We start from the raw sequence: 72,089 nt of genomic DNA, 5'->3' as shown, positions 1-72,089 counted from the left end.
AGACTGCGATGGAGCTCCGAATGCCACGGCAAACTGGCTGACACTGACGGCGGCGGTGCACAAATGCTGCGCAGCTAGCGCCATTCGACGGCCAACACCGCGGTGCCTGGTGTGTCCGCTGTGCCGTGCGTGTGATCATTGCTTGTACAGCCCTCTCGCAGTGTCCGGAGCAAGTATGGTGGGTCTGACACACCGGTGTCAATGTGTTCTTTTTTCCCTTTCCAGGAGTGTATATAAATTATGATTATTAAGATAAATACAGTGTTTGTTCTCTATTAAAATCTTTCATTTGCTAACTATCCCTATCAGTAGTTAGTGCCTTCAGTAGTTTGAATCTTTTATTTAGCTGGCAGTAGTGGCGCTCGCTGTATTGCAGTAGTTCCAGTAACGAAGATTTTTGTGAGGTAAGTTATTTGTGAAAGGTATAGTTTAATGTTAGTCAGGGCCATTCTTTTGTAGGGATTTTTGAAGGTCAGATTGCGTTGCGCTAAAAAATATTGTGTGTCAGGTTAAGCACAGTCGTGTATAAATTGTTCTAAGGGGACGTTTCAATTGTGGTGAAGTTTTTGCCGCCGAATGTTACACCACTTCTACAGCCGATGGACCAGGGCGTACTGCAAACATTAAAACTGATTTACAGAAAACAATTTTCAAGAATGCTGATCCAAGATCATAGCATTCTTTAGTGGACAAAATAAAAAAGACCAATGTGAAGGTTGTTGTTTATTGAGCTGCTGAGGCATGGCAGAATATTTCAGAAAATACTCTGAAAAAATCATGGAGAAAACTGTGGACATCTCTTGAATTTTAGGACAACCTAGTTGAAAATGAAGAGGAAAATCTACTAAAAATGATGTAGACAATCCCTGTATGTGAAAAGCCTAGTGAAGGACACGTAGATAAGTGGATGGCAGCGGATGGGGCATGTATGGAGAACCTTACTGACGCTGATTTAGTTGGTGCTGTGACTCAAGATCAGGAAGAAGTGGACTGCTGTGACGAAAGTGACAGTGACCCTGAAAGCGACAAAGGAGAGCTGGTGGCACACAGTAACGCAGCAGAAACCCTTGACCTCGCACGACGTTATTTGGAGCAACAACCCACTGCTACATCTGCTGATTTGATGTTCATGAGACTATGGTGCAACAATGCATCATATAACAGACTGTCTTCATTAGGCAAAAAAAATGAAAGTAGGGATAAAATGACCGCTGTATTTTAGTACGTTTTACAGCTTTTCTTTCATTGTTATGCCTTGCTTAAATGTAATGTTTTCTTGCCAATTTTACTAATACATGTTTATTACACTGTGTAACTTAATATAGTGTTGTATGTACAGCAGATTACCGCACAGTTTTCCATACTTAGACTAACATTTTTCAAGTTCGGATTACCAGAACGTTCGGATTAGCGGCACTCTGCTGTAGTACCATCAGAGCTCACTAGATCGCGAGAGGAGCGACAGCTCGACAATTTGACGCAAACATGATTGTTAACTCTTATTTATGGGTTAGTTGCCATGAAGAAGCTATTGTCGAAGGCAGTAGAGGTCACCATCACGAGGGGTATGCCACAGGTGAAGACATACTCATTCCTGTCATTCCATTGACATCCAGTGATTTAAGCGTGCCCGTCGATTTAGAGCGATTGCGGTTTCCCATGTGGCTTGCATCAACAAGGCACAGGGCCAATCACATTGTGTGACAGTTATTTAACAATCCATGCAACGTCGGGTTCTGCAGCTAGTCTAATGTACACTACAATTAAATTTCAAAATTCATTCTTCTCCGTCAGAAATATACTTTCTACAAGTTATATCTACGTATGTTATTACTCCCAGAAACTCTTCTAGAGCAATATAGAAAAGGCTGTCATAAACTTATAACATCGATAAAACCAAACTTTGACCCTCAAACATTTTTCCGAACGATGTATGATTTGGCGCGGGCCTTGATTGTAGAAGCCTTCAGTTTGGTTCCTCAGGAAACGATCCACTACGAATATCACGAAGGTTGTCATCCTCAAAAGGCCTTCCATTCCATGGTTTCTTCAGACGAAGAAAGAGAATAGTCACTGGGTGCCATATCAGGAGAATACAGTGGATGAGGAAAAATTGGTTAGACTGAAGAAGAAGCATGAGTGTACTGAGCCGAATAAGTTAGGACATTGTCTTCGTTTTCACAACCTACCGTAAGACTCGTCCGATTTCGGTAGTATCCTCCTCTGACGGTTTGGTTTAGGAACAGGTTAGGTGATATTACACCACGACAATCGTAACAACTCGGCAACACAGTGTTAGACGACGGATGGGTATTCGCCTACTACGGCGGTGGTGCATTCATGAGTTTCCACTGCTTGCTTTGCTCCTTGATCTCACCGTCAAGTTTACACACCTAGCATTTCTCTGGATCGGCGAGATGCAGCTGCTACATTTTCTCTGCTGTCTCGATTCTGCAGGACTCTTTTAATGGCTGTGAGCAGTCGCGGAACCCAGTGGGCGGCGATTTTTTTCCGTGTTCAAAATGGCGTGTAAGATGTTCAAAACTGAGACACGACATATTTTCAGTATTTCCATTATCGCTTCGATTTTTATACACAGGTTTTCGAGCACCAAGGGTTGCACGTCTCTTGATACTCGAAGTTCCTCACAGAGTAATCCCCCTTCTTTGTTTCTCATTCAGCTTATTTGAACACAATGGAAGCGCCTGCGTCACTTTATTACACGATGATGCGTTTTTGCCTTAGATTGACGCAAATCAGCATTCACTTCAGGCAGTGCTGTTCCCCTTCAGCTGCACAACAATAAAAGACCTCACGATATTTCACTTAATCAGTAGACAGTGCCATTTTGAATTTGTTTTTAGTGGGATCCGCCTTGAGCAAACAATTTTTTTCTTCTTTTACGCAGACATGTTTCACTGAAGGTGTAGTATCAAGTTTTTTATTTGCTGTTTTTTTTATTAATGATGCTGTAACTTCAGCGGAACACGTCTGGGTAAAAGAAGAAGAAATCGTGTTTGCTCAAGGTGGGTCCCATCAAAAACAAATTTATTAATAAGCAAGCAAGGACACAAGAGCTTCAATCTTCCATTTTCTTCATCCTTTGAGTTTTCAACACGCACATGCCAAAAGGTGCTGTGCTTCAGATGTAGAGCCTTAAAACATTCTCGTTGAATTTCATTTCGAAATCCGTACCAGCTGAGCTTCCTTGTAGAACAAAGACTCTACCTATATGTACCCTGTTCTGATATCTTACTTTTGTCGGTTATCTTCTGTAGGAATCGTTTATCTTCTGTAGCAGTATACTTTCACGGTTTTACTTGAATTTCACGTTTTGAAAGTTACTCGTATTGTTTCTAGCAGTATCACGTACTTTACAGGCTTACTTGAAAGGCTAGCGTTTCTTTCCGTCTCACATTTGCAGACGCTATCAGCTAATTACATGGTAAATAGAATACAGAAGATTGTTGGAGTGTTATACTCTCTCTCGAGGAAGAATGCAGGTCGCTTTTGATAAGCTTCTCACTGAGTTAGAATTATGTGGAATGTACACCAAGAAACTTGTTGCGAACCATTGTAACGAACTTCAAACAAGGTATGTTTGGACACAGTTTCGAAACATGATTACTGCTTTCCATTGAGACGAAAACAGGATATAATGTTTTGCATAGTCGGCGAAAACTAAACCACAATAATAACCTTCCGCAGCAAACTGTTTCGTAGTTGTTTTAAAAATATTCACAGCTACAGCTAGCAGTCAACATCAAAACGGTATTGACTCTACGTTGAACCGAGAAAACCATTCCTCACAGAACACATAGAGCGCGAGCATATAAATATCTCAAAAGCATAAATAAGGTTTGTAAAGAAATTCTCAAAAGCAAGAACATACGTTTATCAGGAGAAATAGCCTATTTCAAATAAGCATTAATCTCAAAGAGACATTTCATTTCGATTTTTGTCCGGTGAGTTGAAAGAACACTTCAGAACCTAAAGTAGATATTACCGGATATAGGTTCCGCCTTTTTGCAAATACACTGTTTTCTCATTTTACTCAAACATGTTTCAGCACCTCTCTGCCATCAGTGGGTTTTTGATTAATGAAAACTGTAAAAAGTGAAAGTATTTTAGGTTATAACTGATTTAACAAAGTGAAGCCTAAAGAAAGTTTTTGTTCGCTTTGCTTCTTACCGCGATTTCACATTATACGGTTTCGCAGAACCAAATGAATGGTGTCCTGCACTGATAGCTTGTCATCTGCAAATCAAACGATGTAAAAGTCAATTTCATTGGCAAGTTAACACATCTCTTGATTTTAAGAAAACGTGATTTTTGCGTATCTAAATGTTTGGCAGCTCTACAAAATAAAATTTTTTTTTTCGTTGCCAGGGAAGTTCGAACGAAAATGGGATATTGTTATGATACTCTTTCCGAGTATATTTGTACTTTTTCCAAATTGGCTCTGGTTTTTGAGATATAGGTTATTTGTGGAAATGAGAGTTTCATGTGGATAATATCGACTGCAGGGTCCATATATGGTGTAATGTATTTGCTACCTGTTTTTTAATTAGTGATATTGTACTATCTTTATTAAGCAATTGTGCTCAGGGAGTGCATATGTGTGGTTGAGGATTACATCATGCAAACATCACACTGTCAGCATGTGTTCAGTCCTGTTGTGCGGTGCGTGTGTTGAAGATATTGAGGGTTGTGCAGATTTGAATTCGGCGGTACTCGACATTCATTTGTTGGCCGAGGTAATCCCCGCAACAGCCGATAGGTAGCGTTCAGTGTAAACAAGAAAAATGGCGATGGTCGAAAGTCACACACATGTGCAGTGCAGCTTCAAGGAGATATAACCTTTTCATCGTGACGTAGCAAATAAGAGGTGAGTATTCATTTCACACAAAACAATTAATGATGTTTGTTGGATGTGATTGACATGCAAATACAAGAAAGTTCTGCATAATATGTAGTATTTGTGCAATTTTGTTTTAGGAAAACATGAGTTCTTCACGCCGTCTTTGCGTGAACCATCTAGATGAGTTCTGCTACATTTGTGGTGAATACGTTCTTCAAAAGAACAGGAAGAATATCACTCCTTTTGTGAAGGAAGCGTATCTGGCATATTTCGGAATTAAACTTGGAGATCAAGACAAGGCGTGGGCACCCCATAAAGTTTGTAAATGCTGTGTGGAGTGCTTACGGCAGTGGACAAAACGAAAAAGGAAAAGCTTAAACTTCGGAGTGCCTATGGTATGGCGAGAGCAGAAGAACCATACAGATGATTGCTATTTTTGCATTGTTAATGTGAAAGGCTTTAATAGGTTCAAAAAACGAAAGTGGGAATATCCCGATTTGGAGTCAGCAAGAAGACCGGTGGTGCACAGCAACGATGTTCCTGTACCAACCTTCACATTACCCACGCTAACATCATCAGATGACGAGGTGCACGGCAAGGAATGTACAAGTAGTGGTTCGGAATACGAAGGACGTGAGACACAACCCCAGCAGTTGGACCAGAAGGAGCTCAGTGACTTGATACGAGAACTCAATCTTTCAAAGCAAGCATCAGAACTCTTAGCATCCAGGCTTAAGAAAAGAACTGTCTTCATCCAAGTGTTAAAATAACAGCTTACCGGACGAGAGAAGAAAACCTTCTTCCATACTTCAACCAAGAAGAGGTTATAGTGTATTGCAGCAGTATACCTGGACTTTTACTTGAATTGGGGCTGCCGGAATATAGACCAGAGGACTAGCGTCTCTTCATAGACAGTTCCACTAGAATTTTAAAATGTGTTCTCCTACACAATGGCAATCGTTACGCATCTATTCCAATTGCCCACTCAACAAAACTTTGTGAAGCATATGCTAATATCAAGATGGTTCTGCAGAAAATTCAGTATATGCAGCACCAGTGGTTGATTTGTGTTGATTTGAAAATGGTGAACTTCTTGCTTGGACAACAAAGTGGATACACAAAGCACCCATGTTTTATCTGCATGTGGGATAGTAGGGCAAAGCACGAACATTGGAAGCAGAAAACATGGCCTCCAAGGGAACATATGGCTGTTGGTGAAGCAAACATCATTAATGAACCTCTGGTTAGTAGGGACAAGATTGTTCTTCCACCATTACATATTTAGTTAGGACTAATGAAGCAATTCACCAAAGCTTTAGACAGAAATGGTAATTGCTTCACATACATCTGCAATACGTTCCCTGGACTCAGTAGTGAAAAACTTAAGGCAGGAATATTTGATGGTCCTCAAATTCGCAGGCCCATCAACGATACCAATTTTACAAGTGTCATGACTGTCACTGAAGCATCGGCCTGGAACAGTTTTGTCGCTGTTGTAAAATGTTTTTTGGGCAATCATAAAGCTCCCAATTACGAGGAACTGGTCAAAAACATGCTCACTAACTTTCAAAACTTAGGAGCTAACATGAGCATAAAATTGCACTTCCTTCACAGCCACTTGGATCGATTTCCTCGTAATCTAGGTGATTTCAGTGAGGAACAAGGAGAGCGGTTCCATCAAGATAGGAAAGGAATAGAGGAAAGATATAAAGGAAGATGGGACAGGCATATGATGGCAGATTATTGCTGGAATCTGCAACGTGACTGTTCTGAAGAGACCTATAAAAGGAAAGCGTGCAGGAAGCGGTTCGTCATGGACGGAAAATGATATACTTATAGAGAAACTTTTGAATTATGTTTTATACGTGGACAAATGCCTATCAGGTTTTCATAGAAGCTATTTATAAAGATTATTTTCTTTTTCATTGTAGTTTGTAGCGCTCGAGTTCAGTATTAGCAATTTTTTCTAATTTTTTGAATAAATCATCCATTATCTCAAAAACTAGAGCCAAACTGCATAAATGGTTGCTATATTCGTCCTCAGCACCACTAACCCATCCTAAAGCCACTCAAATATCCTTGGCAAGAAAATGAGTGTTGACCAGTGTAATCGTTACAATATTACTCACGTTCTGTTGTGATTGATCCTTCTTCAATTAGGTTCCAAGAACACTGCACACACAATTATAATATACTTTGCGTAGTCTCTTTCTTTATAAACGCACTTTTACTTCGAATATTGCGGTGAGCACTATTTTGCTGTGTTTCCCAACCCCGTCGGCGTTCATTTGTTCCCAAGAGAGTCTGGCGCCGAATTTGAATTTCGTTTACTTTTCCCTCTGTTCTTGTTTACGTGTATGTTTGAGCTCCTTTAGCTGTTTGTGTTGCATTTTCTGTATAGTTCCTTTAATGTGTTAAATAATGTGCCCTTACAGAGTGTAGTGTTTTCATTCAGAACTTGTTTGAAATATGCTACTGACTTCTGTATGTGGAATTTCTCTGCTGTTGTCAGTTTGTAGTTAAAACTACGGGTGGATTTCAGTATTTTTAATTCTGTTGCTATTGTAAATGGTTGGTGATTATGGGCTATTAGGTGATCAGAAAATGTGTTATGGGTGTTGTTACTTTTTAGTGCTCTGAGGTGTTCTGAGTATCTTGTTTCAAAGTTCCTGCATGTTTATCCTGTGGATACTTATTGACAGGTGTTGCATGTAAGTTATATGTTCCTGATCTGTTGGATTTTCCCGTAGGTGTCTCCTGTGTTTTGAGTTTTTTCTGTGTTGTGTTGTCTGTCTTGTATCCTATTTGAAGTCAATGTTTCTTCAATATGTTGCCTATTCTGTGGACAATGTTCTTGTTGTAGGCATGTGCCAATTTGTTTTGTGTGTGTGTGTCGTTGTAATGTTGTGTCTTGAATGTGGTCATTGTTTCTGTGTTGTGTCGTCCTGTGTTGTGTAACGTTTTGAGTGTGTGTTGTGCTTTCAATCCTTTTCTGTGTACAAGTTTGTTGGTTTAAATTCTCTATCATGTGAGATTTGTAATCATTTTCCTTAGGCATCTGTTTTATTGTGTTTATCTCCTGTGGGTAATTCTGTTTGCTTTTGTGTGTTCTGTTCAATATGTGGAGCATGGAACTGAAGCTTGCTTCCTTGTGTGCCACAGGGTGGTGTGACAGATTGTGATTGGTGGTGCTCGTGGTTGTCGGTTTCCTGAATATTATGAAATCATTAGTATTGTTTCGTTTTCATCTTGTCCAGGAAACTTAGTGTGTTATCTATTTCTGTTCCTTACGTAAAGTGAATTTTTGGGTGTAAGTTGTTTATTTCCTCGTGTAGCACTTCTGTATGTGTGTGTCGTTCATAAAACCAAGAACTTTATGTGATTTGCGTAACGGTACCTACATATGACTTTGTATTTTACTATGTGTGTGAAGATCCTAATCTTCCTTTAGGCCTCACATTGTTAAATCAGATAAAACTTAAAATAATTTTAATTTTTACAGTTTTCAATAAATAAAAACCCAACAAACATGCAGCAACTTTGATACAAGATAATCAGAACACCTCAGAGCACTAAAAAGTAACAGCACCCATAGCACATTTGCTGATTACCTAATAATAAACATCAACCATTTACAATGGCAGCAGATTTAAAAATACTGAAATCCACCCATAGCCTAAACCACAAACTGACAACAGCAGAGAACTTCCACATACAGAAGTCAATAGCAGATTTCAAACAAGTTCTGAATGAAAACACTACACTCTGTAAAAGCACAATATTGAACACATTAAAGGAACTATACAGAAAACGCAACACAAACAGCTAAAGGAGCTCACACATACACGTACACAAGAACAGTGGTAAAGAGTAAACAAAATTCAAATTCGACACCAGACTCTCTTGGGAACAAATGAACGCCGACGGGGTTGGAAAACACCGCAAAATAGTGCTCACCGCATTTTCCGAAGTAAAAGTGCGTTTATAAAGAAAGAAACTACACAAAGTATATTAATATGTGTTTGTGCAGTGATCTTGGAACCTAAATGAAGAAGTATCTTTCACAGCAAAACATGAGTAGTAACGATTATCTATGCCAAACATTTAGACACGCAAAAATCACGTTTTTTAAAGATCAAGAGGTGTGTTAACTCGCCAATGAAATTTACATTTACATCGTTTGATTTGCAGATCACAAGCTATCAGTGCAGGACACCATTCAGTTGGTGCTGCAAACCATGTAATGTAAAATCACGGTAAGAAGCAAAACGAACAAAAACTTTCTTTAGGCCTCACTTTGTTAAAACAGTTATGACCTAAAATTCTTTGACATTTTACAGTTTTCAATAAACAAAACTCTTTTAGTTAAAAAAATAACTGTTTGTTTGCAAAAAGGCGGACCCCAAATCATGTAATTTAACTTAAAATGCGGATGGAAAGGACAACAGCTGCAGAATCGAAAGATGAGTACTAAAGTAAATATTCTGAAGGAATTTTAATAGCCAGAGAAGAACAAAAATCACTTTCAGTCCTTATTGTTTTCAGCCAAATCAGTTTTTCTTTCATCTCTTTTTTACCAGTCACTGCTGATAACTCATAAAAGACAGCTTCAGCTGCTGCTGAATGTTGCTTTTTCTTTTTTGTCATCAGTCTTCTGACTGGTTTGATGTGACCTGCCACGAATTCCTTTCCTGTGCCAACCTCTTCATCTCAGGGTAGAACTTGCAGCCTACGTCCTCAAGTATTTGCTGTATGTATTCCAATCTCTGTCTTTCTCTACAGTTTTTGCCCTCTGTAGCTCCCTCTAGTACCTTGGAAGTCATTCCCTCACGTCTTAACAGATGTACAGTCATCCTGTCCCTTCTCTATCATTGTTTTCCACATATTCCTTTCCCCTCCGATTCTGCGTAGAACCTCCTCATTCCTTACCTTATCAATCCACCTAAATTTCAACATTTGTCTGTAGCACCACATTTCAAATGCTTCGATTCTCTTCTGTTCCGGTTTTCCCACAGTCGTTGTTTCACTACCATACAATGGTGTACTCCAGACGTACATTCTCAGAAATTTCTTCCTCAAATGAAGGCCTATATTTGATATAGTAGACTTCTGTTGGCTAGGAATGCCTTTTTGCCATAGCTAATCTGCTTTTGATGTCCTCTTTGCACCGACCGTCAATGATTATTTTACTGCCTACGTAGCAGAATTCCTGAACTTCATCTACTTAGTGACCATCAATGCTGATTTTAAGTTTCTAGCTGTTCTCATTTCTACTACTTCTGATTACCTTCATCTTTCTTCGGTTTACAATCAGTCCATACTGTGTACTCATTAGACTGTTCATTCCGTTCAGCAGATCATTTACTTCTTCTTCACTTTCACTCAGGGCAGCAAATGTTAGAACTACGGCGTTGGTAAAGTGGACAGTAGCAGATGCACAAAATGTAGAACAATAATTCTTCTGGGTATACGGTATAAATGTCGATGAATGCCTCATACTGCCCGTTACAGCGGAAATAATCGGACTGTGACGCATAAGTACTGGTGTCAGTAACATCGCATGCACGGGATATAATAGAGAGTTTAATGAAATGAAGTGAAACTGTGAAACCATAAGAAGAGAAGGCGAAAGGAAGAGCAAATTTGGGATGATTCTTCCAAAATGCAAATGAGACGCTGTTGGGACACTTGCCTCAGCACTATTTCAGTACTTCGAACACTTGTCAAATACACCTGATAGAGCACGTCGAGGAGATTTTGCAAAGGTGTATAGCCATTATGAAAATTTAATAGATGTGCCCTGAAAGTTAAATCTGAATATTTAGAAGAGGACGACGTTGGTTGGCGGAATCGTGTCGGCTGTCTGAAGAGATAGGCGATGCAGCGTACATCTGCACCAATCGCATATCTGACTCAGGTACCAAGAAAATAACAAAATAGAAAGCAGAAATGAAGGCATGTTCATGATCATTCCTCTCCATTCCTCACACCCTGCCTTTTTGTTCCCTGCTATGAAACGGTGAGAGTGTACAAAATGGCAGTGGCGTAGCATCCATGCTTTTATAAGAATGCTTTGAGGGGCAGTGTGGGCAGCATGAACCGTGTGATGGGATTGCGAGTCAGTGTGTCAGCTCCTCGTTGTAGGCAGCCAATGAGAGGAAATCAGAAAGATGACGTGTCTCTAGCAATGAGCTGAAGTAATTCTGCCAAATCATGATTTCAGCAGGCAATATATGTAGAAAACCAGCTGTCGTAACCGGAAAGTTTCTCTAAATATATGTCATAGTAATAATAATAATTTTGTAGCACAAGATATATAGCCTATGTCATTATTTGAAGTGTTCAGTAACTGTAGCTCAGAATTTTCCCTCAGAACTTACACCTCCTGGCTTCCCCAATTCGCACTTAATCAGTTACGTTCTTACTTAACATGAATAACACGAAATGTTGCTGCATGTCAACAACCTAAAGGTCCCTTGTGTTGCCCTCACTTAAATTGTTGGCACGGCCAACATTGTCTCGTGAAAGAATGCAAAACGGAAGTAAAGTTCGGTCGTCCCGTGGTGGATGCCAAGGAGTTCGTGATTACTATTAGGTGATTTTGGACAGAAAGCAAAAGAATGAGTCTCACAGGTAGTGTCTGATCGTTTACCCAATTCCGTTTCCAACGAAAAGTCCAACAAATCCAAATCAGTAAAAAGTACAGACTGTAATCCACGTTAAGTCCGTATGCAGGGTGTCTGCAATCTTTTGTTTCAAACTGAGAAAGGTGGTAGCGGGGCCAAAACCGATTACATTGAGACAGGGAACCAATGGTCGGATACGCATTTGTATAGCGTAATGGACATACACGGCGTACGCCGCACAATAACAACGCAGCTAATAGTAACTGTAGAAACTGACGATCGCCAGTCTCTGTGCATGCGTGGCAATGGCGCATGAAGTCCTGCTGTACTCTCCCAAGGATCCCTGGCGTCTGTTGTACCAGGACACAGGCAGCTTGGACTCTACCAACCAAGTCTTCATACGTTTCCACGGAGGTTTCATTACACCACTATTTTCCTATAGGAAAAACAACGCAGATATGTGATATCTGCTGATCGCCCTGGCCATCGAATAGGACCTTCCCTTCCAATCCAAGGATGAGGGTACGTCTTGTTCAGGTTTTCGAGGACTTTAACATCAAAGTGGGTTGATGTACAGTCGTGTTGAAATTACATCCTTTCATGGACAATAAGGGGTATAGATTCGAAGAACTGTGGCAGTAGATCTCGTAGGAAAACCTGGTAACGTAGACTAGTCAAATGAGGAGACAGCAAATAAGAACCTGTTAGGTGATCTCGAACAATGCCCGCCCTTACATTGACAGAGAATCATTGATGGTGACCACTGATATGGGTGGTGTGGAGATTCTCCTCACTCCAGACATGGCTGTTGTATCTATTGAGCACACCATCATAGATGAATAAGGTCTCACCAGTGAATAATATAAATTGTACGAACTTCGGCACTACAGCTCTGCACTGGATAAAATATTGACAGAAATTAATGTGGGTCTCAAAATCCGTTGGTCCCAGGGCTTGCACACATTCCATACAATAGTGGTGTCGTACCTGTTCCACCAGTACTCTCCACACTGTATTTTTGGAAGTGGGCATTTTAAGGGCAAGTTGATGGGTGTTTATTGCTGGGTCTCGTTGGTCACATGATCCTACATCATCTCCTCAAAGTCTTGTGTTCAAGAACTCTGACTGGCGCTCCGTGGCATGAATGACCCCATCTCTCGTAAGTTGGTATCCGCAGAAATAAACTTCTTCCAGTTAGGATGATACTCGTTAGGAAAGCATTCTCTGTACATTCATGCTGCTTTAAAGACACTACATCCTCCCGCATTGCACATCAAGTGTATGTCTGCTACCTCTTGTGACGAGTAACATTCCATCATTGACAATGCACATACACTGTATACAGTAACACACCTCACCATGGAAACATCACAGCCGGCCGAAGTGGCCGTGCGGTTCTAGGCGCTGCAGTCTGGAACCGCGAGACCGCTACGGTCGCAGGTTCGAATCCTGCCTCGGGCATGGGTGTGTGTGATGTCCTTAGGTTAGTTTGGTTTAACTAGTTCTAAGTTCTAGGGGACTAATGACCTCAGAAGTTGAGTCCCATAGTGCTCAGAGCCATTTGAACCATTTGAAACAGCACAAGCTGTCTGATGCAATGAAAAACTGGACACCGAGGATAGTGGTGTGCATGCAGCACAGGTTAATACGCTAGTGCTAAAAAAGTGGTCGTCACATGACTCATGGACTACTAGGTAAGTTGAGTAGAGTATGTCTGTTTGGTGGTCAGGGGCGTACGCTGTTTATCACCTACTACTTGCTACAGACACACTGGATCTTTCCAAGAGTGTGGCAGAACTGTATGCTTGTTGCAATACATGCACTAACGGTGGCAATCGTCGCTTTGAACAATTACTATGAGCTACGTTGTTGCTGTGTCATGTATGCTGTGTATGTCCATAACACAATAAATAAGTGTTTCTAAGCATTGGTTCCCTACCTCAATATAATCATTGTGGAAGAACTATCATCTGCTTCAATGTTACCCAAGAAGTTTGAGACACTCTCTATAAAGGGTGAAGATTAGTAGAACTGACAAACTGCAGTGACGGATTACGGATAGGAAATGGAGAAAAAGAGGTCCTATGAACATGTGCCCAGAAATGTACAGTGTGCATGCAACTACTACAATCGTTCTGGAACACAGTACAGAGTTACATCATATCTGCATCATATCCACATCACAACAGATGTTCAAAGTAACCACCATGGGATGCAGTACACGATTTCACATGTTTCATCATGGATTTCTGCACTCTTTTGCATGTTCTGTCCTCTCTCCAATAACAGCATTACAGGTTTGTGAACACGCCGTTTAAGGGCCTTGCACTTCGGAAACTGGTTAAGCATGTACCACACTTTTCACGTGTCCGCAGAGGTAAAAATCCAGGGGGATTAAGGCCAGTGATCTATCAGGCCATGCTACAGGGCATCCGCATCCTATCTAACGTTCGGGAAAGACGTTGTTGAGGTGTTGGCGAATGTAATGCAGAAGTGGGGCGGTGATCCATCATGCAGAAATCACATAGCCTGTCATATTGCAAAAGGCACATTCTCAATCAGCCCTAGCAGAGTATTCCGCAGGGAATCCGGGTATGTTTCGTCCAGGGATTGTGTAATATCAACCGGTCTAACCATGTGGTCGCCAAGAATCCCTACTCTCACACTGATACTAAACCAGTGCTGGTGGGATGCCTCAACCATTCCCCAAGGATTGTCTGTAGCCCACAGACGACGATTACGTAGATTGATGATACTAGTTCTGGTAAAGGTTGCTTCGTCTGTAAAGAGGACTGATGAAAGAAATTCGATCATTCCACATGTCACATAGATTGCAGTTCCACTGTATCGTCTTCGATGAACAAATGTTCCGTTTGAGTCGGCAATGTTGCATTTCAGAAACTAAAGGATACTTCATTGAGCGATCGCAGCTTGGTACGTTTTGATCCCATTAAGCTGGTCGTACTGGTCGTTGATGTATCCTCCTACACGACTGGCGCTGTCCTCTCCCACAGGACCGGATCATTGGACAGGCTTAGCAGTATGAAATGTCTGCATTAGAATGCTTAGCAGTTGGCCCATACAAAATTTCATACACATAATTGGAGAGGATCTGTGGCAGCTTCTGCACCATGTGTGGAGGGATCGGCTTTGAAGAGCTAAGTAATGAGGTAAGAGGCCTCTTGTCCACACCAAGTAGAACTTCCTGCCATACAAGAATTGCAGGAATTTGGTCATGTCCCAAACGATAGCAAGAGCTTTCTGTTCAGTCTGCAAGTAGTTGCAATGAACTTTTTTTAAGAGTATGCATGCGAAGGCAATTAGCCTGTCCAATGATCCAGTCCTGTGGGAGAGGACAGCGCCAGTCGTGTAAGAGGATACATCAACCACCAGTATGACCAGCTTAATGGGATCAAAATGTACCAAGCTGCGATCGCTCAATGAAGTATCTTTTCTGAAATGCAACATTCATTGCCGACTCATATGGAACATTTGATCATCGAAGACGATGCAGTAGAGCTGCAATCTGTGTGACATGTGGAATGAACCAAATGTAGTGAGACAGTTTATCCAATACAGCCTGGAATTCACTGGCATTCTGTGGAGGAGCTTGAAGGCCCCAGATGGCAGTCCAGTTTGATTGCGAAGTGTGGATACCCTGATTGTTGATAATGTATCTCAAATATTGAATCTCAGCCTGAAAGAAGGAGCACTTGGCTTTATTACACAGTAACTTATCATCTGAGATTACCTGAAGCAAATTACTGAGATGTTTTTCGCGCCTAAGACCCAAAACTACGATGTCGTCCAAATAGTTTGCAGTATAATAAACAGTAGCAGTTAAGAAACTTCCTGGCAGATTAAAACTGTGTGCCCGACCGAGACTCGAACTCGGGACCTTTGCCTTTCGCGGGCAAGTGCTCTACCAACTGAGCTACCGAAGCACGACTCACGCCCGGTACTCACAGCTTTACTTCTGCCAGTACCTCGTCTCCTACCTTCCAAACTTTACAGAAGCTCTCCTGCGAACCTTGCAGAACTAGCACTCCTGAAAGAAAGGATATTGCGGAGACATGGCTTAGCCACAGCCTGGGGGATGTTTCCAGAATGAGATTTTCACTCTGCAGCGGAGTGTGCGCTGATATGAAACTTCCTGGCAGATTAAAACTGTGTGCCAGACCGAGACTCGAACTCATTCTGGAAACATCCCCCAGGCTGTGGCTAAGCCATGTCTCCGCAATATCCTTTCTTTCAGGAGTGCTAGTCCTGCAAGGTTCGCAGGAGAGCTTCTGTAAAGTTTGGAAGGTAGGAGACGAGGTACTGGCAGAAGTAAAGCTGTGAGTACCGGGCGTGAGTCGTGCTTCGGTAGCTCAGTTGGTAGAGCACTTGCCCGCGAAAGGCAAAGGTCCCGAGTTCGAGTCTCGGTCGGGCACACAGTTTTAATCTGCCAGGAAGTTTCATATCAGCGCACACTCCGCTGCAGAGTGAAAATCTCATTCTAGTAGCAGTTAAGTATTCCAAGTAACTTTGCAAAATAGTTAGTTCTCATGCACTGCCAAAGGGAAACAGCAAAAATCTTAAATGGCGCCATGTGGGTGTTGACCAAAAAACTCATCGGAAGCTGCAAATATGAGCTACTAAGATTAGTCTTGTAAAAGAAGCAATGTGCATCGAGCTTATCTCAAAGGTCATCAGGCCATGCAAAAGGAAAGGAGTCAAGAACAGTCTGTGGATTTACTGCTGCTTCGAAATTAGCATGTATTCGTAATCTGCGCTGTGGTTTCTTGATAGTAAACAAAGGGGGGACTCAAAATTGTCACCGTCGTGTAGGTCATCTTAGTAAATGTCACTAAATTCAGTACAAACTTCAGCTACACTGTCCACAGGCACAGAGGAGTTCACAGAGCGAACATATCCTTGGATGTGCAGACCAAAGAGATCAAAAGAGTCAGTATCAAAAATATGTTCACTTTCATATGAACACAAAAATGTGAAAAGAGATTGATTTTGTAACTTTATGAAATGTGGAAGGTTGGTGGTAAATTCGTTGCATGTCCACTGTAAGCAGGAAGAGTTGTCTGTGACGTATGTAGCTTGGCCTACCGAACAGTTCATATGAGGTTCTATTCAAAAGAGTCATAGACGCGCCAGTGGCCAGCTGCATACGATTTTGTGGTTTGGTACCGACAAAGTGTTAAGATAATTTATTAGTTAAAATAGTTTATTAGCATGACGAAGGATGGGAGAAGTTTGTGACATCTTCTCTGTTGCATTTCACTTCCCCTGAGCAATAAAAAAATAATTTCTTGTCACTGAAAATATTGCGTTCACATTTATCGAGTGATAAACTGGAGAACATGCAGAGTGCTTCCTGGACTTGCGTTTCTATAGACTGATAGACTGAACGTGTCCGTACTTGCCACAGTGATAACATTAAGCATCACGACAAGGGCACTTTTACCGCCTACGGGCCGTGAAACGCCGAGGCAGTATTTAACCCCGCTAGGCTGCTGCCTAGCAACCTGGTATTTTGTACGACGCTTCCCTGGCTGAGACTTTGCGTGCCGCGGCGCGCAAACAAAGGCCTCAACCTATTTACTAGTACTCCCAACGGCACAAACAGGAGCGCAGTCAAAGTCCACCTCTACTCTATCATACGAGTCCTGATGCTCCACTAATTCCAAAATCTGTTTCAAGTTAGGCTCAGGACACTTAAGAATCTGTTCACGTTTGCGAGGATCTGATACATTTTGAGTAGTAATGATGTCCCTAACCATAGCATCACTGTAGTAACGTCCACAGTCACACTCGAATCTGCAGTGTCTGAAAGGCCCCAGGTGGCAGCTTAATGTAACTGCGAAGGGTAGATATCCTAATTGTTGATAATGTATCAGTTTATCTGATTGGATAGCCTATGGAAGTGAAACAATTTGTAATCTGCAGCTGGGACATTAATATCTGTTCAACATAGTGCTTATCTAGATGAGCAATTAGTTAACTGTAGACAATACTTTCAATTTGGGAGGTGGGAAAGGTTTGCAGGCTAACTGGTGTATTGAAACACAAATTGTACCTTCAACTTGGTGCACGGGGAAGTGCGAATCGCGCTGTGTGTGGTACTCAAAACATTCTTCTTCTTGAGGATCAAATGCGTGGACGGCGGCGCTGAAACTGGCACTGCTGGCTGTAGCAGCACTGTGGTTGCTTGGGCCGATGCCACTGTAGGTAATCGCGTCGTTTGCAGCCTGTTTATGGATTCCTTAAATTGTTGCAAGTGCTGCGCCTGAAACTACATAATCTGGGTTAACAACAGTTCTTGAAGGCACTGGCCATCATCAAACACATGAAAAATGGAACCTGTACAAAAACAGAGCACACCTGAGAAGTTGTGCTGAAAGAAAGTGTCAATTAAAATCACTATGTATACCAACCTCCAGAATAGTGCAAGAAACAATACACGGCGAATGTTCTGAAATACACCAAATACCGTTATTACACAGAAGCATAAGGCGAGCGATCAAGGCAAATGTCGACAGTTCTGCAAAATATACACGTGGTAAAAGCACCTGTAGAAACATGGAAGTCAACAACAAGAAAAACAATGTTCTTGGTGGGAAGCGAGACAACCAACAACACAATGATGCTATGTTGCTTAAGTTCTTTATTGAAGACAAGTAGAACCCAGCAGCAAACACACCTATTTTTCTTTTTGCCAGGTGTCTGGTCATCTAGTGTTGGATGCCCAGTAGTTGGTAGTTACCACAACAGAGAGCAAACGAGTGAGGCTCAGAAATAAAGTGAGATGAACTTCGTTTACTAGGCTGGGTTACCAGTAGCATGTCCAAATCATAAACAGTACAGATTAATGGGCCAGGCCAAGTATGTAGATCTAAAGGTGTGTGATCTATTAATGAACTGACACAGAGAACTAAATCATTTGACTGAGCGAGCGATTCGTAACTCGGAGAAAAAAGTGGTAGCTCTTTCAATCCATAAAGCCTCTACAGTGACATCAGTCTGCAGAACAAAGATTCCAGGACCGCCTGTCACAATAGCATCCTTCCCAGTACAGTGAATTAGTCACTATGATAAAGTCCATGCTGAAAAAGAAAAACAGTATATTCAATGTGTTACGTAACTGTTTATATACCTTACTGTGATGAACAGCTTTTGTCAGCCATCAGCAGAATAGAAACCAAAAAAGTACATACCCTTACAACACTTCATTAACACAGAAAACAATATCAACTTTTATTTCTAATTTTAATTAGGAGAGACAAATTGTAAAATACTGTCCTTTTCAGCCTGTTTGACACTTCATTGCAAGAGATGATGCTCTGTGAAGCAAAAGCACTTGGCCCCCCTACCACTCCTGACTCAGTATGGAGCTGATTGCAACTGAATCATAAGGAACTGTGCTCTTGGCTCACTGATTCGGCTCCTGGTAGCCGTTCACAGCTCCTGACTCCATGTGCAGCATAGCACAAGGCATCTCAAGAGTCATCCTGCTCTTTGTGTTCTTGGCTCACTTACTCATTTGGCTCACAGTGACCTTCGTTTGTTCACTGATTCAGCTTGCAGTTTGACTTCAATGTTTGGCTCACTACTCTAAGTTCAAATTCAGCTTGACATAGATATTGTTCATTGGTACATTTATTTATTAAATTTTGCCTTTGCAGGATCTTTTTGTTTCAGACAACAAAATATCTAAAACTTACACATTGGATTCAAAGACAGAAAAATGTGTGTTCATTAGGATCTTTTTGTTTCAGACAACGAAATATCTAAAACTTACACATTGGATTCAAAGACAGAAAAATGTGTGTTCATTATGCTATCTGGTGATACCAGAATGCTGTATGGAGATACCAATGTTAACCACTACCCTATTCCCAGGATATGGCATGCTGGGTAAATTTCAAATCTTAAATGGGAACATCCTGTTTTTGTTGTAGAATCGAATTCTATTGGAAAAAATACATAACTTTTGCATGTAACACTTTTGTCGCTACTTGAGAGATGGCACTGTAATCGATAAATAACACGGTATTACTTCCATAAAAATGCATTTGATAGAAAAAGAAAAAGAGCCATGTTCAGTAATTGTAAAAAATAACTTATTTAATTAAGAACTCTCACATCTCACCAATGGGATACTCATTTGAAGTGTGTCCTCTCGTCTCTCAGCAACAATGTGCTTGTTTGTAAGAACTGTTTCACAGAAAGTGCCCAAAAAGATTGCTGCACAATTAGATGCACTTATTTACCTGCACATGGAATGATTCGATACAAATGACAAGTCGTTGAAATGAAATCAACTGGCAAGCTTTGGTGTATGCATTGTTAGCCCCACAAATAAAAGATCATCACCATTTAAGGTACCATCGATAAAGAATGAACCAGTGAGTTTGTCACCAGTTATTCCACACCAAACGTTAACATTCCACATGTTCTTACGTCCAACTTGGCGTAAAAAATGTGGGTTTTCCAAATCTCACAAATGCATGTTAAATTATTATACTATGGTTCGTGAAGGTCTACTCATCAATGAATAATAGCCTGCTGTAGCAGAAAACTGGAATCACTCTGCATTTGCTGAAGTGACTACTGGAAAAATGTTACTTGCATTTGAAAATCATCCCCATAACGTTCCTGATGGAAGTAAATACAAAAAAAGGTGATCATTATACTTAATAAAGAACATATTTAAGAAATGTGGGACGGTATGCATTTAGTGTGACCAAATAAAATAATTAATTCCAAACAGCTACACAGAGAAAACTGCACAAGACTGAGTTGTTAGCCACACATATCTCTTTTATGTTTTTTATCCAGTGTACTTTTCTCGAGGTAATATCGTTTTGGACTCAATTATTTTATTTGTAGGTGATACCGCCATCTTTCACATAATGATAAGAGTATTACTTACAAAAATTACGTATTTTTTCTCGTAGAACCTGATTCTTCAATAAAATGCGATGTTCCTACTAACGATTTCAAAGCTGTCTGCCGCCCCACATCCTGTGGTTACGGCAGGAGGCTCAAAATTGGGATCACTGAATTGCGTTTTTAGAAACACTGGATACGTATTTTTCTGTGTTTAATTCGTTAACATATTACGTCGTCTCAAGATGACAAAATCATCTGCATAGTAGTAAATTTATAGATAGCAGAATGCATTGCGTGCACATTTGTTCTCATTTAAGTTTTTACTACATAAAAAAGTATTTAAATTTTTCCATATAACGTATTTTTCAAAGTTGCGTTGTATGAATGAACCATTTCACCTTTACATAGAAAAGTTTTAAGTGACATATGGTATCCTTTAGCAAAATACATAAGAAAAGTAAATGCCATTGTTGTTGTGATCTTCTGTCCAAAGACTGTTTTGATGCAGCTCTCCATGTTATTCTCTCCTGTCTGAATCTTTTCATCTCTGAATAACTACTGCAACCTACATCTTTCTGAATTTGCTTACTGTATTCACCTTTTGGTCTCCCCTACGATTTTTATCTCCTCCCCTCCCTTCAATACTAGATTGGTGATCCTTTGATATCTCAGAATGTGATTATCCCTTCTTTTGGTCAAGTTGTGCCACAGATTTCTTGCCTCCCCACTTGCCTGATCGAATCTTCAGCATTCTTCTGTAGCATCACATTTTGAAAGCTTCTATTCTTATTTTTATCTAAACTGTTTATCGTCCTTGTTTCACTAACAGGCGGCAATCCAGACGAATACCTTCAGAAAAGACATATTAACACTTAAACCTATATTCGATCCCAAACGTTTCTCTTTTTCAGAAAGGCTTTTCTTGCCATTGCCACTCTGCATTTTATACCTTACCTATTTCGTCCATCATCATATATTTTGCTGCCCAAGTAGCAAAACTCATATAATATTTTGAGTGTCTCGTTTCCTAATCTGATCCGTTTACCATCGGCTGATTTCATTAGACTACATGCCGTTATCTCTCCTTTTTTGTTGCCATTCACCTTATATAGTCCTCTCTAGGCACAGTCCATTCCGTTCAACTGCTCTCCCAAGTTCTTTGCTGTCTCTAACAGAATTACAATGTCATCAGCAAATCTCAAAGCTTTTATTTCTTCTCCCTGATCTTTAATTCCTGCTCCAAATTTTTATGTGGTTTCCTTTCCTGCTTGTTCAATGCACATATTGAATAATTTCAGAGATACACTACAACCCTCACTTCCTTTTCAACCACTGCCTCCCTTTCATGCCCCTCGACTCTTATCACTGCTATTTGGTATCTGTAAAAGTCGTAAATAGCCTTTCGCTCCCTGTACATTACCCTTGCTACGTTCAGAATTTCGAAGAGAAAATTCCAGTCCACATTGCCAAAAGCTGTCTCTAAATGCCATAAATGTAGGTTTGCGTTTCCTATGCCTACCTTTTAAGTCGCTGGGACTGTATTGCCTGAGATCTGCTTCTACGAGTTTTTCCATTCCTCTGTACACAATTCGATTTAGTATCTTGAGCCATGACATACTAAACTGATAGTTTGGTAGTGTTCACACGTATCAAAAACTGCTTTCTTTGGAATTGTAATTTCTACATTCTTCTTGGGTAATTCACCTATCTCATATAGTCTACCTTAGCTCTTGATATTCATACACCTACTTCTATTTTCCCCAGAGGCCTCTTTATTTTCCTGTAGGTGGTATCTCTCTTTCACCTAGTGAAATATTCTTCTAAAACCTTAAATCTGTCGCCCAGCCATTCCTGTTTAGCAGTTTAGTGCTTCGTGGCAATCTCATTTTTTAAATGTTTGTATACCCTTTCGTCTCCGTCACTTGTTGCATTTTTAAATTTTCTCCTTTACGACCAGCAATAGCTTCCTGTTCTGTGGCTCCTCATCAGACCTGAAATTATGTCTTTAGTTCAAGCATCCAGCAGCACATCTGGAACGACATGGGTCTGGAAATCCATCAAGATCGCCAACAACCGAAGATTTTTCTGTAGAAATTCGAGAAATTGTTTCTTCAAATGTTCAAATGTGTGTGAAATCTTATGGGACTTAACTGCTAAGGTCATCAGTCCGTAAGCTTACACACAACTTAACCTAAATCATCCTAAGGACAAACACACACACCCATGCCCGAGGGAGGACTCGAACCTGCTCCGGGATCAGCCGCACAGTCCATGACTGCAGCGCCCAAGACCGCTCGGTTAATCCCGCGCGGCGAAATTGTTTCTCACGAGTCAAATTCACTGGTGTCTGATTCTACTTCAGATGAAGCCCTCAGTCCAAGAAATCAAAGCGAATGCCGATCTTTTTCCTGTCTGACATTATCATTTGATACCCAATCAGAACCTTCTGCAGTTTTTTTTCTTTGCATTATGTCATATTCACTTTACCTCTTACTGTTTTTGTTTCAGTATTGCAGTTTCTGCATATGTGCTGTCTTCAAGCATCTACAAAGCGTAACAGAATGCCAAGAGGAAAAATATGAGATCAAAAATGTGTACAGCGAATTTTTGCAGTTTTTTAACATTCACAAACTTACAAGATTTGATATTTTTTCGTACAAACAGATTAACAATAACGTTATTATAACACTGTGTAACATTTGATGGTAATACAGTCATTGATTGTTACTAGAGACTATAGTATTTTTATTATTGATGGCCAATGACAGGTGTACAGTCATAAATGATATTGGTTTATATATGCTCACAGCACATTTTGTAAATGATAAGGTCACAGTTCCTAGAGTGTATTTAATCGGAAGAAAGACATTCTCCAGAACACGTTTCAAATTGGATAAAGGCTGTTGCGACCAAAAACCAATTTGAAATTTGAAATTATTGTCATAATAAAGGAGAATACTTCAAATGCAGTCAGTTGCCATGCTTTTGAGCCTTCCATACGTCCTATGTTTTGCATATTTTTTACATCCTATTGTGCAGTAGAAAATACAGAAGCCAATAGCTAAAACTGTTGACGAGGTCAAAAAAGCAGCTGTGCTTTTCAGTAAGAATCCTTCTAGCATAATAAAACTTGTTGAAATACAAGGAAATTAAAAGAAAGCCTAGTCACCAAGCAATTTACCGCCATAAAGGCTGCGAACTGTTCAGTTTGGAAGGTTGTCGATGGTACCATCAGTCAGCTCCAAGGAATCCACAACCTGGGAATTGCATCAGTTGTTAAACTAGACATACGCTGTTACATTTGTATAAATGACAAGTGTAAATGATTTCAAGAGGTAGAAACTTAATCTTAATTATATTTCAGTTTTTATATTGCATTTTGTTTTCGATAAAATTATGAAAAAGTAATGAGGATTAGTTATTTTTATAATTTCCCAAACCTTAACTGAGAAACGTGATTTTTTAGTTTTTACTGAAGAAGAAATGTAGAAATTCTTGGATATCTTCAAACTACATGGGACAGGATGGAAAATTATTAGTCATCTACTGACATTCTATCAAAAAACAATAAAATCAGGTAAAATACAGATACATCCGCAGACTGAAGTGATGAATGACAATTTGTATCAATGCCAGGATCTGACTAGCACAAATTTTCATTCGTCGTTTCAGTCTGCATGTAGACATTATAGATATCAGAGACTTGAAAAGTTCAGTGTAACATTATACGAGGGTGATTCAAAATAAAACGTTAAAAGTTCCATAAAAATTCGAAAAGTAATGTTGTGGTTTTGGAAGGTGACAGTAGTGTTCCATGAGGTTCAGAAAGTGACCGACAGGTTGCAGAGTGACGCTTCAACACAGTAGAAGGCAGCAACGTCCACAACAAGATGGTCACCCACTGTCAACGTGCACTGTGATCCGCTTTTTGTGTAGTGAAGGTGTCAAAACAGTCTAAATTAATTACAGAATGACAGCTCAGTACAGTGATTCGTGTTTGTCATTGCAGCAAGTGTATGAGTGATGTAGGAAGTTTAGAGGTAGTATAACTTCTGTGGAGGTTGTCGCAAGACCAGGGCAGGGCACACTGTGTAGTGACAAACAGGAACATTGCTTTAGTGACAGAGCTTGTAAAGGAAAACAGACATGTAACTCTGAACGAAACAGCCACAAAGTTGAAGATTAGTACTGGTTCAATGCAGAATACTGTTCACAATTTGCTGCACTTCAATGAGTGTCCGCAAGATGAGTCCCTTGCCAATTGACTCGTGAATCGAAAGACTGTCTCATTGATACCTGTGATGAAGTTTTGCGTCATTTCCACGTCAAAAGTTATGCATTTCTGGAAAAATGGTTGCAGACTTTGGTCCACTATCACCAACCAGAAATGAAAAGGACAAGCAAGAAATTTCACCAGAGCTCATTACTGAAACAAATATTCTGCACTCAACCGTTGTCTGGAGAGGTCATACTCATTCTCTTCTGGGATACAAATGGAGTAATTTTGGAGCATTAAATGGATAGGGTAGTTAGGGTAACCAGTACTTTTTACTAAGACACGTTGAAAAATCTACTTCCCCTGCAATCAGGAGTAAATGACGAGGACTTCTGATTTCAGGGGTACTGTTACAGTATGACAATGCCCCACCACATACAGCCCATAAGAAAGTGCGTCTATTCAGGAAACTGAATTTGAATGACTGGTTCATACTCCTTATTCACCAGATCTTGCTCCTGGTAACTTCCATCCTTTTGGTGCACTCAAAGAAGCAATGGTGACACTTCAGTGATGAAGAGGTGAAAACCATGGTGCACGACTGACTACACACCGACGAAAATAATTATTTCATTATGGTATCTATGCACTTCCAAAGTGATGGAATACTGAATTCAACAACAGGGAGATTAACTCTGAAAATTACATTTAAGTATTTCATTCATTGTTACAATTAAAAATAATACAGCACTTTCCCTTCTGTTTTGGCACTGTGAAATTGCCATGTGACTGGGCACAGGATGGATCTGCCACGCAGTCACAGTGTGCCTACACACAGTCTGATGCTTTGGTGACCCTCTCAGTGGTGGGGAGGGTGGGGGAGTGGCAGTGATTTGTTGGTCTGTCGGTGGGTGCCTTAAGTGGCTCTAGCCACGACGCTGGTTTTACGTATGGATGAAGACACGTCTTTCTTAGAGGTTGCTGGAGCTTGGTGGCGCTTATCACATGTTTTGATCATGGCACTGGCTTTGCAGACAATGAGGATGTGTCTTGGAGATGGCCACAGATTGGCAGTGGTTATGACATGGTCGCTGCCAACTTTGGAACATGGATTGGCTTCACGTGGTGTCAATGATGAACGATACCATAATTACACTGCCTCTGTTGTGGACCCTTATTTTATACACGTGTGAAATGGAATGGGTGGTGAGCAAGGGGAATGATTGTATAATGTCTCCTTGGATTTTCATGTAGATCAAAGCCTGCATTCCAAAACATTATAAAATGTACAGTCTTTGGTGGCATTTCAACGTAACGTTTCAACATACAGCGCGAAGAATGCCAAATGGTTTCAGTTTCGGTACTCAAAATGTTATGTCTCTTTTCTTTCCTCTGACCTGTCTTTCTTATTTACTCTAATGTTTATTATGTCTAGTACTAGGTCCGCTTTTTTAGGATTTGGAAAACTTTATATGAACTTCATGGTCAGATACCCTATCTGAAGCCACAGTCGTCAAGGTAAACTAAGACAGGGGGTTCAGGAGGGTTATTGCTCCAACTTCCTAGCAGAGCTGAGTCAGGAGCAGCAACAGCAGCAGCTTCTCGTTTGTACACTGATTGTGTAAATAGTTCAGTTTAATGGTATTCTTACTTACTTCCGAGTAGAAGTGAACAGTAGCTATTTATATAGTGCTTTTAGTAGTGCCATTTACTTTATGTAATAGTTTGTGCATTTTTTCGTTCAATGTTCCTCAGTGAGTTCAGTTTCGTAAGTTGGGCTTACATTCCTGTGGTTCAGATTACTTGATTAAAGGTGGATGTGGACAGCACCTATATTGTATGGGCCCAGGGGGAATAGGCCATAGTCAGTAAGTAGCTCGAAGCTTGCTGACCACTGTCCAAGTCTTCATGCTGCTGCTATGGACTGCGGTGGGGTTTGGGCATCTGAGACTAATGCTGTGGAACATCTGGATCGTCGACTGGGATCCACGATGCCGTCACATCTTCCGATTCGCAGGTCCCAACAAGTGCACACTTACCTGATGGCGACTTGCAAACAGTGTCAGGATCACAGATCTCTCGCTGGAAAGGCGAAAGTGGGTACCGACTGTATGGCTGTGCCTCTACATTTTAAAAACCAGGTTTGAGGTACTGCATCTTAGCCAGCACAGGACAACTCACCTGTTGGGACTGTCACCGAACATCCTGAGATGTCTGGACAAGTGCAGAGGGTAGCACTGCTTCTCTATACGAGCTCCAGTGTTAGGTGGGTGATGGAGCACCTCAGGAAAACATTGCGCTGGTCGGAAAAGAAGGCCAGGGTGTCTCAACCGAGATATGGAGGAGGCTCTGCTTACAGCAGTTGAGTACAGTGGGTGCACCTGACTGCAAATAGTGGCACATGTAAGCAAGAATGGCCCCTGCCACCTGGGTTCAGAGGCCATCCTCGGTTCCTACAGGCAGCTAGCTGAGTTGGTGAAGATAGTTAGCCTGGTCCGTGTGATGGAAGCAGAGCTATCATTTGCTGCATCGATCCCAGAAATGATCATGTCCTCTGGTTTGGAGCAGAGTGGAAGGTCTAAACTAGAGACTCAGATGCAGATCAAAACCAGAGGCTCAGGTGATTCTGCGACGGGTTCAGATGCAAATTTCTCGACCTCCATTGTTGGGTGCAGAATTGTATGGTTCCCCTCAATGGGAAAGGTATGCACAACACCCAGGAAGTGACGCCTAGTGTTGCAGAGGTCATGTGGCGTGCACATGTAGGTGTCTTAGGGTAGAGATACGCCCTGAAGACCTGATAAGATGAGTCCAGACGAAATAGTATTCGTCACAGCAGATCAGAGATAAAAATGTTAATGTAGTATTAATTAACTGCAGAAGCGTCTATGGAAAGGTCCTGGGACTTAACATCACTGCTAACAGTAATAATGCCCACAAACCACTAATGACAGAAAGCTGGCTGAAACCAGATGTCAGTCGCAATGAAGCTCTAAATTCAGAATGGAATATATACCGTAAACACATGTTGAACGCTGGTGGTGGAGGCGTGTTTATAGCCACAAAAATGCGATAATATATAGTGAACTAGTACAGATTACGGATCGAAATAATCAGAGTGGAGAGAAGTGTTAAAGGTGGATTAAACATGATGCCTCGGCAGCAGTAGTGGCTGAATAACTGAGAGGAAACCTGGAGAATATTTGCATAAATTACCTGGTCCTGTTATAGTTTTACATGGTGGTATGTACTAGCTGCAGACTGGAAGATTCAAGTGATAAGGGCGGGGAGTAGGGACAGAGAATCATGTGAAATTGTTCTAAGTGGTTCATCCGAAAATTATCGTTATCAGTTAATCAGACCACCGAATCTTGGAGATAACATCTTAGACCGGCTGATGACAAACAGATCCAGACATTTCATGTACTGTAGAACAGGGCATCAGTGACCATTAGGCCGTTACAGCATTACTGAAGACGGCTGTAAATATTAGTATAACGAAAGGCAGGAAGATATTTCTGCTTAGCAAGAGCGACAAGAAACAAATTTGAAATTACCTAAGCGGTCAGCACGAAAGTATCCTCTCCAGCACTAACAACGTTGAGTATCTATGGACAAAGTTCAGGAGCATAGTGCATTACGCTATAGACAGGTATGTGCCGAGCAAAAATATGATGGATGCAAAAGACCCGCCGTGACTCAACAGCCGTGTTAGAAAACTGCTACGAAGGCAAAATGAGTTTCTCCGCAAATTTAAACGTAGCCAAGCCTCAAACACAAACAAAAATCAAATGAAGTCAAAATTAGAATAAGGAGAGCCTTGCCTAAAGGTTTCAACGAATTCGAAAGTAGAATTTTGTCTACCGACTTGACAGAAAATCTTAATAAGCTTCGGTCTTACGTTAAAGCAGTAAACGTATCTAAGAAATCTGTACAGACACTCTGCGACGGCACTGGCACTGAAACAGAGGACGACATTGAAAAGGCCGAAATACTAAGTGTCTTTTCCGAAACTGTTTCAGAGAGGAAGATCGCACTGTAGTGCTCAATTTCACTCATCGCACGAACAAAAAACTGACTGATATCGAAATAAGTGACGATGGGATAGAAACGGAGCCGAAATCGCTCAATAGAGGCAAGGGATCTAAAGGATTCGAGTACGATTCTACGTAGACTACGCAAAAGGACTTGTGCTTCTAAAAGCAGCAGTTTACCATAAGTCTTTGGAGGAGTGAAGTGCCCCGACGATTGGGCTGAAGCTCACGTCATTCCCGTTTTCAAGAAGGGTTGCCGAACAGACGCAAAAAAGTATAGGCCTGCATATCAGACTTTGGTCAGTTGTACAATTTTGGAACATGTTTTATGCTCATATATTATGACATTTCTGGAGGTCAAAATTCTTCTCTTTAGGAATCAACATTGTTTCCGAAAACAGCGCTCTGTTCGTCTAAGAGGGAAAGCAGTAGATTCAGGTGCCCAGGTGGATACTGTGGTCCTTGACTTCTGGAAGGCATTCGATACCGTTATACAGTGCCGCTTGATGAACAGAATACGAGCATGAGGTATATCGGGCCAACTGTGTGACTGCATTGAAGAGTTTCTACAAAGCAGAACACATCATGTCATTTGGAACGGAGAGAAGTGTTCAGACACCTAGAAGGTAGCGTCGAAAGTTCCAGAGGCTTTTTTCAGATGAAGCTGTAGTATGCAGAGAAGTCACGATGTTAGAAAGTTGAACCGAGATGCAGGAAGACCCTGCAACGTCGCGAATTAATGCGCGATAGCAGTCGTTGTTCTACAGTCCGCAATATTGGAGCCGGAGGCTGTGAAAGAAACCGCCACTTGTGTCTTAGCCAATCAGTCATGTACACGTGCTACTACGGCAGCGTGAGAACGGCTCCTGTGTCACTTCTTAGTGACCATACATTCACCATCTATAAGAACCTAAATAAATGATATTAAATATTATACAACCATTTTCAAAATCGGTACACTACCTTTTGACATTCAGGAGAAGATTGTATCTAAATTTCAGCTTTATAACTATCGTAGGTTGAGAGATAGAAAAAATTGCTACAAAAGTCTAAAACCGACGCTTAGAAAATTAAATTCAGTTAGGAAATATAATAGTTTATCTTTTGGTATTATCTAAAAACATAAACAGAACTCGCAGTGTGCAGAATTAATTAATTGAGATTTTATATTAAAACTTTAATCATTTTTCCTTTTCGTAATATAAAAATCAGACAAAATTATCATTTGTGTCTAATATTGTTGTGGGAGTAAAAGTGAGTGAATGAGAGTGTGTACGTGGGACATTCGTCAGATTGTAATGTTCCATTGTATACCGTCTTAAGTAACCTGTAAGAGTTACGCAAGCCTGTCGTGGGAAAATGTTCATAAGGAATTACCCACTTTGCTGATGATGTATGTCTAGGATTTCCAGATTTATTGCCTTTTCGTTTTCGTTTATTAAACATTACTTTCATATTTGTATATCAGAATGACGTAGATGTGTCTGTATGTAAAGATTGGTGCAGGCCAGTTTTGGGCTGAGTATGACCATGAGCGAGCATTCAGATTGGCAGCTAGTATGGTTAGCCAATCAGAATTGAAACGGTTTCCGCTCATTACCTGATAGTTGTACTGGGAGTGAAGAACAAGAAGGGAGTCGCTCGCCAGCTTCGGTCGCGGAAGGACATATTAAATATGATGTCTCTCATTATGTGTAAAATGAAGGAATATTGAGTTCCCCGTGTTTGATACGTGTCGTGACTAATGCTGATGTAGTTACGGACAGTTTTGTGAAATTTGGAAGTTCTAGAACTGTTTAATTGGACAAATATTCGTGTGTGAAATTTGGCGTTCATAGTATCCACGTGGCATGTTTCAGTATTTTGAACTACTGAGCATTTATGGCAGTTTTCTTTTTTCAGAAATCTATAAGAAGGAACGAATGTATTAACTCGAATTGGTGGTGAAATTAATGAGTGTGAAAACATTATTTAACTCGGGTCGGGTTAGGACAGTTTACTGGCTGCTGTGCGTGTCAAATGAGTGTATGAAATGTGAACTTGACGAAAATAATCTATAGTTTAAATGTGGATGAAATAGTACCGTTTCTTTGGCTATAAGAACAAAGTCACATTATTTTCGTGGAAATTTCGGACATTGTTTTCCAGAAGCCAATCCGTTATCTTACCGCCCCAGTTTTCCTGTAGAACTTTATTTCATTACTAGAATTGCGTGACCTCAGTAATTCTAGATATTAGATGGTGTTTTTCTTATCAAAGCTGCTCTTACATCATGTTGTAAGTATCTACGTTGCCGAGTGAAGGGACATTGAGGTAGGTGAATTCTAATTTGCACCCTGCACACGAAAAGACCTGCACTGTCGCAACTGGCAGAGAGTCGGCGCTTGGTGCAAAGAGTAGCAGTTCACCTCAACATAAACAAATGTAACGTATTACAAATACATAGACAGAAAGACACGTCATTGTATGATTACACGATTGCATAACAATCAATTCCATAAAAATCTATGAGTATGCATACGAAGCGATTTCAGGTGGGACGATCACAAAAAATTAATTGCGGTTAAGGCAGATGACAGGCAGGTTCACTGGAATAATCCACAGGAAATGTAGGAATCATCTAAGGAAGTGCAGTTGAGCCTCACATAGCGATCATCATTCGTTCCTCAATCTCACTCGTGATATCGAAACACTCGTTCAGTGAAACATTTTATCCCATAGAAATTAACGTAAAATACGATCATACAGTCCATGCAGAAAAAAAACTTAAAGTTTTATCTTATTCATGCCACTTATTCAAAGAAAATTGTACATACAGCTTTGTGTATTTTATTATTCACGTTACATAACTAATTCTTTTTTAATAGGAAGCTCACTATAGTCATTTGTTTCTGCCAGCACTTCAACACTTTGCGAAAATGCGACATTGCATTAACGTCAGATAAATTTGTAGCGCATATAGCCACTGCTTTATTGGGGTGATGATTTTCAGTGCACGATGCAACCGATTCCCATGCTTTCAGCATTTCTCTTATTCCGCCAGATGATTTCTGCTTTGCTGTTACCGCCTCCACCTCCTCCTCCTCTGAAGAACTCCTCTCCACAACTTACTACTGTGAAACACAATACAACTCCCTAAGCTGTTCGGTGGTCATTTCTTGACTGCGATCTTTCACAAGCTCATCAATATCATTGTTATCCACTTCTAGTCCCGTCCCCTTGGCCAAAGACACAAACTCATTGAATACGGGCTCCACAGGTACTGACTCAAACACCTCAGAGTCACATTCGACAACGCACTCCAGCCGAAACTTCTTCCTAGCGGAAGTGAGAGTCCTCCTGATAACCCTTTCCCTACCGTTTTCGTTCATCTCGACGCAGGCAACGATGTTAGAGTGGTATTTCCAAAACTCTCTGAGAGTGAGTTTAGTAGATTCAGTCAGCATAAAGCAATGCTCAAAGAGCGCTTTAGTGTAGAGCTTCTTAAAGTTAGAAATAATCTGCTGGTCCATAGGCTGCAGTATCGCAGTGGTGTTGGGAGGCAGAAACTGGATTTTGAGGCATGGAAATTCTTCAAGGAGGTGGTCTTGGCAGGCCAGTAGGATGGGCAGGAGCGTTGTCCAGATCAAGCAAGACATGGAGTGGCAGATTAATCTCAAGCAAATATTTTTCCACTGAAGGACCAAACACTTCATTGATCCAATCACAAAAAAGATCACGTGTCACCGCAAGCCTTGTTGTTCTAGCTCCACATCACATCTAACGTGCTCTTCTGGATTTTACACTGCTGGTAAGTTCGTGGAGTTTCTGAATGGTAAACAAGCAGCGGTTTAATTTTCTAATCGCCAGTTGCATTGGCGCAGAATAGCAGTCTGAGACGGTTTTTCATTGTTATGATCAAACAATGCGCTCCCCTCTGCTGTTATAAAGATACGCCTCGCAATTTTTTTCCAAAATAAACCAGTTTCGCCAAAATTAAAAACCTGATGCGGCACGTAACACTCAGAATCTACGAGCATCTTGAAGTTGCTAATAAAGTTCTCTGCTGACTTTGTGTCGGAGCTGGCTGCTTAGCCGTACCTCACAACGCTGTGGGTGCCGGTTCTTCTCTTAAACTTCAGGAACAACCCACGGCTTCCCTTAAGCGCTTCGTCCGCCGCTGATGATCCTGGCGCATTCGTAACGAGGGTGGCGAAACTCATTCTCGCCTTCTCACAAATGATGTTCCCGTTAATAGTGTCGCCTTGCAATTGGTTTTCATTGATCCATATAAGGAGCAAACTTTCAACATCGTCCAGAACACGAACCCGCTGTTTAGATACTCTTCCCACTCCTTTGAAGCATCTATCTCCTTAATCTTGTCCTTGTTCTTGAGGATTGTGCAAATAGTTAATGTAGACCGATTGTATGTGCGTCCTAAATCAGCAACGTTCACACCACGTTAGCGTTTCTCAAGGGTTTAACGTTTTATTTCCAAGGTCATTCTCTTCCTCTTATATTCGTCTTGTTGTGGTTTTATCTTCGGAGACATTTCTACGAAGGTTAAAAAATGCACACAAGAAAATACTGTGTGAACACAAGTTTAGAAAAATGTATGGTCACGAGCTGCAATAAGATGGTAGTAGAAAGAGCGCTAAACACAGACTGCAGAAGTACTAAACACATTGTTCATATAGCGCTTGCCAACAATAAGAGGTGTTCATGATATTCAATGTTTCCTCCGCCGCAAGCGAACGGCTGGTGACGTCACAGTAAACCGTCGTCACTCGTTATGCGAAACATCGCTCGTTAAACGAGTCATTTTGTTTACAATTTGTTTTGTTCGTTGTGCGAATTGCGCGTTGTGGGAGTTACTCGTAAAGCGAGGTTCCAATGTAGGTTACAAAACACTCGTTCGATCAATACTTGAACATTGCTCGCCAGTATAGGATCCGTACCAGATAGCTCTGATACGGATCCCATACTGACGAGCAATATTAAGTACCGATAGAGGACATACAGAAGATCCAAAGAAGAGCAGCCCGTTTCATTTAGGAAGCACGAAAGCATCACAGAGCCGATCCCCAATCAGCTCCGGTGGCAGACGTGCAGAAGAGGAGATCCGCATCACTGTAAAGTTCATTGTTAATGTTGCAAGAGTGTGCGTTTCTAGAAGAGTCAGCAAATATTTTGCTTCCTACTGCGTATATCTCGCGGAAAGACCATGAAGATAAGAGATACGAGCCCGCACGGAGGTTACCGGCAATCGTTGTTCCCGCGAAGTGCTCGCCACTGGAACAGGAAAGTGGTGGGGGGGGGGGGGGGAGGGGGAGTAACAGTGGTCCACGAACTACTCCCCGCCATAAACTGCAAGGTGGCTTGCGGAGTACAGATATAGATGCCGATGTAGATGTGTAAATCTTGTGCGTTACATAACTGTATTTTAATAGTTTGTGTATCGTACTCTCTGACGCGAAACTTGCCGAATCGCCCAGCTTTATTTTCATAATCGTGTAGTAGGGGAAACCACAGAGAAACCACACAGACTGGCTGGTGCACCAGTCCATAGTCGTTAATCTGCAGCGAAAATTCGATCCTGGCCTGCCTCACTTCCCTCTCTCGCAAGCTACCGCTCTGTGCGTTAGGCTTTTTTTTTTTTTTTTTTTGGCTGTAGGAGCCGGTAATTTTCTCTTCTCTTATTTAAAACTTTTGTTTTATTGGCAAAGTGAAACATGTATTGCAAACATATGAATTATACAGGAAAATCTTACTGGTTAGCACTGCACCTGTTTTTGAATATTTTGTTTCTGATCGGAACCGGGCGGAGGATATATCCTAGCCTATAAACTGAACAGTGAGTTGCAAATTATGTGATTGAGCAGGTACTTGTCGAGGAGCTACCCACTTATTTTGTGTCAACTACGGTGAGCACTCTGCGCTCTAGACCGTGCTCCTGTTGATGCTCCTTATTCATTTCTTACCTGTTGTGTTTATGCCTTTTCTTATTCTTACTCCTCCGAGTGAGACGTGTTTGTCAGACATGGTAGTTACACCTGTGTCCTAAATGTACAGAGGCTGTCAATAACATTCATCAAGGACTGCTCTTAATAAATTTCAATGTCATTTTCATGATTAAATACAGGAAAATTCTTCGGACCTGTCGAGGGATACCTGTTAAATAAGAAAGTGTCGCTGAATGACTGCACAATGATAATAAATTTATTTGTTTAAATAAGTAATTTCGACTGCTCCTGAAGGTATGAATCTTTAATTTTCTGTCTCGTAAAAGCATGACCTGTGATAACTTACAAAAGCGTTCGTTGTGCATGTTACGACATGACCTGTTTCTCGCTCACTGCTAACTTTTCGTTCCGTCCAGGCGCGACGTCCATAAGGTCGAAGTTGGGCACAATGGAACTAATATGACGTTAGAACAGCTAAGGCTTGCCAACTTTCACCACTCGATGTGTCGTAGTCACAGAGATACTTCCAGTTTTCTGGATCTAACTAGATGTAGCACTGAAGATGTTGTAAACCGATTTGAAGAAGACGAATGGGTAAAACGACTCGGTAAAACGTGGCAGGTACGGAAACTGAATGAAAGAGAAGGGTGACGGATCATAAGAAAGAATAGGCGTAAAAGTCAATTATACGCTCCTAAAATTTCAGTCTACCGCCTACAAGATCATTGTACGCAAGCAAGTGAATCAAGTGTCCGGAGGCATAAGGCTCCAACTCACTAAGGACAACGTTAACAAACGGCCAGGGCGAGTAAACGATGCTATATTTGCTGAGAGAACATATTCAACGTAAGTTGAACAGACAGCAGAATGACAAGAGAAAAATGACGAGGTTCAGGCTAACTACACTACTGGCCATTAAAATTCCTACACCACGAAGATGACGTGCTACAGACGCGAAATTTAACCTACAGGAAGAAGATGCTGTGATATATAATGACTAGCTTTTCAGAGCATTCACACATGGTTGGCGCCGGTGGTGACACCTACAACGTGCTGACATGAAGAATGTTTCCAACCCATTTGTCATACACAAACAGCAGTTGACCGGCACTGCCTGGTGAAACGTTGTTGTGAAGCCTCGTGTAAGGCGGAGAAATGCGCACCATCACGTTTCCGACTTTACTAAACGCCGGATTGTAGCCTACCGCGATTGCGGTACATCGTATCGCGACATTGCTGCTCGCGTTGGTCGCGATCCAATGACTGTTAGCAGAATATGGAATAAGTGGGTTCGGGAGGGCAATACGGAACGCCGTGCTGGATCCCAACGGCCTCGTATCACTAGCATTCGAGTTGACAGACATCTTATCCGCATGGTTGTAACGGGTCGTGCAGCCACGTCTCGATTTCTGAGTCAACAGATGGGGACGTTTGCAGGACAACAACCATCTGCACGAACAGTTTGACGACGTTTGCAGCAGCATGGACTATCAGCTCGGAGACTGTGGCTGCGGTTACCCTTGACGTGCATCACAGACAGGAGCGTCTACGATGGTGTACACAACGACGAACCTGGGTGCACGAATTGCAAAACGTAATTTTTTCGGACGAATCCAGGTTCTGTTTACAGCATTATGATGGTCGCATCCGTGTCTGGCGACATCGCAGTGAACGCACATTGGAAGTGTGTATTCGTCATCGCCATACTAGCGGATCACCCGGCGTGATGGTATGGGGTGCCATTGGTTACACGCCTCGGTCACCTGTTGTTCGCATTGACGGTACTTTGAACAGTGGAAGTTACATTTCAGATGTGTTACGACCCGTGGCTCTACCTTTCATTCGACCCCTGCGAAACCCTACATTAAAAAAAAAAATGGTTCAAATGGCTCTAAGCAATACGGGACTCAACTGCTGTGGTCATAAGTCCCCTAGAACTTAGAACTACTTAAACCTAACTAACCTAAGGACATCACACACATCCATGCCCGAGGCAGGATTTGAACCTGCGACCGTAGCGGTCGTGCGGTTCCAGACTGTAGCGCCTTTAACCGCTCGGCCACTCCGGCCGGCCCCTACATTTCAGCAGGATAATGCACGACCACATGTTGCAGGTACTGTACGGGCCTTTCTCGATACAGAAAATGTTCGAATGCTGCCCTGGCTAGCACATTCTCCAGATCTATCACCAATTGAAACCGTCTCGTCAATGGTGGCCGAGCAACTGGCTCCTCACAATACGCCACTCACGTCTTGATGAACTGTGGTATCATGTAGAAGCTGCACGGGCAGCTGTACCTGTACACGCCATCCAAGCTCCGTTTGACTCAATGCCCAGGCGTATCAAGGCCATTATTACGGCCAGAGGTGGTTGTTCTGGGTACTGATTTCTTGGGATCTATGGACCGAAATTTGTTGAAAATGTAATCTCATGGCAGTTCTAGTAGAATATATTTGTCCAATGAATGCCCGTTTATCATCTGCATTTCGTCTTGGTACAGCAATTTTAATGGCCAGTAGTGTATATGCAGCCATCCGTAAAAATTGAAGGTAAGACTGTTTTGGTAATATGGCTCCATTTCATGATCTGGTGTGACAGTGATTATTTCCATTGACTGCACGTAAAGGCAGGAAGGGTGGAAGGAAGGAAGTAAGGAATGAGCGATATCGCAATATTTTGAAGAAATATTTGCACCCACGGCAATAGTGACCCTACTACTTATATTGGAATACAGCTACAGAAAGGTAAATCTAATGTATAGCATCTGCAGACTTACAGAAAGCTTTCGACAATGTTGACTCGAATACGATGATGATGATGAGGTTCCATACTCCGAGGAGCGTAGGGAACGATGCGGGAGACCCGCACCGCCGACTAGGCAAGGTCCTAGCGAAGGTGGTATGCCATTGCCTTCCTCCGACTTGAATGGGGATGATTGATGATGATGAAGACGACACAACACTCAATCATCTGGAGGCAGGGAAAATCCCTGACCTCGCCGGGAATCGAACCCGGGACCCCGTGCGCGGGAAGCGAGAACGCTATCGGAAGACCACGAGCTCCGGACTGATTCGAATATATCCTTCGAAATTATGAAGGTAGAATGGATAAGATACAGGAAGCGAAAGATGGTGTACAGGCTGTAGAGAAACTGCATTTGAGTTGAGGACGTAAAAAGGAAGCAGTAGTTGTATTGTATTATACCTTTGATACAACCACAGAGGAGATTTTACTATTAATAGTGCACTGAGGGAAACACTATGAGAGGAGTACGAGGAGAACACTTAAGTACTGATATTGATTAGTGATAAGAACACACACACTTGTTGTCGAACTATCAACATTGTGCAAATCGGCTTAAGCAGCTGATCCTGTAATTCAGCTACTATGCCAGAATTAAGGCTCTGTAGTAAACAGTTCTGTTCCTTCTAGAACGTTCATTGAAGGCAGGCTGGTGTGGACTCGATAGATGATGAGGCGCGAAGTACACAAGTAGAAGGCGGTATTCATGGTAGTCGAGCTGACTTGGAACTGCCAGACCTGCTGAGGTGCCGGCGTATATGAACCCTACGACTGGCGGCGAAAAAGCTGCGACTTGTTGGTACGGCAATCGCTTGGCTATGCGCCGTCTCTGTTGTCGGTTGTCTACCGCCCAACGCCTGTGGTGTTGCCTGGTGGTGCGTGTTGTACCTATGACACCTCACTCCAACCCCCGAAATTTCCTGGCTGTGGTCACATATGGTTGCGGTGCGAACCGACGGCGAGGGGGAGGTCTGGGTGCAGACGCAGCAGATGGGACGGGAACCAGGACTGAAGCCGGCAACAGGTTCCGGACCAGCCCGCTCCCCAGCATGCGCCGTGTCCCCACGGGTTCGCCAGGCAAACTGCAGGGAGGACGCACGCTTACATCCAGGGCCATATTCTCGATCGCTTTGGTCCTCCCTCGGAGAGGCAGGGGAGAGGGTACGGAGGCATCGTCCACGACGATGTGGGCTGCTGTGATGAGGGTGTCGGTTATGAGGACGCGTCCACCTCGATGGGAAACGGCTCGAGCTGAGATGCCGCCTGGTCCGTGATGGACGGCCGCGACCCTGGCTCCTGGCTGCGCGTTGAATCTGTAAAACGAAACCCAGTCGCAGGATCACGGAGTGCCAGAGGGTGAAGCTGGTTCCGGTGTCTTCAGCAGTGGCATGTGAGGGAAAGAAACCAACAACATGTTGTGTCCAAGGACACATGAAATGGCACTTGTTGCCATCGCTGTCCAGGCTGGGGGGTTCCTAAAGAGTACTGCGTCCTGGATCCGAAAATGAGAATCTTTGTACTGACCGGTATTTCTCATTTATGGGTGCAGCTGATGAAGTAGAGTGCGATGTCAGCAGCAATGCGGGAATTCGGCTGGGTAACGTCCCTCTCGAGGCATCGCATGGAAGGCAGACAGAAACGGTTGCAAGGCCTGCTCCCATGATCGACTTCCGTGGAATTTACTCATCTGCGCCTTGAATGTTCGCACAAAAATTTCAACTTTATCATTTGATTGCGGGTGGAACGGCGCTGTGATCAAATGCAGTCCATTATCAGACACTAACACTTCCAGCAAGAACTCGATGGAAAAAATTGAAGTAAATGTGCTGATAATACTTGCTCACGTCGTAGGGTTTATCAGAACCACAACGGAAAAATGGTTGAAAGTATCCACTATAATAAGCCATCGTATGTTCCACAAAGGTCCAGCAAAGTCAATGCGGATGCGTTTCCACAAACCTCTGGGGCGTTTCCAGTCAGGAAAGCGTTGAAGGCAAGCCGCCTGTTGCTCCATGCAAGCGGTGCAGTGTGACGTCATGTCCTTAGTCTCTGCGTCCATCCCTGGTCAAGAACAATGGACTCGAGGAAGATGCTTTGTCCTCACAATACCCCAGTGTTCTTCGTGCTACAACCTTGAATCATCCTGCTGAAGGGTGCGTGGGATAGTGACCCAGACCTGTTCATTCACAGTATATAAGAGTAAAACATTGTGCTGTAATAACAAGGCTTGACGGTGAGCGAAGTATCGATGTACTTCCGGTGGCACAATGTCTTTCAGTCCCTTGGCCACGCTATGCACATGTAATTAAGCAAAATGTTAAAATCTGCATCACAGCTCTCTCTTGCGCTATGAAACGGAAGTCCATGGAAAATTTGTGAACTGAGGAAGCGTCCAGAGCATCGCCTGACAACACAATTCTTCAGAGGAGTCGAACTGATCATCCTTGTCCACCGGTAACCTCGAAAACACATCGGCATTGGAATGTCGAGCCATAGGGCGGTACAGGATTTCATAGCTGTAGTTAGACAACAATAAAGCCCATTGTTACAATTTCTGAGCCGTATATGGCAGAACAGGCTTGCTTGAGTGGAAGAGTGAAATGAGTCGATTATGATCTATGACCAAGTAGAACTTCCTTCCATAGAGGTAACAATGAAACTTGTTTCGCCGATGCTTCGTTTCCAATGTGACTGTAATTATCTGAATCTTAGTCAGAAGTTTGGAGGCAAATGCTTTTGGACAATCTGTTGATCAGACCCGATGCGACAGAATAGCGCCTCGGCCAGTAGAAGAACGATCAACACCAGATGAAAACGCATGAGGCACGTGTTACTAAATAGCGCCTGTTTAATTTGACCATGTCCGCAGCTCGTGGTCTTGCGGTATCGTTTTCGCTTCCCGCGCACGGGGTCCTGGGTTAGATTGCCGACGGGGCATGGCCCCCATGCAAACGGAACATCCTTAAACAGCAACTAGTAAAGCGGAGCTACAATCTGAGAAGCTCGAGGAATGAATTTGAAGTAGTAATTCAGTTTGCTTAATACTGCTTGCAGTTCCTTTAGATTGTTGGAAGCCGGAAAAACTTTGATGGCTCGCAAATGAGTCTGTCTGGCATGAATACCCTGCACACTAACGTGCCCCACGTATTTTACTTCCGTCGAAGAAAACGAGCACATACTTGAGGCCTCTCGATAACAGTAATTGAAAAAAGCACCTGAGATTGGCTGAAAGCACTTCTGCAGAACGTCCAGACACGACAATGTCGTCCAGATAATTTGAGCCAAAAGGCTCCATGGCAGTCACTTGTACTAAAAAGCGTTGGAAGATCGCCGGTGCTGATGCACTACCGAAGGGAAGGCGTTGAAATTCAAATAACCCGAGAGGATTTCTTTAAAGAAGTCATCCAAAGGCAACTAGACATAAGCACCTGCGAGGTCTATCCTGGAAAAATAACGACCCTCGATTACTCCATCCATCAGTTCCTCTAAGCGGGGCAAAGTGTACGTGTCTATCAATGTCTGAGATTTCATAGTCGAAGTCGTCTTGAAGGTTTGCGAAAACCACTGACTTGCACCGATTGGCTTAATGACTGCATCAGCTTACCATTGTCGTGACTTTTCAGTTACCTGTTCGCTAATGGTAATGGGCACTTGCCTAGCTCGACAAAACGTGGGTTGTGCATTGTCTTTGAGTGACACATGATCTGAAAAACTGTTTACACATCCGAGACTGTCGCTAGAAAGTTCACTAAATTTGTCGCACAAAGCTTGAATCTTGAGGCGGCAGACATATCTCTCGAAATTTGCAACACTGACTTGTGAACTGACAATCCGAAAATGTCAAAAGAATCTAAGCCAAAAATATCCTGGGAAGATTTGGCAGAAAGGACTGTGAATACAACCGTCTTCGTTAGCTGGAAAAGTAACTGTCATACTAAAAGTTTCCAAAACTGGAATTTCCTGTCCGTTTCAAGCTGAGAACAAATGCGTAGATTGATTCAATCTGGTCAGAAATGTAACCGAAACACCAGTGTCCAGTAGCAGTTTGACATCTTTCTTAGCTACTGTCAAAGTAACAAGCATCTAGACCCAGCAGCCTTCCACATACAAGAGGGAACTATCTCTTCCTCGCTATTGCTATGAGCAACTGCAATGTATGACAGGTGAAGTGGACAAAGATTTGGTAGTGGACCTGCGTTTGCGTCTGCAAAATACAGTAGATGACCGGTGTTTGCTAATTTTTGTACTACGACGACCACCCACAGCATCTAGTACAACCACCGGGTCGCACTGTTCCGTGACTGGCTGTGCCGTGGCAACATTAATGATCTGAGCTAGTTTAGTTGCATTTTGTTGGGAAGTTTTCTGTCCACGCAACTTTTCCATGCACTCTGGCTGAATATGACATTTATGTTGCAAAAATAACAAATAGCGTCGCTTCTTGGTCACTAGCATGCTTATGGCGACTAAAGAACTTTGGGCAAGACTTTGCTTTGTTTTTCTGTCTACCAGTGTTCCGCCGGCACTGCATGACGCTGTTTGTCTCTGTACTTGACGTCACGCGCTGTGACACATGGGCCAGGCGGGCACGGGCCTATTTACGTTCTACAGCACCACTAGCACTGTCACTAAGCACTTCGTTAATAATTGACATTTGCATCTCGCACTTAGGTAAGTCACAAGTGTCCTGAGCCTCAATTAACTGCTACACTGTATGTAAACGAGGATCAGGTGTTTCAAAAGAGCAGTTCGAATTCTATCGTCCCAAGCATTTTGATTTATAGCGTTACCCACCACTACTTCACTGTATGATTGCCCACAGCGACACAAATATTTGTAGTTTGGTTGCATGTTGTTGGGAAGTAATTGTGTGATCTATTCTTTATGAGTTTCACCTGTTGCCCGCTTAAGGCGGAAAAACTTGAACCTCGCAACAGCTGTGAGTGACTGTTCACCAAAGTATGTAGTTAACTTATTAAATAAAATTTCAAATTCTTAACTGTTCTGGTTGTCTGTCAGGAAAAAATTTCACTATGAGCCTCTAAACTTCTCTCTCCTTGGCGCGAGCTGTTGAGTCGTACTTTCGATACAACCACAGAAGCAGGTGTTATTGATCAACACCATGCACTATTTATAGTGCGCTGAGGGCAATGCTATGAGAGGAGAATGAGGAGAACCCTCAAACACTGATAATGATTAGTGACAAGAAGGCACACAATTATTGAGGAATACTCAACTTTTCACAAGTAGGTTTAGGCAGCAGATCCTGTAGTTCAACTGGTATCCCAGAAGCTAAGGCTGGATAGTATATAGTTCTTGTTCCACTAGAATGTTCATTGAAAAATGGGCTGGTGGGGACTCGCTAGAAGCCGACGATGCAGCGCGATGTACACAAGTGGAAGGCGGTCTTCTCGGTAGTCGAGCTTACTTGGAACTTCCCGCTCGACTGTGAAGCCGGCGTATTTCTCCGGCGGCGCCACCGCTGCAACTTCTTGGTGAAACAGTCGCTGAGCTACACGCCGCCTCTCGTGTCGGTTGTCGACCTATCGACACCTGTGGTGTTGACTGAAAGTGAGACAGCGTTGTAGCCTATCCTCGATGTTATTCAGTCTAGATTGGTTCTTGGAGAGGTCCCCCTTGAGCAAAACACAGTTTTTGTTTTTACTTTTATTTCCCAGACATGTTTCGCTGAAGTATCAACATCATCAGTGCGTTTTTTATCATCTCTCTTGTTGCTACATAATGTAGATTTGGTTCAAATGGCTTTGAGCACTATGGGACTTCACATCTGAGGTAATAAGTCCCCTAGAACTTAGAACTACTGAAACCTAACTAACCTAAGGACATCACACACATCCACGCCCGAGGTTGGATTGGAATCTGCGACCGTAGCAGTCGAGCGGTTCCGGACTGAACGACTCGGCCACCGCGGCCGGCTAATGTGGATTTCTTGAGTAAAGTGTGAAACAAAACATTTGCATGAAATAATATAAACATCCAGAACCACAGCATAAGAAACTAGATAATAATAAAACACTGATGCTACTGAAACTTCAGCGAAACATGTCTCGAAAATAAAAATTGTGTTACGCTCAAGGCGGACCTCTGTTTGTGGACAAACACGGAAGGAGAGTTTCAATCTGAAGATGGTTATTCGGTCTGTTCATTCAGCAACCAGTAAACGAAACTAAAGAAAGATTTGGGGAAACAAATTTCCACAGAAGGAATAAAACTTAAAATTTTGCTGATTACTCAGTAATTCTGTCAGAGTTAGCAAAGTACTTGAAGAGCAGTTAAGTATAATGGATAGTGTCTTGAAAATATGTTGTAAGATGAGCAGCAACAAAAGTAAAAGTAGGGTTATGGGATGCAGTCGAATGAAATCAGGTGATGGTGGGGGAATTAGATTATGAAATGAGGCACTAAAGGTAGCAAATGAGGTTTGCTATTTGGGTATCAGAATAACTTATGATAGCAGAAGCAGCGAGGATACAAAACGCAGGCTGGCTGTGGTAAGGAGGAAAAAGAGCAATTTGTTAACTTCGTATATGGATTTAAGTGTTAGGAAGTCTTTTCTGAAGGTGTTTGTCTGGAGTGTAGTCTTGTACGAATGAGATTCATGGAAGGTTAGCAGTTCAGACAAGAAGAGATTAGTAGCTTTTGAAATAGGATGCTACAGAAGAATGATGAAGATTAGATGCGTAGACCGCGCTACTGATGTGAAGGTATTTAACTGAATTGGGGAGAAACGAAATTTCTGGCATAGCTAGACACAAAAAGGATTGATAGGACACATTCTGAGACATCAAGTGGTGGAGGGTTTCAGTAATTTTCCAGAGATGATGAGCCTCCACAGGATAGACTAGCTGGAGAGCTGAGTCAAACCAGTCATCAAACTGAAAACCACAACAATGTAAACCATGATCCGAAAGATAGAACAACCTTGCAAAAGAATGTCTTGTTTACAACGGTGCTAAAAGTAATCGGGTATTAGTCTCATCTTAACTCTGTAAAAAATTAATGGGACAGAACTTGGTATAAGATAACAGGAAAACTATAATCAATTAGAAACATTCGAAAATGAAGCTGAAGGAAGAATGCAGTCTAACTGAGTTTGAATTCAAAGCAAAAATAAAAATATATGATAATATACAAGGGAGTTTGAAAGCAGTTGTACGGCAGACGGGATATCTCATGAAGTTCAAACATTATTTATGTGTTCAGTTATGCAGTGAGCAAATATAAAAACAAAGAATAGTGTTTAAATGTGAAAATTGGTGAATAAACCGTAATTTTGTTATGTTGTTTAGGAAAATATGTGTCTTAAAATATATTTTTTGGAGAATACGATTTTATTTTACTGAAATTGGGTTCGTTAGTGGTGTATACGAGAATAAACACACGTCTCTACGGATGGAGAAACGATCGAATTTTGTTGCTGATACTGTATATCTCCTCACTAGAGCAATTAAAGCCAAATGTCGTGCTCCCAGACAGAATTCCTTCTCAACTAGCGAAGTGCTAAGTCACAGATAAAATAATGGACTCTGGACTTTGGTCTAATTATAGCTGGCGTAAGAGCAGGCAACCTTCCCCAAGAGCAAGGTTTTGCAACCTTTCCGTATTCATGACTCAATTTTTAATCACAATTCTCATCGCCCTCTCCCCCTTCCTCATAATCTATTACTAAGGATATGTAAATTTATTGCGGTTTCGCTACAGCGATCTAGTATACTGACAAAATCAGAATCAATGGCCATCTATTGCTTTCTGTCTTACAGATAGAGCGCGAAAACTGTACTCCCACAGTTCTCTCAACTGCGAAGAAGAAGTCTTCTTAGACTTCACAGCAAAATCAAAATGCAATTTAGTAGTAAAACACTCTTCGAATTCTGGCCAGGGCTGTATCTCTGGGTTTCCTGCGCTGAAAAGAATAACATTTGTTATACTGTTATCATTTTCAACACCCTACCTTTGCGAAATCAAGTTTTCTGCATTGGCTTCTTAGAAGACAAAATACAGACGTTGGCTTAACATAGAAAAAGAATTCATTCTTCCCATTTATTTCATTAAATTCTCCTTGGAAAACTTTACGCAGCAGCCCGGACCCTTGGGAGCCGCTAGTAATTAAAAAACTTGTTTTTCATTTAGCAATGAACCATGAACCACGGACCTCTCCGTTGGTGGAGAGGCTTGCGTGCTTCATCGATACAGGTAGCCGTACCGTAGGTGAAAAAAATAATAATAATAAAATAAAATAAAAATAAAAATCAAAGGTTCAAATGGCTCTGAGCACTATGGAACTTAACTTCTGAAGTCATCAGTCCCCTATAACTTAGAACTACTTAAACCTAACTAACATAACGACATCACACACATCCATGCCCGAGGCAGGATTCGAACATGCGACCCTATCGGTCGCGTGGTTCCAGACTGTATCGCCTAGAACCGCTCTTTTTTTAATAAAAATATTTATTAAAAAAACAATGTTACACATTCCAAATACATACTAAGTTCATATACTAACCACGGACACATGTTAGTTATACATAAAGTTATTTAAACAAAAACAGTTTGATCACTTCAATTATGGTGATGTTAAAGAAAGACAGCAGAAGATTGTGTTACTCACTAAATTACCATAAAGAATTAAGTTAAACATCAAGAAAAGTTTTTGAGACATTAAAACTTCAACATGGAGAAATAAAATCTGCACTTTGTATTACATGAGCTCCAATCTTTCAGAAGCATAAATAGTTCTTTATGATGGATATCAGCAAGTTGGTGGGATAATTTAGAATATGAAACAATTTAATAATCATATTAGACAATTTTAGAAATACTTGAGAATGGCGGAAAGGAGATATATAATAAAGTTGACTAGCCTTCCAACTACACTTTCTGGACATTAATTGAATGTTAAGTATCTGAAGTGATCAGACCTATATATAATAAGTCTTTCACTGTCAAACTGCCTTACACATTATAGTGCAAAAATGAACAGTGCAATATGCCAGCCATTGAATATTACATTTTCAAATAGAATCTTACTGTTTTAACCAATCGATAAGCACCTTTCCATAAAAACCGTCTATATCTAGATTTCTGATGTAGGTCAATAATGTACCTTTAATTTTTTGTGTTTTGACACTATTAGACACACAATCTCACTGTCACATAAGTTCTGTACATTAGCTTATAAATTTCAAAAACTAATCTCTGAAGTAGAAAAAGCACACACCAAAAATATACTATAAAATTTTAAATAATATTCTTAAGGTAACTGCAATACATCACTGTTAACACAGTCTTCTTCTTTATATTAACCAGCGCCCATTCTTTCAAATACAATTTTCAACATATTACCGAACTTTTTCTTGTGATTCGAATACCTTCTAATTTTGTGGAATTCACACACCATGTGTACCTTGAACTCTATGATGCTATCGGATCCTAATTTGTTAAGGACGTAATTAACAAAATTTCCCAGCAACCAATACACAGCGTTATTCTTTGCTTCTGGGAAATAGCGTGCTTCAGGCCTGTGTATCAATGACAGCCATACACAGGGTGTTACAAAAAGGTACGGCTAAACTTTCAATAAACATTCCTCACACACAAAGAAAGAAAATAAGTTATCTGGACATGTGTCCGGAAACGCTTACTTTACATGTTAGAGCTCATTTTATTACTTCTCTTCAAATCACATTAATCATGGAATGGAAACACACAGCAACAGAACGTACCAGCGTGACTTCAAACACTTTGTTACAGGAAATGTTCAAAATGTCCTCCGTTAGCGAGGATACATGCTTACACCTTCCGTCGCATGGAATCCCTGATGCGCTGATGCAGCCCTAGAGAATGGCGTATTGTATCACAGCCGTCCACAGTACGAGCACGAAGAGCCTCTACATTTGGACCGGGGTTGCGTAGACAAGAGCTTTCAAACGCCCCCATAAATGAAAGTCAAGAGGGTTGAGGTCAGGAGAGCGTGGAGAGCATGGAATTGGTCCGCCTCTACCAATCCATCGGTCACCGAATCTGTTGTTGAGAAGCGTACGAACACTTCGACTGAAATGTGCAGGAGCTCCATCGTGCATGAACCACATGTTGTGTCGTCCTTGTAAAGGCACATGTTCTAGCAGCTCCGATAGAGTATCCCGTATGAAATCATGGCGGTGAATCGAGGAAGTACAGTACATACTGACGAAACTAAAATGAGCTCTAACATGGACATTAAGCGTTTCCGTACACATGTCCACATAACATCTTTTCTTTATTTGTGTGTGAGGAATGTTTCCTGAAAGTTTGGCCGTACCTTTTTGTAACACTCTGTATACTCGGGGGATGTTCTTGTAATCAGAGCTTTTGCTCCAGGATCCACTTCCAACTATTCACGTGACCACTGGAAGTATATCTATAAATTATTGTGTCAACTAGATGGCATTGTTGACATAAATTTGTTTGACAGTGTCCGATTGCATGCAGTCTTTCATTGGTGCTAACTATGTTGTTAACTGTCTTGTACCATGACGTTTTTATATTAGACGTGTGCACATTAGAACTAATGTTTTTCCAAATGTCAGTCCACTCAATGTTTGGAAACTGTCGTTCTATTTTGTTCCTTCCTTCGCTTTTCTTTCTCTCCCGCGTTATGGCTTTCGATGTTAAGTGGCGTAACTGCCTGAATTCGACACTAACATAACTAAACTCAACATAGAAAATCCCCACATGCTGTAAGCGACTGTTGATATTCTCCACGTCAATCGGGGGAAGCAGCCTTCGAGGTTTAATGATCTCGAAAAGTTGGCTGGTTATGCTTTCTCGTGAGTCTCTTATTAAATTAACATGCCTTTTGATAACAAGTGCAAAGGCTTTATCCGTTATATCAGTTAATCCTCGTCCACCACTTTTAAGATCTAAAGTGGCTACTTTAGCAGTTACTCTGAACAATTCACCTCTCCACAAAAAGTTATTCTCCTCGCTATCATTCTCGGTATTGGAAACAGATGGGCAGTATAATAAGTTTTAGCAAGGATGCGTGAGTTATACTGTGTTCCTTGAAGTTGGTTGATATATCGAGTTAAATTCTCTATAATGGCTCCTTGCACTTTATCTGCTACAACTTTCCAATTTAAAGCCGTCATTTTCATAGGGCATGCTGTCAGGCTGATCCCAAGTGTTTTATGTTGTCGGACTAATTTTGCCCACTTGACGTTGATGTTATCAAAGCCTCTGAGATTTAAGTTTTTACTTTTTCTTTCGTTTGCATTGACTTCAGATGCTCTACAGTACGAATCAATCACTGTTGTAAGCGTGGTTACTTCGTCATTATTCCTTATAATGACCCCTATATTGTCAGCATAGGCTCTTAAAACTGTTTTAGTTCCTGATAATGGTAAGCCTTTTAATCTAGCACGGATATGTCGGAGGAAAGGTTCCAGCGAAATGGCAAAGAGCGACATGGACAAAGGACTTCCTTGAGAAACATCTCGTTGTATTTGCATCGGCCTGGACTGTTGACAATTCACCGCTATTTTAGCATTTATTCCAGTTGCTATGTTCTTAATTAACTGTCTGACCCTATCGCTAAACCTATCTTCTTCAATGTCTGTAGAAGATATTCATGATTTACTACATGGAACGCTTTATAAAAATCTAAAAACAATAAAGCACACTTTATGTTTGTTACAGAAGTTATTTCAGTGATGTCCCTGAATTCTGCTAGATTTTGAAAAATGGTTCTGCCTTGCGCTCAGTTCTGATGTTGATTAATAATTTTATCTGTAAGGCATAAAATTCTCTTGTTTACTATTCTAGCTATTACTTTATAATCAGAATTCAGCAGTGAAATTGGACGAAAACTATTTAAATCTTCGTTTCCATTATTTTTTGTCACCACATCAATTTTACTCTCCTTAAACTCAGTCGGAATCATTTTACCTTGAATAACCTCATTTACAATGTCCGTAATTTTCGCAACTACTACTGGCCAGTAACGGATGTAAAACTCTGCTGGCAGACCATCCGGTCCTGGGGATTTTTTTGGTGGTGAAGCGCACAGAGTCTCATACACGTCTTCTTCACTGACAACCTCGATAATTCTATCGTTGTCATCTTCTGTCAGCTGTGGGGCTAGGATGTCAAGGAATTCTTCCAAGGAAGCATCACTACTTTGATGTACAGAATATAGCTCGCAATAATAGCGCTAAATCTTGTCCATGATATCCTGCTGGGTTCTGAGAATCGTACCGTGTTTTGTTCGCATTTCATCAATAAAAGTCCTTCTACCGTTTTTCGTATGCTTCACTAAATGATATAGGGAAGTCGTTTCATCTTCTGACACCGAATTTGCCTTCGATTATCCCCATTCCTCATAATCTATTACTACGGATATGTAAATTTATTGCAGTTTCGCTACACCGATCTATCATACTGACAAAATCAGAATCAATGGCCATCTATTGCTTTCTGTCTTACAGATAGCGCGCGAAAACTGTACTCCCACAGGTCTCTCAACTGCGAAGAAGAAGTCTTCTTAGACTTCACAGCAAAATCAAAAGACAATTTAGTAGTAAAACACTCTTCGAATTCTGGCCAGGGCTGAATCGATGTGTTTCCTGCGCTGAAAAGAAGAAAGTTTGTTATACTGTTATCATTTTCAACACCCTACCTTTGCGAAATCGAGTTTTCTGCATTGGCTTCGTAGAAGACAAAATACAGACGTTGGCTTAACATAGGAAAAGAAGTCATTCTTCCCATTTATTTCATTAAATTCTCCTTTGGAAACGTTACTCTGCAGCCCGGACCCTTGGGAGCCGCTAGTAATTAAAAACCTTGTTTTTCATTTAGCAGTGAACCATGAACCATGGACCTCGCCGTTGGTGGGGAGGCTTGCGTGCTTCATCGATACAGATAGCCGTACCATAGGTGCAAAAAATAAAATAAAATAAAATAAAAACAAACGTTCAAATGGCTCTTAGAACTATGGAACTTAACTTCTGAGGTCATCAGTCCCCTAGAACTTAGAACTACTTAAACCTAACTAACCTAAGGACATCACACACATCCATGCCCGAGGCAGGATTCGAACCTGCGACCGTAGCAGCTGCGCGGTTGCGGAGTGAAGCGCCTAGAGACGCTCGGCCACGCCGACCGGCTGTACCGTAGGTGCAACCACAACGGAGGGGTATCTGTTGAGAGGCCAGACAAATGTGTGGTTCCTGAAGAGGGGCAGCAGCCTTTTCAGTAGTTGCAGGGGCAACAGTCTGGATGATTGACTGATCTGGCCTTGTAACACTAACCAAAACAGCCTTGCTGTGCTGGTACTGTGAACGGCTGAAAGCAAGGGGAAACTACAGCCGTAATTTTTCCCGAAGGCATGCAGATTTATGGTGCTACAAATAATGCTGAAGATTAGATGGGTAGATCATATAACTAATGAGGTAGTATTGAATAGAATTGGGAAGGCAAGAAATTTGGGGCGCAACTTGACCAGAAGAAGGGATCGGTTGGTAGGACATGTTCTGAGGCATTAAGGGATCACCAATTTAGTATCCGCAGGCAGCGTGGAGGGTAAAAATCGTAGAGGGAGACCAAGAGATGAATACACTAAGCAGATTCAGAAACGTGTAGGTTGCAGTAAATACTGGGAGACGTAGAAACTTGCACAGGATAGAGTAGCATGGAGAGCTGGATCAAACCAGTCTCAGGACTGAAGACCACAACAACAACAACAACAACAACAACAACAGCAACATGAAAAGTTAACAATTAGGAGTATTCTGAGGTGGTGGCACAGTCCTATTGATAAGTGCATAGTAGCAGTGTAAAAGGGGATTAAAATTTTTTATTGCCACTGTAAAGGTAAATTAAAATTTTTTATTATGACAAAATTGTATTATAACTTGATTTTCTTGCAGTAAATTAATCAAAATTTGAATTCACATGTCCTTGTTTTAGCAAGCTAGCCCCCCCCCCTCCCGCAATTAGTACTATCATGGCCCCTTTGGAGGAGGTGGGGGGGAGAAGGGCGGGTAGCGCCAACACCGACTCAAAGGAAGGCCTCGGCGCTTGTTGGTGACGTCAAGTCAGCTAGGCACGGCGAACGCCAGGTCTGTTGCAGTCAGAAACGCCTGGGCGTGCTTATCACTATAAATCTCTTATTTTTGGACAAGACGTTTGGTATTGTTTTGGATTCTGCAGTTTTATTTAGATGAAAGATTTTGTTGCTATCGTAAAGCTACAAATGAAGATCATAATTCAGTATTACTGAATCATGTCGAAACAAACGTAGATCAATATGAGAAGATGCTTTGCCCCATTTCAAGCTTCGGAAATTTTACATTCAAGTAACTATATTTACATGATCCATTTTGTTATCGATACTTACCCCAACCCCCTTACAATTAACTCGTTTCTTTTATTTATTTATTTTCGTTTGACATCGTCATTGGAAATGTGAACTAATTTACATGTGTAAACGTCCAACTGTTGCCAGTCATCAGATTAAAGTCGTTTTCAACGAAAGGAATTCTAAACAGGAAACAAAATAGCTTCATACATCGAAAATACTGCTGAGCTTAAACTTTTTTAAACATGCGCATTAGAAAAGATAAATATTCCCCTCTTGCAACTGAAAGGAGAAGCTTTACAAGATAATAAAAATTTTTTTTGATGAAAGAAGTATCTCTCTTTTGCCTCCTCTTCTGTCCCCCACCCCTTCCCCCAATGTGTACAATCGCAAGATATTTCATTAACATTCAGTGCTCCCCACCCCATAGTCAACGAAGATACCTAAAGAAGAGCACCAATATGTTCGCAGTTTCTTGTAAAAGCAACCCAGTACAAACGTAACTGCCTCAGATTTACAAATAAGGTAAAGAAGCACGAATTCTATTGCTGCTGGACCATGATGTTGTTTTTGTATGTCAATCGTTAAAACAGGTGGAAATTGAAGTTCAGGAGTACACTATTTGTTAAGAAGTGTAATGAATTGCACAATTAATTGATTGCAGAAATCTCTCAGAACAATGTGTGTTGGTCAACTACCGCCTATAGTTTCCCCATTTTCCTGTGTCAGAAAGGGAGAAACCACCATTATGAGTATGCCTGCAACAGACCTGGCGTTCGCCGTGCCTAGCTGACGTGACGTCACCAACAAGCGCCGAGGCCTTCCTTTGAGTCGGTGTTGGTAGCGCTCGACAAGTTGGGAATCGCTGCAGGACAATAGCCAGGCGAAAACAGTCGCGCTGGCTGCAACGAAAGCGGCGGCTGGCGAAACCTCGCACCACGTGACGCTGAGTGTGCCTGCTGGCGCGTCGCCAGGGCCGCTTCGCTTCCCAGTAGCGAGCGCCCCGCGTGACGTCAGCGATAACGTGACGCCGCGCCGCGCCACGCCACGCCGCCGTACTTATCACGGGCCTCCGGCGACGCTGGGCCAGTACTGCGAGTTCCGTTGCGCTGCCAACTTCGCCCGCCTGCGTGCCACTTCGCTTGCTATTCTCCCGGTGCTAAGGACCAGCGACCAGGTGAGTGAACTCTGCACGCCCCTCGGACCCGGTCCAATCCGCCACGCAGTCGTCCACGTATTCATAGACGTTCCTTTCGCAAGTCCCCACGCCCCCTGTCTATTTGTTGCTGCCCAGCGTACCAGCTCCCAAGGTCGTCGTCACAGCGATTTAGTGTCGGACAGTTTCGAAACGCAAGTCTAGTGCGGTTGCTTATTTACGATTTCCCCTTTCAGTGTCGCCCACCAATAGTAAAGAGTCGCGCTTTATCAGTAGTTACTGAAAGCAAAATTTGTGCTATACACAGTCATGTGTAAAGTAATTGTCAGCTGGTTTCCTAATACTGTGAAAGTAGGTCAACGAATAATGTTAATTACTACGTCCTCAAAGTAGTCAGCGAAGAAGTTTCTCTAAGCTATACCTTTGACATGGTTTGTTAGCAGTTTGCACTAACCATAATACCTTTGGGTGTACAGCAGTTTCGATGTTCAGCGTATTGGCAACGCTGTTACGCCAAACGCTCACGCAGAGAAACAGCTGTTCTTAAGATCGACACAGACGTAGCGTTTGTTTTCCTCAGGCCTATAGTTACGCTTGTTTGTAACTGTGGCGACAAGGTTTCCCGTCTCTACCGTTACGGCACGAAATTTTCCATTCCGTGGGTGGGGGGTGCTTCGCTGACGTATGTGTGCTGGCCTTACTAGGTGTAAATGTTACCGTTACCTTTTTGTCTTTGCTTAAAAACAGCCCACCTTTTACCTAACAAAGTCATACTTATTAGTATCGTATTTCTTATTTTCTCAAACACGTCGCGCAAATAAGGTGAAACCATGAATAATAACACAGGCTATGTTGACGTCAAATTTATGCGTTGTTGGACATATCGGCGGAGGGGGGGGGGGGGGGGGCGGGGATTGGAGGGAAGGTGAAGGTGAAATTCCTATCATAAGATTTAAATAATCTGAGAGTTCGATTGTTAGAAAGAAATTATTAAAGGTTGCGTAACAGTTAGAAAGAAATTGTAGTGTTTCTGATCAGAACCTCGATAATAGCTACTCGTACAACAGAACGGCTTCACGATGATGGACTTCACACATAACGAACCACTTGGAATTTGTGTGGTATTTAAAAACATAATGGTCTTCTTAAGAGCTCTGTGAATCTACTCGAAGAGAGGTTCCTCTTTCTCTTTTGAGAGGTGACGGCAACATCTAACAGTCTGTAGCACCGTAACGGTATTAACTATATCGACACGGAAGAAGCTAGAGCAAGAATGAATCACACGGGAATTTGCTTGAAAATGATACAAACACTCAGATATAAAGTACATTATTTAATTTTTAGCTTAACAATATTTTTATGCCGAAATTATATTGTAAATTTTGATTGGGAGGGGGCTGTGGTGAAGTAGACAGCAACTGAAACTTAAAGTTGAATTATTCTTACTCAATGTGGAATGACATCTGAGCCGGCGAATGCGTCATCTAACATCTTTACATTGCCACAACCTTAAGGAACTTGCTGAAACTTCAGGTTTTGTCAGCTGATGGAATTCTTCAATGTTAAAGGAACATTTTTCTTACCAAAAACTCCCAGAGAATTAGGGAAGCCAGTACAGAACTTCTAGAAAATCAGATTCCGAGGCTACAATTTATAAAGCCGAACTCCAAAAAGGTCTGTCTAGGTATCATTTAAAAATACAAAGTAGGCAATGGAACGTATTGTCTCGAATTAAAGTGAAAAACTGCTTATCCCTTTTTTTTTTTTTTTGTCAGTATAAGTTGGCTACACAACTATATCCGTGTGCTTCTAAATGGCACAAGTACATTCCCACACTGCCCCACCTTCCTGATGACTTCTGTGACCGTCTGCGTCGTGGTGAAATATCAAGGAATCGGGGAAAGGTCTCTGCAGGAAAAACAGAGACGACGACGACGTACTCGTCCAACCGCCTGATACCAGTTTCCGCTGAAGCTTAATCTCAGTGATTGTGAGGACGCTTGCGCAAGGATGTTGGCGGGTGTCGTGTAGCAACAAGTGTCTGTGGGCGGTGGTGGTATCGAACGGCGCTCGCAACCGCACTGCGTCGCTCTCCTGAACCTTCCACAATGTCTTCAGTCAGCCTGGAGACGTCTCTGCTTGTCCCTGTCAGACTTTCCTAATTCTTTGAATTACAGTGCGTAGGGAATACATTTAGATTGAACAGCAGTAAGTGTAGGTCGTTGTGGGATGAAGCGGTATCGAAATATTAGTAGCCAACCTTTTCCTTAGATAAAAATATTTCCCTGTCGTAACTCCTCAAGCAGTGTTCATTTATAGTAATATAACTGCACGAAACATCACCCTGATGAAAGTGCGCCCAGCTGATTTGGAGGCCTGTAAATGGTGTAAAACTGTTAGTGATTCTAGAGCTCACATGTCAAGTGTTCTGTATTAGCCAGACAGTTGTACAGTGTATGCGCATTACGGTAGGTCGATGTGGAGACGAGACCTAATGCTATTACATTCCGAAGAGTCTAGGACTATATCATCGATAAAGCTGCCCTAATCATGGATATGTCAACGCGAAGCATCCACCATGCTTACGACAACGCTATAACCACTCGCAGCCATATAGCACGTAAGAAAAATAGTCATAGAATGATCCTAGCTGACAGGGACCGTTGACCAAAGCCGCACCTTGTCAGTGATCAATTGTTTCAAACCAGAAGTGAAACGCTGTTCTCAGAAAATGCAGTTGTCTCTCGGCTGGTTTCCGAGCGGACATTGCGAAGGTTAGTGCATGAAATTGCCATTAGGGACAGGGCATTTTGAAAAAGGCCGCTGCTCAAGGCCGCAAGTCAAAGAGCATTTCTACAAAGGGCCAAACACAGAAACTGGACAATGGAGGTTTGTAATGTGGTCTGAAGAGTCGCGATTCTCCTTCCTTCAGAATGATAAGAAGCTTAGACTACGTCTACCGCTCCATGAGACGTTTTCTTCAGTGGTGGATGTAGTACAGGTCAGGGCCAAACATTGTTTCTGTTTTGTGGATGATTTTCGTACTACTCAGGTTACCGTAAAAAATTAAGTAGGGCGATTATTTGACCGCTGTAGGCGCCCTTCATAATTAGTATGCTCTGGACATTCCGGTCATAACTGACAGCAGCGTTAACGTTCCAGGTTTGATGAACAATCGGGCACCACAACTGGGCTGCTAGATCATCAGATCTTAAACCCATAAAAAATACCTGGGACAATGAGAACAGCCAGTGAGGCGTAACTGTCAGCATAACAGCCGATTTGTAGGTCTGCGGCACCTAATCATTAATGAGTGACTTCTCCTGAAGGTGGCATACGTGAAGAAACTCGTGGATTCTTTTCATATACAAATTGACGTGATTATCAGGGCAGTGGGTGATGTTTCATGGTATTAGCGTGATGTTGAGGAGGACGGGGGGAGGAATGTGTGGCGATCTTCTGATCCGGTGCGCTTATACTTTCCGTGGCTATAAATTAACCAAGCCTTAATTTTCTTCTATTTTGTCAAACAGCGTAATTTGCATGCTCTTGCCGTTATCACTCCGTTACATGGAGTTGAGCCAGGTCAAGATACTGGGGACTCAGAAGAGAGGCTCCGGACATAGTTTTCATTTACCTTTGGTCACCCTAAATCACCCAAGGCAAATGCCGGGATGGTTCGATTCACAGGGAGCGTAACTTCCCAATTCGCTTGTACTCCATCCATTACGACTCTCATAAAACCTCTCAATATTCTAATGAAATAATCTTGAGTATTAGCGACGTCAGTGTGAGACGGTACAACTAAACTGTCGAAGTTTCGAATGACTCTGCAGCGGTGCTCCGCTCTATGAAGAGACCGCTGCAATGTCTGTGGGAACATACAGTTCTGTTACATTGTTTGATAATGACCAGATGCCCAAAATGATTTCCTTCGAATTGACACAGGTCTCAGAAATCAAATTTGTTTCTGACAATATCTTTCATTTTACGTTCTTTTCGGCCAGCATCTCCCTCAGCCTGTCTCTTAAAAAAAAACAAAAAACAAAAAAAGTGTAGCCGTTAGTCAGAAAATACTCCCTTGATCATTCTATGCACACCACTCATTTGACGAGTTATGGCATGCTTTAAAGTTGTGCCTGTCTAGTAGCTCGTTTCGTTTACGTGGTGCGTTGGGAAAAAGTGTGATGACGCACTTCATTTCTCTGCTCTGCATCCATAGCGATTTTCTCAAACGTCGATCCCACCGGTGATCTTCCAGACTGACACTAATACACCATTTTCAAATCAAAATAAAACGTAGAACCATTAATCATAACTTTTCAGTTAAATAACGAAGAAGACTAGCTAAATCTAGTAAGATGCAACAACGCACAGAATAGAGTAGCATGGAGAGCTGCATCAAACCAGTCTCAGGACTGAAGACAACGACGACAACAACAGTACAATGAGTCGATCAGGAGAGTTCAGTGATTTTGAACAAGGACTACCCCCAACTTCCGGGTCTTGGCACTAAATGCCTTTCCACCTTCCTTGTGTGTTAGCGGACGACGGGACGATGACGGTAGCATGGTTACGTCTGTCTTCGATTTTCGTCACGAAAGTGGCTTGTATTCTCAGTATAAGTCCTCAGAATTTTCCTTCTGAGTAGGAATACTTCAGGTATCGTAGGCCTCCGCGCCGCCCAGGTTCTCCCCGCCTTTCCCTACATTTTGTCTGGTCTGTTGCGCTGTTGTGTTTCCCCTTCACTTGTCTTATTTCCCCGGTGTATCCATTGGATATGATATATATGATATATATGGTGTGGGTGTCGGGACGGGTCTCTGGCGAATTTGTGCCCCATAACAAGTACTGGTTCTGGGACACTCCTGCTCTTCCTATTCCCACCCAACCCCTCCTGTTATTTCCTCTTCCTACTGCCCTAACGTCCATTTTTTTTCCTCTTTGTCTGCGCTTAATCCCTTCCCCTTGACTGCACTGTGCTTGCTGCCCTCCCTTGATTTCTGCTACCCTGGATCATGGGACTGGTGACCTTGCTGTTCGTTCCCCTCCCCCAAACAAACAAACAAACATGGAATAATGATTGGATGTCACCTGAGTAATAAATCGATCAGGGATGTTTCAACCCTTCTAAAGCTACCCAAATTGGTTGTTGGTGGTGTGATTGTGTAAAAACGAAGGAACAACTACAGCTAAAAACTGCATGAAATCAGCGGAAAGAACCGTTCGAGGGTTCCAAAGCGCTGTCATCAGTGCAATTCAGTTACTGTGCGTAGGGAATTAGAAGTGGGTGCAATGACGAGCTATATACTTCTGTAGATAGTGGTAAGCTGCGCTAAAGGTTCTGTAAAGAGCGACGCCACCGGACAACGGATGACTGAGAATGCTTGATTTAGAGCGATCAATATTGCAAATACGCTGCGTTAAGCCGATGTGAGTATTTAGCATTGCCAGTGTGTGAAGAAGGTTGTTGTTGTTGTTGTTGTTGTTGTTGTTGTTGTTGTTGTAGCCTTCGGTCCTGAGACTGGTTTGATGCAGCTCTCCATGCTACTCTATCCTGTGCAAGCATCTTCATCTCCCAGTTCCTACTGCAGCCTACATCCTTCTGAATCTGATTAGTGTCTTCATTTCTTGGTCTCCCTCTAAGATTTTTACCCTCCACGCTGTTCTCCAGTACTAAATTGGTGATCCCTTGATGCCTCAGAACATGTCCTACCAACCGATCCCTTCTTCTAGTCAAGTTGTGCCATAAACTCCTCTTCTCCCCAATTCTATTCAATGCCTCCTCATTAGTTAAACTTCTGTCAAACGCAGCGCAAACAATTAAGTACGGAGGATATGGTGTTACGTTCTGGGGATGTTCCTCGTAATTCTGTGTTCAGTTACTTTCGATGATATAGTGCATGCCGACTAGAAGACAATCTGAAGGGTTCTGTAGAAACTACCTATCTTTAGTTGCTGTTGTACAACCATCAGGTATTAAGCTCATAAAAGATTTGTGGGATGAACTCAACAGACGCCTGAAGACGGTCAACGCAGCCATAAGACACTGTTAAAAGAACTTTCAGCAAATTTTAGGAGTGAATCTGATACACACTTGCCCAATCCGTGGAAAATATTGAGCTCAAATAGAATGCAGAAGGTGCACAAAGAATATTAACTAATGCTTTTTAGAAATTTTGTTTCGTTTGAATCCTTACAGGACGTAAATATTTAGATAAAGATTATCTAGTTAACATTTATTCTTCCTTTAAGAACGTTGTTCGTACGTAGGGTGAACGAGAACTCTACTGACGAACCGACCAAACGCTCACAGGTGGCAATATGGACCACAACAAGATAAGTCTCTTAAACCGAGCGAGGTGGCGCAGTGGCTATCACACTGGACTCGCATTCGGGAGGACGACGGTTCAATCCCGCGTCCGGCCATCCTGATTCACGTTTTCCGTGATTTCCCTAAATCGCTCCAGGCAAATGCCGGGATGGTTCCTTTGAAAGGGCACGGCCGACTTCCTTCCCCGTCCTTCCCTAACCCGGTGAGACCGATGACCTCGCAGTTTGGTCTCTTCCCCCAAAACAACCCAACTCTTAAACATGGTCTCTGAAATGGATAGATAAAGAACTATGAGCAGTTAGTCATTTTCAAGTAAAGAAACACATTTATTCTACTGGAAAAGTGCCCTATCTCTACAGGTATGCATCTTAGAGCCAACATGTCATGTTCATTTTCGTCTTTTAATCATTTATGAAATATCTGCAAGTTTGTTGGTAGAGTTACGGTTCATCCTGTATGTTTCCAGTTCTTATGGTTAAATTTTAAGTTAGTAATGTGCTTAGATTTTAGAAATACAGTGCAAGTATTTCTGCCGATTCATGTGTTACCATTCTTCGTGGACATCAGACGAGGTGTTAGGTGAAACAGCCAGGTAATTATTACAACTGGCAAATGTATTAGTCTGCCAGAGGACGTGCAGTCTCCTCCCTTAAGCAATACTTTACATTGTCTTTTTCGTTTTAAACTCCGGCCATAAGATGTTAATTACAAAATTCCTGTTTTTTTCCCAAACAGAATATGGAGCCAAACAAGAGCCAGCCACCCCCATATGGGTTCCAGCCGCCGCCCACACAGCCACCACCGTACACACCGACACCTCAAGCGCAGCCTTACGGCCCGCCCCCACCACAACCTGGATACATCCAACACAACATCACAGGTAGGTATCACCATATACCCATTTTTCATCGTCTGAGACTGGTTAGCGATGTATATTCCATGTGTACCCCTGTGCTGTTTACGACAACGAAGCTGCTGGTAATTTTCCTCCGTCCTTACTACTAATCGCGTAGAGGCCCGTGAAGCAGTAATTTTTCTGGTTACGTAAAGTAAGACAGCGCGCAGCGCATGCTGATCTGTCCTTGACAGGCAGTTCCTCGATATGTGGACGAGGGACGCATGAGTACTGCAGGGACTGAAGTAATTTATTTTTCGTAATGTCGCAAGAGACTGATCTGAACGGAAGGAGAAAGCATATACGTGACTGCAACTTGTCTTATGGTCACAAGATCAGTGCCATCGAACAGTAAGCAGAAATACGTGCTTGCAAAGGAAACTAAAGTATAGATACAAACAAACAAACAAAGCAATCGGCACTTTTGAGTCCAATTTCTGCCAAAGTTTTGAAGGTGGAAGCGCCTAACATATTAGTTTCAATGAAATTTCTCCGTGTAAAATAAAAATAGTAATAGTATAATAGTAATAGTAATGGTAATGCGCTACGTCAATCTTTCACGCCTCCGTCCGTACTTGGGAAAAATTCCAAATTAATTAAACAAGTAGTTAAGATAGTTAAACTGTGTTCACACTGTGTAATTACGTATTTCTCCCTTTCCAGAAAAACTTTATGAAGCTAATTGTCACACATGAGTGAACGAACCTCATTCTTAGTAAAACGTAAGATTTCTGTGAATTACCGCTTCTTTCGCTGTAGTAAAAAGTTGGTAATATGAAAAATTAAAACTTCGGTCGTGGTTCATACTGCAACCTGGAATGTAGATCCGCCTAAAAATTGCTACGTAAGGCCGTTCAAACGTTTGTGGAAAGCGTTTAATAGAACCATCCGTAGTAAAGCACTGAGTGGTCAAACCAACATTCAAGATGGAGACAGTATTACCTCTCCCTGGCATCTTTCATGTGGTTTATGTTTATGCTACAACAGATTTCAATTATCCGTGCTAATGCACATAAGTGCAATAAGGATTTCTACATTCTGTTCTTCCTGAAAAACATGTCTTCCGCTGTTGTACTGTACCAGGAAGTATTTTTAACCTTTCATCTCCGTTTTTGCGACGAGCTTCATGGTTTTCTGTACACACGGTGACAGTTCTTGACAATGTCAATAAACTTCATCTGTTCATGTACTCGCATTTATGTCTCCCCGTAATAAACATGAATACGGTGATCTGGATATGGGCATAATTTTCGGAAACTGGTTATGATACAAATCAAGAACATTCATTGACGAAACATAGCCAACTGGCTCATTTTTAAGTACAACACACAATTAGTACAGTGTAAGCTTTTGGCCCGTAATTTTAGGCCTCCTGACAGTTCCTAATGGTTGGCATCCGATTATGGAGAGAGCTTACTTCAGCCACGATAGCATAAAAAACAAAAAGTGCAGCAACATTGTACTTGGCATAACTAATTCTGTACTTGCTAACTAATCATTAAATAGGCTAACGTCACTTACAATGAAAGATAACATCTGATACTGATTTATTCGTCTTCAAACGATGAAATAACTTTCCACTTCGATTGTAATAATTTTAAAGCTACTGACAAGACAATGTCCAGTCCGCCGGGAAAAGGCGGGAGAATGCAGAAAGATCTAGAAGGTACAGATAACCAGCTGGCGCCTGCTGCTCGGTATTTTTCCGGCAAGGATATCGACTGCGGTATTCTTAAAATAGTATCAGGCATCGACAAAATATAAGAAAATTAAATTCTTTTGGACGTTTCCTTGGGCCCGAATGTCACTGGGAAAAATGTAAGTCCCACTGCACGAGAGACATTTAGCTCAGAGCTGAGCTACGCAATTGAACTGAGACTCTGAGATCAACAAGGGTGCCTCAGACAGACAATCAGAGTGCCACTGAGTGCTACAACAGCAAGAATCGCTTCTCTGTTTTTGGCAAAGACAAAATGTAATGTTCTTTTAATCAGTGTTCTTTATTATAATATACAGCCAAATCACGAAGTTTAATTTTCACACACAACGGATCCTTTACACCACACATAAATAGCTACATTTGATCCACCTTAGGACGTCCATGGTCCTCAATACAAAAGACATCGTAGAATAATATTACGAAATATCAATGCCTCTACTAAAAACTTACATTTAATGTACGATAAGTAATTAAGATAATTAACTCTCGAAGCCACCAATATTGTCAATACCTCCGCCGCCAGCAATAACCACAGTAAGCCATCAGTTACAATGACTAAATTCATCCATTACATAGCTAAATTTATCATTGTTAAAAAGCGAAAAGTTCAAAATATCACCTATAAGCCAAAAGGACCATAAAGAACAGTCCTTTACTGAAGTTAGAATTATTGCTACTATTATTCCCGTCGAATCACTTAGCTTCAAAACGACTTAAGTAAACATGCAGGTATATTTGTTCTTGCAAAAAGACAATATTTTTTTTCAGAATGAGATTTTCACTCTGCAGCGGAGTGTGCGCTGATATGAAACTTCCTGACAGATTAAAACTGTGTGCCGGACCGGGACTCGAACTCGGGATCTTTGCCTTCCGCTGGCAAGTGCTCTACCATCTGAACTACCCAAGCACGACTCAAGCCCCGGAGTGTGTGTGCTGATATGAAACTTCCTGACTGATTAAAACTGTGTGCCGGACCGGGACTCGAACTCGGGATCTTTGCCTTCCGCTGGCAAGTGCTCTACCATCTGAACTACCCAAGCACGACTCAAGCCCCGTAGATGGTAGCGCACTTGCCCGCAAAAGGCAAAGGTCCCGAGTTCGAGTCTCGGTCCAGCACACAGTTTTAATCTGCCAGGAAGTTTCACAATACTTTCTGGATAAGAAAATGCCATGAAACTGTGATTCGTATAACCACACATTGCCTGATGCAAAGCAGGTACAAAAACCACCGTACACATATGGTTACCCTGATAAATATGTTACTTAAAATCCGTCATGATTGCAAATTTTTTATTCATATGACCGGATTTGGTTCATTCAGAACCATCTTCAGACTAATTTACTATTTCACGGAAGCAAATCTTTTTCATCCTATCTAATCAACATCAAATGTACCAGAACGTACCTGATATTTCAGTTACAGGAGTAACTCGTCCAAATCCAGCAACTTTCACATGCTACGTCACATAAAAATGGGGGGCAGAGTGCACGTCATTTATATTAATTTTAACACTATTACCGACAGGTGGCGTCTGGTACATTTGTTACATTCCATTTGCACATACTGTATTCAGTAGATCTTTTTTATATTAAAAATACTTAATTAAAATATGTAGATGTTAAGGTTAAAATCTGTACTTGTCAGAATTTAAAAACAGTAAAATTATCATTTTTATACGATCTAAAAAGCATAGGGCGATTTATATATCCATGGTGCTGGTGTGAACTTGTTTTCCTCTACGGTCTGCTTCTGTGGTTCCCGCCATTTTGGTGTTGTGCCGCGGTCCGCTCAGTCGTCTGATGTCCATCGCCGGTCATATGAATAAAAAATTTGCAGTCAAGACGGATTTTAAGTAACATTATAAAATCACTGATTGCTGTTATCCCATAAGACAGTCTGTTTTTGCAAACCCTGATAGAGTACCACTGCACTATTACCTAGTTCTCCGCTGGAATTTCGGTTTAAGGCTGAAACTGATGTCTTGTCTTTACCGTTGCAGTGGTGGCACCTCTGATGCTGGGCACGGACCCGTGTACAACTGAGTGTCCCGCGTGTCGAGCTACCATAGTAACCAGGACGTCGTCAAAGCCATCCACAAACACGCACTTGCTGGCGCTGCTGCTGTGCATATTCGGGTGAGTAATTGTGGTTATGTTGGGACAGCTTAAAGCGTTCTATGGCGCACACACCTAGATTACTAACACGCCCGTGATGTTGACCTCACCAGTATGTTTAAACACGTACATTGAATACCAATCTCACAATTCCCATTGTTTGCAGACTCTGCACGTTTATTGATAGGTCGTACCAATGTATGCAGTGCAACATGGTAAGAGATGAGACACGAAACTGTGATTAGTCTTCTTACTAAGGGATTATTCTTACATTCAAACGTTTCGAAGCTGTTATAAGCTACCCTGTTACGAAATCATTTACCCTCACACACATTGAATTACTAAGAGTTCTCGCGATTGTCCTTACACAGGATGTACGTAATTAACGGTTAGCCACTCTTTGCTGTATACTGAATTCATTTCTGGAGCTCAAATTTCTGCTTTACCTCGCTTGCCGAAATTAAAGTTAATATCAGGACTAGATTCACTATCCATAACATGTTTATCTTCTTACTGTCCGGCGTAGCTTGTTTTTCTTTAATTGCCTTCATATTCAAAACACTTACGCCTGTAATTATACTTCTCGAATAAGCTCTCACCAAGTAATGGTGGGATGCACATAGTGTCCATAAGAACTTCTTTGTAAATATGCAGCGTCATATTGTAGTCAGCGTATATCTGAGGAGCAATGAGATGTGAAAAAACTTCGCACGTCAGTACGCGTCGTTATTTTCACATGTTTCTTCCAGCTTTCTATTTCATCAATGTATCATTACCTAAACGTTAATGGGATATAAAACTTACGGCAACTTTTTTTTTTTCTAGTTAGTCACTTTTCCTCATGATCATCCTAAATATGGCACTCGACAAACATTTTCTGTTAGTTAGCAGATTCCTTTTTGAAAGCGTTAAGTTAAATTTAAGCAGTATGAAAGTAAAGAAAGCACGGGGAAATTACGTAGTAGACAGATTAATCAGAATAATCCGAAGGAATTATATTTTACCCAAAGAGAATGATGCTTACAAAAGCAGCTATCTATCAAATCTTCGGCCAGGGAGCCTCACAAAGTTTGTATAGCGGAGGAACCAGAGGAAATTGCAGAAGAGCTCAGAGTTTCGACACTGGGTTGTTCATTTAGCGCGGCAGGGTCACAGGATGCTCAGAAAATTTTCATTAGTAAGTGTTGCGCATTGCCAAGAGAATTTTTTTACGTTGTCTCTTTCCACTGCAAGCAAACAAATATTGCTCACTCTGTCTTCGATGTAGCATAGTGATCATGACTATTGAATCAGAAATTCAGTGGCCTATGTAGGGGTAGCGACAATTTCTTCCTGCATAGCACCCACAATGTAACAGGAAAATAAAGTAACGATTTTCAGTCAAATAATTATAAAAAATCCGCGTCGATTGCACAAACTACCTAGTTTACCGAGTTCAATGGAGAGCGTGTGACCATCGTACGTTAGCTGGGGGCGAGGCAGCACACACAGGGTTGAGATAAGTAATATTATTGACTTGGTACGTATGTACCGTGTATTTGTAAAAAAAAAAAAAAAAAAAAAAAAAAATAGTCTTGCCGCTATAGGTGTTGATTTTAGCTTTTGGCTATGCCTATTTAGGCAAGCTATTTTTTGTTCTGAAGGCTTGGCTGCCCACGCTGAAACCTAGGTAAACACCAGGTAGTTTGTGCAATCAAGGCGGATTTTTCATAGTTATTTCGATACTTAAAATTGCTGACGCACTGCAATGCTGAATGATCTTAGATTTTCAGTCACATTAGTACCCAAAAACTGGTATTTTTCATGTACAACTCAGCCACTGAGAAACTGATGCTGGTTGAAGAAGCCTACAATCCCTAATTCCTCATACGATTCATTTTCTTTCTTACACTACCTGTAGATAGAGAGATATTGAATATTTGCGTGACTTTCGCATGAAACACAATATGCCGACAAAACTACTCGATATTTAAATAATACTTCAATAATCACAAAGAGATGCAGGGCAGGGTTTCATTGGATCGAACACTAGATGATTCTACAAATTCACTGTGCGTCTACTTGCCTTCCGTACAAATATCACTGACTGGAAGCTCCTATCCGTTTAAGCGTTTACAACAGGGAAATGAAACCTGTGCCGTGTTCTATTGTGTAAATGCCTGTACGACAGCAGTTCACCTCACTTTGGTGTTGCAGGCTGTGGCCGTGCGTGTGCGTGCCTTACTGTGCCGAATGTGCGTACGCAGTCGACCACTTCTGCCCCAACTGCAACGCCTACATCGGCCAATCGATGGCGTAACGGCGGGCCGCGCCGAGCCTGCGGTCTCGTTCATGCCTGTCACGTCGAGGGCGGGGACCCATTTCCGCTCAGAGAGGGCTGCGTGCTGAATCATCTCCGGCCACGCTGCGATATACTCACAGGGCTTGTGGCTGCGAGCCACCGGTACTATTCACGTACCGTCTACGTGTGCTGATTCCTAAGTCGTACTGTATATTTATAAGTCACAATGTTCTATGTATTTATTCATTTTGTAAATATTACTATTATTTGAAATAAATACTATATTATTGCTAAAATGGTCAGGATGTTTTTCAGACAGTGTTGAATGGCTTAATTATTTGGTTGCACGCGATCATAATTGATGTATCTCAGTATGATACAGGGAACGAATGTTTTAAGGTTATAATACTCGCTCAGGGAAGTGACACCACAGAATCTTTCACTGGAATGTGTTAAGCATTTTTTAGAATTACTCCACTTCGTTCTAATATTCAGTCCAGAAACAGTTTGATGCAGCTCTCCATGCTACTCTATCCTGTGCAAGCTTCATCATCTAAAAGTAACTACTGCAACCTACATCCTTCTGAATCTGCTTAATATATTCATCTCTTGGTCTCCCTGCACAATTTCTACCCTCCACGCTTCCTTCCAATACTAAACTGGTGATCCCATGGCGCCTCAGAATATGTCCCACGAAGCCATCCTTTCTTCTAGTAAAGTTGTGCCGCAAATTTCTCTTACCTCCAATTCTGTTCAATACCTCCTTATTACTTAAGTGATCTAGCCATCTAATCTTCAGCATTTTTCTGTAGCACCACATTTCAAAAGCTTCTCTTGTCTAAACCATTTATGGTCAACATTTCACTTCAATACATGGCTACACTCCATACAAATACATTCAGAAACGACTTTCTGACACTTTAATCTATACTCGATGTTAACGAATTCCTCTTATTCAGAAATACTTTCCTTACCATAGCCAGTCCACATTTTAAATCCACTTCGATCATCATCAGTTATTTTCCTCCCCAAATAGCAAAACATCTCCACTACTTTGTCTCATATCCTAATCTAATTGCATCAGCATCACCCAACGTAATTCGACTACATTCCATTATACTCGTTTTGGTTTTGTTGAGGTTCATCTTGTATCATCCTCTAAACACACCGTCCATTCTGTTCAACTCCTCTTCCAGGTCCTTTTCTGTCTCTCACAGAATTGCAATGTCATCCGCAAACAGCAAAGTTTTTATTCATTTCTCAATGGGTTTTTAATTCCTATTCCAAATTTTTCTTTTGTTTCCTTCACTGGTTGCTCAATATACAGATTCAGTAACATTGGGGGTAGGCTACAACCCTCTCTCATATCTCAACCAGTGCTTCCCTTTCATGCCGCTCAAGTCTTGTAACTGTTACCCGGTTTTCGTATAAATTGTAGGTAGTTTCGCTCTGAAACAGCGTATTCCCTGCTACATTGTCAAAAGCTTTCTCTAAGTCTACAAATGATAGAAACGCAGGTTCGCCTTTCCTTAACCTATCTTCTAAGATAAGTCGCAGGGTCAGTATTGCTTCACGTGTTCAAACATTTCTGTGGAATCCAAACTGATCTTCCCCGAGGTCGGCTTTACCAGTTTTTTCATTCTTCTGTAAAGGATTAGTGTTGGTATTTTGCAGCCGTGACTTGCTAAACTGATAGGTAACTTCCGTACCTGTCAGCATTAGATTTCTTTGGGATTGGAATTAATAGATTCTTCTTGAATTCTGAGGGTTTCACCTGTCCCATACATCTTGCTCACCAGATGGTAGAGTTTTGTCACCGGTTGGCTCTCCCAAGGTTATCAGCCGTTCTAATGGAATGTTTGCTACTCCCAGAACGTTTTTTTGACTTTGTTATTTAAGTGCTATGTCACATTCTTGACGCATTATCGTATCTCAGATTTCATTTTCATATATGTCCTCTTCAGTTTCCATAATATTGCCCTCAAGTACATCGCCCTTGTGTAGACCCCGTATATACTTCCACCTTTCTGCTTTCCCTTCTTTGCTTAGGACTGGTTCCCCATCTGAGTTCTTGATATTCATACAGATGGTACTCTTTTCTCCAAACGTCTCTTTAATTTTCCTGTAGGCAGTATCTAACTTACTCTCGTGATAAATGCCTCTGTATCCTTGCACTTGTCCTCTAGCCATGCCTGATAGCCATTTTCCACTTCCTATCGATCTTTCATCACTCAAAGCTACCCATTCTTCTACTGTTTTTCTTTCTCCCGTTTTTGTCAATCGTTCCCAGATGCTCTCTCTGGGACTATATACAAACTCTGGTTCTTCCTGTTTATCCAAGTCCCATCTCCTTAAATTCTCACCGTTCTGCAACTTCTTCAGTTTTAATCTACAGTTCATAACCAACAGATTGTGGGCAGAGTCCACATCTGCCCCTGGATATATCCTACAATTTAAAACTTGGTCCCTAAAGCTCTGTCTTACCATTATATAAATCTGAAAGCTTAGAGTATCTCCAGGCCTCTTCCATGTATACAACCTTCTTTCATTATTCTTAAAGTGTTAGCTACGATTAAGTGACGCTCTGTTCAAAATTCTACCAGGCGGCTTCCTCTCAGCCCCATTCCGTATTCACCTACTACTTCTCCTTCTCCCGCTACTATCGAATTCCAGTACCCTCATGCCTAATAAATTTTCGTCTTCCCTCCGTATCTGAATAATTTCTTTCGTCATTATAATTTCTTCAATTTCTTCATCTGTGGAGCTAGTTATGTAAACGTATACTACTGTGGTAGGTGTGGGTTTCGTGTCTGTCTTGGCTACAATAATGCGTTCACAATGCTGTTCAGATTAGCTTATCACAGTTCCTTTTCCTTTTTTTTAGTCATTATGGAACAAACTCCTGCGTTACCCCTACTTAATTTTGTATTTACGATCCTGTATTCACCTGTCCAAAACCCTTGTTCCTCCTGCCACGGAACTTCACTAATTCCTACTATAACTCTAACCTATACATTTTCCTTTCTAAATTTTCTAACGTACCTGTCCGATTAAGGGATCTGACATTCCACGCTCTCATCTGTAAAACGCCAGTTTCCTTTCTCATGATGATGATGATGATGATGATGATGATGATGATGATGATGATGATGATGATGATGATGTCGTCCTGAGTAGTCCCCGCAGGGAGATCCGAAGGGAGACTATTTTACCTCCGAAATATTTTACCTTTAACCATGCAGTAAAGCTGCATGCCTTCGGGAAAAATTACGGCTGTAGGTTCCCCCATGCTTTAGGCCGTTCTCAGTACCAGCACAACAAGGCCGTTTTGGTTAATGTTACAAGGCCAGCTCAGTCAATCATCCATACTGTTGACCCTGCAACTACCAGAAAGCCTGCTGCGCTCTTCAGGAACCACGCATGTCTGGCATCTCAACAGATACCCCTCCGTTGTGGTGGCACCTACGGTACGCCTATCTGTATCGCCGAGGCAATCAAGCCTCCCCACCAACGGCAAAGACCATGGTTCGTTGGGGAATTATTCCACATTCAGAAATTTCTATGAAGTTGAAGCAATTACCAATCAGATACCAGTTGGGTTTAATGGTAATTATTTGTTACAATGTTTCTGTAACTGTAGAGATAGTCAAAAATTTTTGACTGAAAACTTTACTTCTTTCTGTGCCGCGCTGGTATTACATTTATAGACGTTACTGCAGTTTCTGACTAGTTGGAAGAGTAAAACAGTAACGTTCATAAATACGCTGCCTGATAATGAAACGAAATGGAAAGTATGGCATTAATGGATCGGAGGTTCCGCCTATGGATGTTGGGCCACCAAGTTAAGTCTTTTTCAGTTGACGCCACAATGAGCGACTTGCAAGTCGATGCTTCTGATGATGAAACGATCACAGCGGCATAAGGAGTCCCCGAGCAGATAAAATATTCTACACAGCTGGAAATCGAACCCGGGCCCCTTGCGCGGCACTCAGAAGTGCTCATCACTCGGCCGAAGTGCCGAAACCAAACGAAACGGCACTGGTTGAGAGTGTATTTGATGTTATCACAGTGATTACGGAGTAGACAAATTTACAATGAACTCGTTAGTCTCTCTGGCCTGGGTGAACTCACGGATGAGTTTGAAGGAACGTCATAGAGCCGTTACATCCTCTCCAGAGGCAAGTCGTTGTAACTGGTCCGCGATATTTTGGATACTCGCAATAGGACGAAGCAGACTTCCGAGCTGGTCCCACACGTGTTCTGCCGGCGAAAGACATGACACTACTGGCCACGGAAATGCCTCAACATCACATACACAGTTAATTTAGACACGTGCCATTTGTGGACGATCAGCGTCCTGTTGAACAATATAACACACAACTGTTGCATGACAGGTAACAAATGAGCCCGCAGAATGTTGAGACATACCGTTTTGCCGTCAGTTCAGTCAGTCCCTAGCGAAAGTGACGCTATCATACCCGATAGGTCACCACCCCATAACGTCATGTGTAACACCGCCGTGTGTCTCGAAAACGTCGGAACACTGTTATCTCTCCCCAGGTCGCCGTCGACGGGTACCTGCAGCAGTGCACAGCCACGACTCATCACTGAACTCAGCAGGACGTCACTCAACAGTTGTACACTCCTTAACCGTCACGGCCCCACTGCAAACTCAGTGTACGGCGTGGTGGTAACGGGAGTAATTTCCTACACCGGCTGCTGCTAGTCTCGGAGTAACGATCCGGGATAAAACGGAATGTTGCAAGGGATCCTTTACTTGTCGGAAGGCAGGCGCGGATGTAAAGGGGCTACGATGAGCTTTGTCAGTAACACGGCGACCTTTACTTGTCGTGCTCAGACATAGTCGACCAGGACCTTCACGACGAGATGTTTACCCTCAAGTTCCTATACAGTCCAACGTATGGGGTCACTGTCGTGTCCGAATGCTCCACAAACTGCTTTACACGATTCGACGAGCCTGCCAGACGAAGATCCCAAACGAGGCCCCTTTCAGTTGCTGATAACACTCTCACGTAAGTACGTGGCATCTGTCTCCTTCAGTGATAACATTTAACGCTGTTTACCCCCTCCTTTACCCCCCCCCCTCCCAATTTAATCCTAGAGATATGGTAATACCACTGAACAATAACATGCAGAATTGCGGCTCAAATTACGTACACACACGACGATGTCGTGCACGAGTACGAAGCTGAAGTGACATCGGGCCATGTCTCGTGGGTGCGTCACTATTTTCTAGACGTTGTGCAGTTTCAGAAGCCAGTGTGGCGCAGAGAGGAGTGTGGGCTCTCGTTAAGAAAATATTTTGTAGAGAGTGAAAGACAGACCGTGTAAGTGGATAGGAAAGGCATGATTTCGATGCTCGGAACTTAACCAATTACCTTTTTCCCGTACAATAATTAACAGATACCAAATTAGTCGACATAAAAACTTTTATGTTGACTGACTCTGGCCGCGGAAGCCTACGCAATTAAGATACCAAATTAACTTCAAACCCTACATTAATGCGGTTAGATTCTTTTATAATGGACGCACGAGTTACGTGAAAGTGGCTAATGTTTCAGTAGATAAATTTCGGAACAGTAAAGGGCATCGAAACAATGGCTTAATGGAATGTCTGTCTATTAAAATTCAAGTAGAGATATTCGCTGAGTATTTCGGGTTGACAGAGAATGAATTTATTCAAATCTTTTATTAGTTCATCCTCTCCGTCATAACTCTGTTCATCTCATCCTTTTCCCTCTGTCCATCTCGTCCTTTCCCCTCTCCGTCCATTACCTCGTGTTCCATCTCTATCCACGTCATCACCCCCACCCCAATAGGAGGTTGCTGGCCCATACTCC

General features: G+C 41.9%; 1 protein-coding gene across 1 annotated transcript; it reads left to right on the top strand.

Moving 5' to 3' along the window:
* Positions 1-38,644: 38,644 nt before the first annotated feature.
* Positions 38,645-66,524, top strand: LOC126188419 (uncharacterized). The gene is made up of 5 exons (XM_049930023.1): positions 38,645-38,686; positions 52,599-52,904; positions 59,953-60,097; positions 63,833-63,968; positions 66,144-66,524. Exons 1-5 carry the CDS (start codon positions 38,645-38,647, stop codon positions 66,244-66,246), a joined length of 732 nt encoding a protein of 243 aa, XP_049785980.1. The 3' UTR covers positions 66,247-66,524.
* The last annotated feature ends 5,565 nt before the right edge of the window (positions 66,525-72,089 follow it).

Source organism: Schistocerca cancellata, chromosome 5, assembly GCF_023864275.1.
Source record: "Schistocerca cancellata isolate TAMUIC-IGC-003103 chromosome 5, iqSchCanc2.1, whole genome shotgun sequence".
In the NCBI taxonomy this organism is placed as follows: Eukaryota; Metazoa; Arthropoda; class Insecta; order Orthoptera; family Acrididae; genus Schistocerca; species Schistocerca cancellata.
This window is presented reverse-complemented; position numbering and strand designations above follow the sequence as displayed.

What these genes read in the sequence shown, in the direction of transcription:
- LOC126188419 (XM_049930023.1), top strand. Translation starts at nt 38,645, where the DNA reads ATGGACGGCCGCGACCCTGGCTCCTGGCTGCGCGTTGAATCT. An exon ending in TGCTAAGGACCAGCGACCAG is followed by an intron (nt 52,905 to 59,952) that starts GTGAGTGAACTC and finishes TTTCCCAAACAG; the next exon opens with AATATGGAGCCAAACAAGAG. An exon ending in CTGCTGCTGTGCATATTCGG is followed by an intron (nt 63,969 to 66,143) that starts GTGAGTAATTGT and finishes TTGGTGTTGCAG; the next exon opens with GCTGTGGCCGTGCGTGTGCG.